Raw genomic sequence first — 72,089 nt, 5'->3', positions numbered from 1 at the left:
ATCATATCTCAGCAGAGCAGGAAAGATGCCCCCCAAAAAAGGAATCAAAATGAGCAAGGGCCTGGAGCAATTCCCTGATGAGGACAGGTTACAAAGTTTGTAGTTTGTATGTAGTCAAGGAAAAAGGTGAGTTTGTGGAGGGCATGGCAAAGGTATATAAACATGCAGGATGTGAAAAAAGTGGATAGGGAAATGTTGTTGGCATTGCCCAGCAGAATGGATGGGGGAGGACATAATCTGGTACTGCACAATACTGTACTGCCTCTTTAAGAGCTGGAAGGCATATATTCCTTTTGGAACCTGACTATCAGAGCTGAGACTTTTTGATTGATATCTTGCTAATGAGTCCTGCTGTTTGACCATCATTTTGGCCCATTACTAATTCACAAACCTTTCCCATTTACAATGCTGTCAGTATTGAACCCTGTGTAAGCGCATTTCAGAATGTTCCCATATTTAGCTCTTGATGACTAGTCCCGGCTAAGCAATAAATCAACGAAGAGTGTACGCGACTGTGATGAAATTACCACCACCAAGGCCGGTGTAGACATAAGAAACACCGTTGGCTGAATGGCTCTAGTCCAGCCTTCTCAAATCTGTTGCCCTCCAGATGTTTTGAACCAGCACTCCAATCATCCCAGACCATTGCCCATGCCAGCTGGAGCACTGCAAAACATCCCTAGGACCCTCCTGACATATTTTTTTTAATTGCTGCGTTTAAGAAAATAATTTAAGGTTAGAAATACCAGCCTTCAGAACATTAAATTATGGTGAATTTTAGAGATCTTAAGAAGATTAGTTGTATCCATACTGAGTCTTCAAAAGATTTTATGGAGTTAAACAGTATAGCCTGAAAGCATTTATGAAGTTGCACAAACTTTGAATGTATATTTTATTCTCTGAGTAGGGTTCCATTATATATATATTTACTAAAATCTATTGTTTGTTTGTTATGAAGATTCTGTGTGTCAAGCCTGCCTGGAAGCCCCACACTGACTGTAACACAGAAGCCCTTTCTCCTAATCCAAGAATTATGGGTGCTGATCGTATCTATAATGGTCCACCATAGGCTATACCTACCTTGTCGTAAAGTTCAGAGCCCTGCAGCCTATAACCCTCACCATATTCCCATCTAGAGAGTGACAGATGATGGAGACAACAGCAAACAGGCCTGGCTTCAGTTCCTGGGCTTGCATGGCCATTCTGGGGCTCACCAGAGCTGATGTTCATCACTGCAATATTCCCTTTTATAGTTAGCAGGTGGGCAAATGCAGGATTGCAGATGCTTGTTTTATTGTTGTTTTTTTTACTTTAAAATGTATAATATTTTATTATCTGGTAAATGTGCTTAGCATTGGGGCATCAGAGGCAAGCCTCATTTTATCCCATGTCGTCATGATGATGAAGCTATAGTTTAAGTGAGTTTTAAACAACTGCACATGCTCATTGTATTTCATATTCAGATCATAGAATCATAGAATCATAGAATAGAATCATAGAGTTGGAACAGACAACAAGGGCCATCAAGTCCAACCCCCTGCCAAGCAGGAAACACCATCAGAGCACTCCTGACATATGGTTGTCAAGCCTCTGCTTAAAGACCTCCAAAGTAGGAGACTCCACCACACTCCTTGGCAGCAAATTCCACTGTCGAACAGCTCTTACTGTCAGGAAGTTCTTCCTAATGTTTAGGTGGAATCTTCTTTCTTGTAGTTTGGATCCATTGCTCCGTGTCCGCTTCTCTGGAGCAGCAGAAAACAACCTTTCTCCCTCCTCTATATGACATCCTTTTATATATTTGAACATGGCTATCATATCACCCCTTAACCTCCTCTTCTCCAGGCTAAACATGCCCAGCTCCCTTAGCCGTTCCCCATAAGGCATTGTTTCCAGGCCTTTGACCATTTTGGTTGCCCTCCTCTGGACACGTTCCAGTTTGTCAGTGTCCTTCTTGAACTGTGGTGCCCAGAACTGGACACAGTACTCCAGGTAAGGTCTGACCAGAGCAGAATACAGATGGGGTTGGGAAACTTTTTGCTTGGCTTGGGGGGTTGGCTGTACTAAAATAACAGGAATGTGGAGGCAGCTGTAAAACCTGGAATGGCAAGGGGATGCACAGAGAAGTGTTAACTGTCGCTTCACAACAGAAGAAATACACATTGCTATCTTAAAGGGGAGGGGGTTGTAAGACCATTATAAGCCCAGATTCTAAAATTGCCTAACAGTGCCGCTGACTGAGTAGCAAGAGAAAAACAGATTGCACATGCTTACCAATAGTCTCTTGTACTGTTATTTGATTTCTGTGTTCCAAAACTGAGCCCAGCTGCTCAGAAGGATCCTGGAGGTTGGTGAGCACTGGCCATTTTTCTAAGGGTCAGATAGGTGTCTGGATGCATTTGTAACCATGGAAGCTATCAACAGTTGCATATGTTTCACCGGTTTTCATAAAGAGGACACAAAGATGCAAGGAATGGATGTTTGTCAAAATAAGAACGATTAGCAGACCAACCCATACGTTCTCAAACTTAATCCATTCCAGAAGTCTGTGCCAAAACCAAAGCATTCCAAAACCAAAGTACACTTTCCCATAGAAAGTAATGCAAAAAGGATTATAACACGCACCCGACCATAACACGCACGTAGTTTTTAGAAAAGGAAAACAAGAAAAAAAATATTCTAAACGAAGCAGTGGATGTATGATTTTTGTGGTTCATGCTGTGGCCACAGACATGTGATCTGACAGTGCATTTGGAGCAGCCCAATGCAAAAATCCTGAGGATCCATGTGGATCCGTGCTTTGTAACCACGTTTTTGCACCACTGCGGCCCCAGGCAACAGTGGGTGCATGCTTTTTTTTGGTGCAAGATGTAGCCATGGACATGCTATGTGATCTGACAGTGCGTTTGGAGCAGCCCAATGCAAAAATCCTGAGGATCCATGTGGATCCGTGCTTTGTAACCACGTTTTTGCACCACGGCTGCCCCAGGCAACAGTGGGTGCATGCTTTTTTTGGTGCAAAATGTAGCCATGGACATGCTATGTGATCTGATGGTGAATTTGGGGTGACCCAGTGCAAAAATCCTGAGGATCCATGTGGATCCGTGCTTTGTAACCACGTTTTAAGTGGGGAGGGAAGGAAAAGCACTCAAGGGACAAGGAGCATGCGTGGGGTGTGTGGAGAAGGATGCTGCTAATAATGCAGAAGAGGGGTTTAAGGGGAGAAGTCTCCTCTCCCACTTTGCTCCTTTAAAGCAAGCAGGCTCTGCTTTTCTCCCTCTTCCCCGCTCATCCCCGGCTTAGTGAGCTGAAAAACGTTGCTGCTATGTAGCGAGCTGAGTGGGGAGGAGAGAGGGACAGAGAGCCTGCTTGCTTTAAAGGAGCCAACTGGACAGGAGCCGCTTACACTCGTGTAAGCGGCTCCTCTCCTCTCCCGCTTTGCTCTTTTAAAGAAGCAGGCTCTTTGTCCCTCTCTCCTCCCCACTCAGCGGCTCTTCTCCCGCTTTGCTGTTTCAAAGCGAGCCACAGAGGAGGGAAGGAAGGGGAACCATGGATCCTCTGCTCACGACTGCAGCAGATCCCCCCCCTGCCACCCGTAGGCATTCCCTCCATAACACGCACAGACGTTTCCCCTTACTTTCTAGGAGGAAAAAAGTGAGTGTTATGGTGCAAAAAATACGGTAATCCATTCCAGACTTTTAAAAACAACCCCTAAAACAGCAATTTAACATGAATTGTACTATCTAACAAGACCATTGATCCATAAAATGAAAGCAATAATCAATGTACTGTACTATAAAATAAATAAAACAGTATTGTAGATGATAAAAATTAAAATTAAAAAAAATTCTTACCTGCACTGATGGTAGTCATTGTTTGGATGGGGGGCTTTTCTCCATTTCCTTTATCACACAATCAAGCAATCAATCAATCAGTAGCAGAACTGGGATCCACACAGTCACAAAAACAAATTAACTGAAAAAGCCTCAAAACAAAAAACGCAAAATAAATAGCAAAAACAAAGCACCAAATATAAGCTCCAAATATCATGTTAGAACACTGCAATTGGAAATGGAAGGCTTGAATTACAATGGGTGGGTGTGTGCAAATTAGCAGTGCAGCAGGAAACACAGGGGGACAGAAAATGGAGCATGCTCGGCTTCCAAAAAAGGTTCGAAAACCGGAGCACCTTCTTCCAGTTTTGTAGAGTTCGGGTTCCAAGTTGTTCGTGAACTAAGCTGTTCAAAAACCAAGGTACCACTGTACTTTAAAAGTAAGTCCCACTGAGTTCAAGATGAATGGGTACAACAACATTGCAGTCTTATACTTTTAAAAATAAAAACTAGATTCTGAAATAACCTGATATTTTGAACCTTTGCATACATGCATAGAGATGCATGCACACATGTCTGTATACTTGTGAGGTATACATGTTTTGTCTAAATACGGCAAGCGGTCAAGACCTGCATATGAATAGAACCAAAACACGCCTTTCAAAACAGGGGGTACACTACTGAATAGGTAGATGCCAGATATGATTAAAGACTCATTAGCATCTAGAAAATGTTAGACTCACTCCTTTTCAAAGGCTTAGAGTTTTGTGAAACCTGTAAATGAGTTAAAGGTCTAGGGAGCTGGCAGAGCCTAGATGAGAAGAGGCTTTTTAATTATAATCATAATAGCAGCAGCAGCAATCCTACTATAAAATTAAATTTGGAACTGTGACTAAAGGCATAGCAAGGTTATACTGCATGTTATCATAAATATACCTTTGTTTAGCTTGGAGCTGTTTCTGTAGAGACTGATTGAAACATCCATTGAGCTCAGTCATGAAGCCTACATGGATGGAATATAAATTATAAATTGAGTGATGCTGTTGAAAAAAATAATCAATAAGGACACAGGCAGAGAAATCTAACATGTTGCCTTTTTGTGCAAACTATGAATTTCATTCATATTGGCTATATCAAAATAACTTACAAGCCATACAAACAGGGACTGGTTTAGGTGGTTCAAAACAGTGTGTTTTTGATGTATTATTCTTTCTTAGAAGAAGGTTGCTGGCCATAAGTATATCATTTCTTTTCTTTGTTTCTTCCTTAAAAAAAAAAGGTTCATTGGGAAGCATTTCCTGACCTTATTTTTTGTGTGTCTCCAACAAATGGAATTGAGATTTCCAAAGTTCCACTCTCCCTCTTTAAAATAAAATAAAATAAATGATGAACTGTAATTAAAATATAAATTATTTAAAGCCCGTCTGCCGGCATAAAACCTGGCAGGCAATTCAATTCCAGGCGTACTCCAGGGACTTTGGGTGGAAAGCGGTGGAAGCAAGAATTTTATGAAACCTGAAAACAAGCTTGAGGGCTCAGAAGTTGGTGGTGCCTGGATGAGAAGAGGCAATTTTCAGCTTAATGATCTGTGCAGGGAATCATGTTACACAGCTGTGTGTTTCTCTTATGGGTTAGAGGTGAACCCACTGCTTCTGATAGAGAGCTGCAGACAGTCAGGAGTCATCTAGCTACTGTTCCATTTCCATGCATACAAATAGTTGTTGTTGGTTTGGTTAAAGAATAAAAGGAGAATTCCCTGGATACCTAGATCAAGGTTTGGGGCAAGCACTCTTTGCTGAGAGAGCCCCAGTAGAGATCTAAAATCACAAAACATGCAGCAAAGTAAAGCACTGGAAATGTAGCCTGTGAAAGCTTTGAAATATCCCCTTCTAAGTTCTTTCCAAACTTTCCTACTTCCCTTAGCACAGAAAGCCACCACACATTCGGTAAGTTAAAAATGGTTTACTTACAAACCCTTCAAAGATCAGATTCAGGTGCTTTTCCATACAGCAGCAAGAAAAGACGGGCAATACAACTTAGTTTCAAAAAGTGGTAATGTTTCTAAATTATTTGCATAGAAACACAAAGATGGCTTGCTAAAGCCATGCAGTGTAGCCTTAGAGCAAGCAGCCCAGACATCCTTCTTGCTAGGTTCACATGGTGGAAGAAAAAGAACAAAGGGTTTGGTAACCCTTACTCCCTTAGCTAGGAGTATGACAGCTGACTTTATGGTCAGGACAGCTGACTTTATGGTCTTAACCCTTTCATGTATTAATTAGAGTTAAGCATGTTGGTTATATGCGGTTAGTTATTTCACACAGTTGTTTCTTGCGGGTTGTGGAATAGAGCCCTGCAAGCATTCTGTGAAAGAGTGAGAATAGTGGGGAGGATTCCTAGGTACTCTTTTATTCTCCTACTGCCAAGGAGAGGGAGAGAGCAGGACCAAAGCTTAAGGGGAGGACAGTTTACCCACACTCAAAAAACATCCAGGGGTGCCTGGCTTAAGCTGCAAGCCAATTACCATGACAGGGGAAATGGCGTCAAATTGCAAACCACGCTTGAGAATATTTATGTAAAGTTATTTAGATGATAACTTTCTGTAAGTAAACGTACTGCTGCAGGCAGGAGCAGAGAGTGTTAAAAAAGTATAGAGAGAACAAGAAGATCCCCACTGGATCAGACCAATGTTATCCTTACTCCATAATCCCACTATACCTCTGGTGAGCTGTGAATGTTGTGGGCGCATCTGTCCCACCACAGTGACAGCAAATGTGAAAGTTGTCCCACCAAATCTTCCTGAAGAATGGAGGTTCTAGCTTAGGTAAAGGTAAGGTAAAGGACCCCTGGATGGTTAAGTTGACTATGGGATGTGGCGCTCATCTTGCTTTCATGCCGAGGGAGCCAGCATTTGTCCACAGACAGCTTTCTGGGTCATGTGGCCAGCATGACTAAACTGCTTCTGGCACAACGGGACACTGTGATGGAAATCAGAGTGCATGGAAACACCATTTACCTTCCTGCCACAGTGGTACCTATTTATCTACTTGCACTGGCATGCTTTCAAACTTCTAGGTTGGCAGGAGCAGGGACAGAGCAAAGGGAGCTCACCCCATCACACGGATTTGAACTGCTGACCTTCTGATCGGCAAGCCCAAGAGGCTCAGTGGTTTAGACCACAGTGCCACCTGCTTAGCAGTTTCTCAATGGCATGGAGTGCCTTTTATCAGCCCAGCTATTAGCCCAGCTGCCATCCTTTCTGGACAGGGATAGCCTAGCTTTACTTGTCTATGCTCTGGTAACCTCCAGGTTAAACTGTTGCAATGTTTTGTACATGCAGCTGCCTTTGAAGATGGTTCGGAAGTTACAGCTAGTAGCTGAGGTGGCTGGGGTACTGTTTCAAAACAAAAAATAAAAATTTTGTTTTGTCAGCACACTTCTTTTTATAACTAACAAGTTTCTAAAACCCATTTGGAGGCTGAAAAATCTAGCTGTAGAACTGATAATTATTTTAGGCCCTCAGGGAATTTGTGTGCACTGTAATTAAAGCTGTTTTCTGTTTTTAATTAATGACTATTCCTGGATAAATGGTAATGTTAATAATAAGTGATATATATTAAACAAACCCAATAAAACCCACTCTTGCATTAATTATGCTGTAAATTTCCATTGAAAACCAATGTTAGGTATAATTTAACTTGCCCAGCACCGTTTTGCCTTAAAACACAACAGACAAATGAGATAATGAGATTTAAAATATTTTCATGTTCACATATATTTATTGGAAAATGCAGTTAAATATATGAGTGTCACCTGATGTACTATGAAGCAGCCCTTAATTCTAAGAACTGGTTTTCTGACCCCACGCTCATCCATGAAACCTCTAAAACAGGCTTCCTCAAACTTGGCTCTTCAGATGTTTTGAGACTACAATTCCCATCACCCCTGACCAGTGACCACTGATCCTGCTAGCTAGGGATCATGGGAGTTGTAGGCCAAAAACAGCTGGAGGGCCAAGTTTGAGGAAGCTTGCTCTAAAACCTACCTCCACAGTATGGATGTCGCTGGAAACCACATGAGCAGAAAGTGCTGTTGTCCTTATGGGCTTTCCGTAGATATCTATTTGGCCACTGTGAGAAAAGGATGATGGGCTAGATAAGCCATTGGCCTGATCCAACCAGCTCTTCTTATGTTCTTAAATGTTTATGTAAGGGTAAAGGGGACCCCTGACCGTTAGGTCCAGTCGTGACCGACTCTAGGGTTGTGGCGCTCATCTTGCTTTACTGGCTGAGGGAGCCGGCATACAGCTTCCGGGTCATGGGGCCAGCATGACTAAGCTGCTTCTGCCAAACCAGAGCTGCGCACGGAAACGCCGTTTACCTTCCCGCTGGAGCGGTACCTATTTATCTACTTGCACTTTGACATGCTTTCAAACTGCTAGGTTGGCAGGAGCAGGGGACTGAGCAACGGGAGCTCACCCCGTCGCGGGGATTCAAACTGCCGACCTTCTGATCGGCAAGCCCTAGGCTCTGTGGTTTAACCCACAGCGCCACCCGTGTCCCTAAATGCTTATGTATTAGATGCTAATTGCTGGGTGCCACCCACATGTGCAGAGTGCATTTTCCTCTCAATAGGTAACTACTATTCTATCCTGTTAGATTTGAGGGAAAGGTTTCTTGTAAATTTATATTCATATGTTATATGAGTGCATATGACTGAAGCCCAAGACAGTCACAGAAGAATGAACATGACCATTTGGCATTTTATAAATTAATGGATAGCTCTTGCTATCTTATTCCAGACAAATTGTAAACAAAGAGGTTGGTGTTCAGAAATTCTATCCAGTATTTAAGGGAAGATAAGGGAACGCAGACTGATCCGACAGCATCCGTGTTCCTGACACTTTTCAGCAGTTCTTGTAGCTTCAGTTGCATCTACAGAGGAAGTGCCTAAAAAATGCATTTTATTCTGTACGCAGAGGACAATGACGAGAAGACTTTTGAAATATGTGCTGTGTTACTTGTCTACACCTAGCTTAATCGTAACCCTGCCTTGTTCTCATGACAGCATAGATTCTGTCCCAGGAGCTCAACCAAAGTTTGCGGCAGTTGTTTCAGCCAGCCTATCACGCACAAGCATTATTTTCTTCTATTGCACCTTTTTTCTTCTATTGCACCTTTCCCCACTCTTAGCCATTTCAGCTCAAATGTTTGGCTATGGGGCACGTGCTAGCTGATTTACAGTGTGGGACTGGAATGCCACTAGGATATCTGATCTTTAAATATAAGATGGAAACATAACTATGGAAATTGTGATTTCCTGTGGCAGGTCTTTTTGGCTCGTTCCAGCAGACTTTTCAGAGGTGAAGGAAAGGAAAGGAGCAAATTCTCGGGGGAATACTGCTGGTGGTTTGGTACACCATAGCTATTTTTCCAGCTTGTCAATTAAGTTTGATGTTAGGCAGTTCTTTAGGAGGCATTTTTGGAAGGATAAATAATACCTCTGTGTGGCCCAAGCCAGAGCACGATGGCAAGTAACAGAAACTGCTAAGATGGCAGCAATAGAAGAACTTGAATAACCTGAGAGAAAAGAGCCCAGAAGAGAAACTGCTTGCTCTCACTCCCTCTTTCTCCTTGATTTGATTTTGTTTTGTTTTGTTTTTGCCTTTTTTCAAGACTGAGAGTTCTTGGGAGGGGGGGGAATCCTGTAAGTAGCTTATGGAAGAAAGAAGTAAAATTTCAGTGTACTACAGAACAAAATGCTTTTTAAAAATGACATTCCAAAGCAAATCATTGATGTAGTCTTGTTCAAACAACAAATCTCTTTGTTGCCTGCTGACTTTTTATTATATTTAACAATTACCGGTATATCTTATGATTTATGTAATACAGTTGCTATTGTATTTGATATGATAAATTATATTTAGTTATCTGTTGCATTGATACCTACCCAAGGAGAATTTCAAAAGGGCATACGAAGAACCCTGCTGAATTAGGCCAGAGCTCATCTAGTCCTGCCTTCTGTTTCCAAAAAAGATACAGTGGTACCTCTGGTTAAGTACTTAATTCGTTCCGGATGTCTGTACTTAACCTGAAACTGTTCTTAACCTGAAGCACCACTTTAGCTAATGGGGCCTCCTGCTGCTGGCGCACCACTGGAGCACGATTTCTGTTCTCATCCTGAAGCAAAGTTCTTAACCTGAAGCACTATTTCTGGGCTAGTGGAGTCTGTAACCTGAAGCATATGTAACCTGAAGCATATGTAACCCGAGGTACCACTAGGAGACCTACCAGCTGGGCCATCCTTTTGTATACCCCATCAGCTGGCCTTCAGACACATACTGCAACACATTTCAAAGAAGCCAAATCACAAGCGCCACATTTCTTATATACGATTGGGTGCGGTAATTCTTGCAGGAATGATTATCGCAATGATCACATTTATTATTTGTTTTGGCTAATAATTGTGATGGCCGTGCTAATCACTCCTGCAGTCATGTTGCTTTTAGTATTATAATGTACAGTGGTACCTTGATTCTCAAACTTTATCCGTTTCGAAAGTCCGTTCCAAAACCAAAGCGTTCCAAAACCAAAGTGCACTTTCCCATAGAAAGTAATACAAAAAGGATTAATCCGTTCCAGACTTTTAAAAACAACCCCTAAAACAGCAATTTAACATGAATTATACTATCTGACGAGACCATTGATCCATAAAATGAAAGCAATAATCAATGTACGGTACTATAAAATAAATAAGACCGTATTGTAGATGATAAAAATTTAAATTACTGTTTTTTTTCTTACCTGCACTGATGATAGTCATTGTTTGGATGGGAGGCTTTTCCAGTCACACAATCAATCAATCAGTAGCTGAACTGGGTTCCACATAGTCACAAAAACAAATTAACCAAAAAAGGCCACAAAAACAAAAATGCAAAATAAATAGCAAAAACATAAGCACCAAATGCAGTGGTATACCTTTGTTATCAAACTTAATCCATTCCGGAAGTCCATTTGACTTCCGAAATGTTCGAAAACCAAGGTGCAGCTTCTGATTGGTGCAGGCGCCCTGGAAACAATAGCCAACAGTCACATTGGATGTGCGGCTTCCGAAAAATGTTCGAAAACCGGAACACTTACTTCTGGGTTTTCGGTGTTTGGGAACCAAGGCGTTTGAGAACCAAAGTACCACTGTATACATTGTTGTCTGCTTATAACAAAGGAGGCATCAAATTGCAGAACATTCCAATCATTCAACTGTTGTCTTTACCAAGCCTTTCCTAAAGGGACATGGAAATGTTGCGGTTGGAACTACCAATACATGTGTTAAGATCACTGACCTGTGTGCACATGTGCACAGGTTGTACGTGCATTGAATGTCATGAACAGCCCTTACATCTTTTTATTTAACGAAAAGGAGGAGGACATTTGGATAAAGGTCATAGTGTTTAGGTAGAGGTGTACCCGCCTGCATCTATTCTCCAATTAAATCACTCCTGAAGATCCTATTATCTACAGAAGGGACAACTTACAAACTTAAGTTTTTAACTCCACGGGTAGTGAGATCTGGTGGGGATGGTTTGGGAAAGGATTACAGAGGTTTAGACTCTTCTCTCCTTTTTTGTTGGAATTATGGGGAAAGTATGATTCATTGAATTATTGGTAGAAACTCTTCATCTGCTCCTCCTCCAGAAATAATTTCACAATTTCTGCAAAAAAGCCCTGAGGCCCCAACATTATATCTCTCTCGACATTATATCTCTCTAACAGAGTCAGCCATAATTGGGCTTGGGCTTGGGTTGTTGTTGTTTTAATTGCATGTTGAAAAGTTCAGACTTCACACATCTAAACTCTAGAACAAAGTGCTAAGAAAACATAGCTGACAGTACATGTTAGTGATAAACTCCTATCCAGTACTGTGCCATAAGCAGGAACGCAATTTATGGAGAAGGGATGTCATTTCTGATATTCCACAGGAACACCTGAGGAGAAAGACATATTGCTATTATGAAGCATAACCACAAAACATAATGGGTGATATCCATTGTCAGCCATACTCAGAGTGGATCCATTTAAATCAATTGACTTAAGCTCATTGATTTTAATGTGTCTGCTCGGAGTATACTTTACTTGGGTATCACTCAACAAATGCTTTAAAACAGGGTAGCCAACATGGTGCCCTCCACCTGTTTTGAACTACAAATCTCATCAGCCAATGGCCAATGGTCAAAGATGATGGGAATTGTTTTCCACAACATCTGGACTACATCACATTGGCTCCTCGAAAACACTGGTGTTTGTAATGAGAGTAGACCTGTGAACTTTCCTACACAGCCATCCATATTTCTAATCTATTTGATTCATCACTGAAACTGATGCAATCTTGTAAAGGAGGATATAGAGGTAAACCTCAAGATTAGTTTGTGCTACAAGTTTTTGTTTGTTTTTTTTCTTTTGCTGGCTGTATCAGATTTGAGAAAGAAAAACTTTGAAAGAAATAATCGCCGCAGCAGGTTCTCAGTGGCAGGGGAAGAAATGAAAAATAATGGCATTGTCTCTAATGTGCAGAGAATGCAGATGAGGCTACCAAATTTCCTCTGGACCACCCATTGCTATTAATTGTGTTGCGGGGGGAACGGGACGTCAGATCAGCCCAACAAGCTCAGTGATAGTCTTTAAAAAAATGACTCTCAAGGTTGGACCCCCAAGTCCCATCAATCCTAGGCAGCATATTCTGTAGTCAGGGATAATGGGAGCTGAAATCCAAAAGTATCTGGAGGATTACAAGTTCCCCATCCCTGCCCTACATATTTGGAACAGAGAGGGGAAATCCAACTTGTATGAAAAACCAAATGCTGGGAAAGGGGCAGATTGGCTAGAATTTATGCACAGTTTAAGTCTTGTATTTCCTTGGTGAAGAATGATGGGGTAAGTGAAAGAGGGAACCTAACTATCTCCATTATTCATCCTATACCATGATTAAGGAATTGCCATGGTAACAACTTGTATGCATCAGTCCTCATAGTGACTAAGCCAGCAACAGCCACCTGCACAAGTTACAGTTCCCCTTGAATTTTATTATCCTAAATTGAAATCTATTTCCTTCTCCTAAAAATGAAATCATATGCTTCTTTGTTTTAATGTGCCCTCCCCCTACCAAGCTGTTTTCCCATTGAGATCTCTGAAGTAACCATGCAAGGGCAAACAAACAAACAAGAAACCCTACAATCATTCTTACCCAGGGGTCAGCAAACTTTTCCAACAGGGGGTCCCTCAGGAGTTGTGGGGGGCTGGACTATATTTTGGGGGAAAAACATGAACGAATTCCTATGCCCCACAAATAACCCAGAGATGCATTTTAAATAAAAACACACATTCTACTCATGTAAAAACATGCTGATTCCTGGACTGTCCACGGGATGGATTGAGAAGGCGATTGGGCTGGATCTGGCCTTAGTTTGCCTACCCATGTTGCTACCCTTCAGTAACTAGTGAACTTTTTAGGAGATAGTTATAAAGCTTATTTCTCCTGGGATAGAAACTCACTCTTTCTCTCCCACCGCACCCCACAACCAGATGTTTGAAAAAAATCACTTCCAAATTCAGTGTGTTTCTCCTTTGTACTAAACCCTTTTGCAGTGCTGTACTTTTAAAATGGCTGCTGAAACAATATACTATCCTTAGAGGGGAAACTGGCCTTCTCCATTGGGTTTTTAAAATAATGAAATTATACTTCATTCAGAAATACCTCTGTAAACTTGGAAAAGGGAAATTAAACTTTTCCTTTAGGATTACTCTGTCCATGATTCTTTCTAATTATATGATACAGTGAAAGGGTATGTGTGTGTGTGTGTGTGGAGAACTGCAGAAGTGATATCCAGGGATCAGCAGTGAACTTTGATCCCACTGAAATCCTTCTCAGAATTGCCAAAGGCTTTAATGAGATCTGGATTTCAAATTAACATGGTCAGGCCATAATATAACCCTTCAGAGGCCTCCTATGCAATTTGGATACTTCACCCCAGGAACCTGCTGCATCAGGAGGCTCGATATCATCTCATTTGTGGGTGATTATTTTGATACTTCAAGGAAAATGTGCCATTCATTCAAAGGACATAAAGTCTGGCAGCAAGCTCTAAGAGGTATAGTGAAGTGCCTCCAAAATATGTTGTTCCACAGCTCAACTTCATGTTCCCTCCAGAGAATATAAAAATGAACTAGAAAAAAGACATTGTGTCCATAATAAAATTTACAATGTCTGATGGTTCAGAAGGGGGGGGGACATACGTACGTGTACATGTTTGGTTTACTAATGCATACCGTCCAAAATTTCTCCAATGAAAATAGGGTGCCGCACCACCACCCATTGAGTCTCCACAAAGAATAACCAGTCAAGACATGTTTGAGGTGAAATAAGGCCACAACTTTATTGATTATAGATGTAGAGGTTGACATAGGCATTGGGTATAACCATTGACCTCCAGCCCACCTGATGGAATGATTTCTGGCAGGGTCAACCTGGAAGCAGGGGCGTCCTATGACATACATCAAATAGGAACACCCCTGTGGGATTGCCGCCTTGAGGAGTGCTATGGCCATAGTTCCTGCCTGGGCTTTGGACAGAAGCAACACCTCCCAGATCTCTTTAATGGGATACCATTCTCTTTGTAAGGGCAAGTGGCGGTTACAACCTCTTCTCCAACCAAACCTAAGGCTTACCCATTGCCTAAACCATCAAAAGTTGTGACGATTGCTATGTGGTAGGCAAACCAACAGGCAAGAGCCAGCTGACCTCGAGGGAAATACAGTGACAAACAATGTTCATTGCAAGGTCAAGAACAAAGCAAGCCTAACACATAGGGAGGGAAGGAGGGAGATCTGGCGACAAACTGAATGTTCAGCCACTGGCGCAGGGCAGGGTCTCTCAACTCATAGGCATGGCTGTGGGGAGCTGCAGAAATGAAATTATGGGGAACCTAGTTGCACAGGTGGAACTCTGCATGAGATTCTCTGGATACAAGCCAATGTCTTGGACTGCAATCTAGGGCAAACATTTCAGTCAAACTTTATAAATCAATTCATACATAGATAGATAGATAGATAAATAAATATGCAGAGGATTGTATCAGCATTGCTGTCCAACCAGCTCAGTAACTAAATATACCTGAATTTAATGACTGCTGAGAGATACATGCTAAAAATGCTACGTAAACCATTACTTTTTGTTTGAATGGTCTAGCATTACCCAGCTGGAAGGGATTTTGAGAGGGGAAGGGTAATATAGCAGTGAAAAGGCAATTCACAGATTATTTTAATGTTCCCGTACCAGAATGAGGACACTGACTTGCATTTTTTTAATGTAGTCTTTTCCTTAGCACTGAAGCATTTTTCTGCCTGCCTGACTAATCCATAAGACTACAATAGCTTCCAGCTCACAGACAGAGTCTGGCGTCAATTGTTACATAAGGACTCAATTAACTGAATTTTGTGGAGCTGGTGCTAATAGGAAATTAGTGATAACAACGGCAGTGTCTGCATCTATCATTGGCAAAGAAGGCTTTCCCACAACCATTTGGTGTCATATATTTAATGTTTGCCATTTCCCTGACCAGTATATTTCAGCTGATATAGAATCATAGAACTGTAGAGCTGGAAGGTATCCTGAGGGTCATCTAATCTATCCCCTTGCAATACAGGAATCTCAACTAGATCATCCATGACAGATGTCCATCCAGCCTCTGCTTAAACACCTCCAAGGAAGGAGAGCCCACCACCTTCCGAGGGAGACTGCTCCACTGTTGAACAGCTCTTACCACCAGAAAGTTCTTCCTGGTGTTTAGTTGGAATCTCCTTTCTTTGTAACTCGAAACCATCTGTGCACATGCTTATTTCCTCCTGCACTTTCAGATAAGAGGATTTTGGACTTGATATCCCACCTTTCACTCCCCTTAAGGAGTCTCAAAGCGGCTCACAATCTCCTTTCCCTTCCTCCCCCACAACAAACACTCTGTGAGGTGAGTGAGGCTGAGAGACTTCAGAGAAGTGTGACTCGCCCAAGGTCACCCAGCAGCTGCAAGTGGAGGAGCGGGGAATCGAACCCGGTTCACCAGATTACAAGTCATGTCAGTCAGAAAAACATTATGGGAAATCTGTTTTGGACACTATATAATACAGGACAAAATTTGCGCTAGAATAGGGAATTAGGGCATTGCTTGATGCTGCCAAACGCTGATTACTTTCTGTGTGTAGTTATTGGCTCAGTGGTAGCAGGGGGGAAGTTAGAGGTGATGCAATTCTATTTTCAAGAGGAAAAGCACACACAAGCTATTAAAATTTTAACAGACAATAACATTATGAACGTTTTTTTATTGTTGTTGTTGTTCTTATTTTGCCACCATTGTGTTAATCCTTGAGCCAGCCTCAGCCAGCCCTTGAGTCATCTCCTTGGGGGTGTATGAGATCCCTGGCCTGCAAGAGTTTTTCTATTCTCTTGAGTGAAGAAGCAGATCCACCCACGACATAGCAGCAGGCGGCATGGTGGTGCTGCGCTGCTCACCTCACCTGACCTGACCTCCCTCCTTTTTGTTTTGCTGCTATATATCAGGGTGGCGACAGGCATGGAGCAAGTGAGGTCAGCATGATGCCACTGCATTCGAAACATTCTCTTATCTTATTTAGTGACAGCCTTTCCCAGAACCCTAATCTGACTGTCCCTGGGTTTTGGGATTTATTCTTGAAGAGTCTGGATTGGGGGAAACAATCAAAACGTCTGGAGAAGGAATGATGCTACAAGCAGCTGCCCCAGGAGAGGAGGCCTTCTGAAACACTACTTATTAATAAAATCTGGGACCTAAGAAGACGCAGGAATGTGAAGCAATGAACCTGAAGTAAAGCCTTACTTGCAGAAGCTCACCAGATGTCTGCTAGCACCTTATTCAGCCTCTTAAGCACAACATGCATTGAAGATACAAAACATGCCTCCTTTGATAACACCCCTTCCCCTGTGTTACAGTGCAGCAGTTTACAGCGGTACCTCGGGTTACATACAGTTCAGGTTACGTACGCTTCAAGTTACATACGCCGCTAACCCAGAAATATTACATCAGGTTAAGAACTTTGCTTCAGGATGAGAACAGAAATCGTGCTTCAGTGGCGCGGCGGCAGCGGGAGGCCCCATTAGCTAAAGTGGTGCTTCAGGTTAAGAACAGTTTCAGGTTAAGAATGGACCTCTGGAACGAATTACGTACTTAACCTGAGGTACCACTGTATATCAAATCTTCTTAAGCCTAGTTAAAACACTTTCCTGGGCCAATGACTCTATTCCTATGGCAACGTAGGGAAGACACCTCCATCTATCATGCTGATAAATGAACATATGATGTGGATGTTCCACATAGAGGCTAGAACCAGGCATTTCTACTGCTTCCTCTTCTGAGGGTGGTTTACATATACAGTGGTACCTCTGGTTACAAATGCTTCGGGTTACGAATTCCGCTAACCCGGAAGTAGCTGCTCCTGGTTGCAAACCTTGCCCCAGGATGTGAATGGAAATTGCGTGCTGGAGGTGCATGCGCTGTGGGAGATCCCTTTAGCAAAAGCACACCTCAGGATGAGAACAGTTTCAGCTTAAGAACGGATCTCCAGAACAAATTAAGTTCGTAACCAGAGGTACCACTGTGTGTCTATGCAGCCTACACCTTCGCTGTTCTCAAAGACACTCAGTTGTTTGATTATAGTGGTACCTCGGGTTAAGTACTTAATTCGTTCCGGAGGTCCGTACTTAACCTGAAACTGTTCTTAACCTTAAGCACCACTTTAGCTAATGGGGCCTCTTGCCGCCGCCGCGCCGCTACTGCACAATTTCTGTTCTCATCCTGAAGCAAAGTTCTTAACCTGAAGGACTATTTCTGGGTTAGTGGAGTCTGTAACCTCAAGCGTATGTAACCCGAGGTACCACTGTACTTAGAAGTGTAGCCAGTCCATAAAAGCAACAATCCTATGGGTCAACCAATTGCTTTCTGATATTTTCATAAGGCAACAGGATGAAAGAAAAGGCACACACCAACATCCCCAAGGATTAAATAACTATAGCAGAACCCCAAAGACAGCTCTCAGTGTTGCAGCTAAGCTACTGCACACAAGGGAATGTCTCATCAAGGGGAATAATAATATGGATGTATTATAGTCACAATTGATACTATATCAAATTAAAATAATTGTACGTTTTGTGCATTGCCACAAGAACTCTCCATTCACATAATCATGCCGGCGGGGGGGGGGAATACACTGACAATCACTATTACATTTGATTGCCTTTTCTGGGTACACACTATCTAATTGCTTTTTTTTCCCTTTTCCACTTTACTATTGCTTATGTAATCAGGAGGGAGAGAAGAGAATTGCAAAACCTTACAAGCTCATATATATGTGAATTGTTATGGATGCTGGGCTGAGATCCTTATTATGAGCCCAATAAATCACAAAATCAAAGAATATGTAAACAAGATTTTTTTATTTAAAAAACCTTCAATCAAATATGTCAATAGCAGGCAGAAAATGCTTCTACTTTCATTGCCTACAAAAAAATTTTAAAGGGCTGCTGTTTTTCAAAAGATGAGCTGCAAATATATTCCAATCACCCACCCCTAGTGGGAATCAATAATTCATCCATCTGCATCTTCTTGCACTTTGCTGACAGTCCCTGACTAAATTAATGGCTGCACATGACAGAATGACTCCAGCAGAGTCCCACAGGAGGGAGACTGCATTGCTGCACAAATGGCAAGCTGCTGGTGGCTCAGGTGCTACTGGTCACAGGAAAGGAGAAAATTCATACTTAGCATAAGCAAAAGCGTTGAAGAGTACTCTTATAGTTTCTAATACTGCAGAGTCAGACATCTAGTTCAGTACTTGGTCCATTTAGCTCAGTATTGTCTATGCTGACTGGTAGTAATTAAGGATTTAGGGTGCTGTATTACCAAAAATTACCAAAGTCTGCCCCTGCTGGTAGCAGCTAGGGATTGAACCCAGGTCCTTTGGGTGCCTAATATTCAGGATTTCACTTAGACCATGGAATAGCCCTGGTACCTAAAGTTAGTCCTGTAAATAAGGGCACTCATTGCATTAGACCCATGACAAAGGTGCACTGACTTCTATATCAGTGGTATAATGTTACGCATATTTTGCATTTCCACTACAGTGGTACCTCGGGTTACAGACGCTTCAGGTTACAGATGCTTCATTTTACAGACTCCGATAACCCAGAAATAATACCTTGGGTTAAGAACTTTGCTTCAAGATGAGAACAGAAATCGTGCGGTGGCAGCAGGAGGCCCCATTAGCTAAAGTGGTACCTCAGGTTAAGAACTGTTTCAGGTTAAGAACGGACCTCCAGAACGAATTAAGTTCTTAACCCGAGGTACCACTGTACTGATGTCCCTTAAAAAAAAGATAATATAGATCCTTGACAGCATTGTATTCCATCTCTTCAGCATTCTTTGAAGAATAAGCAACTCATAACAAGGCTCAAAGGATTTTGTTCTAAATAAAGAGCAGTGTAATTAAATTAGCTAGTGAAAGACACAGAATCTGACAGAAGAAAGCTGTATCTAACATGTGCATGAGCAAACTTACTGTCTAGACAAAGAAGCAGATTCTTAGAGGTTTTTTGGTGTCTTTTTTAAAGGGTGGGTTTTTTAATTCAGAGAGAGAGAGAAGAGAAGAAGAAGAAACTCTTCATTTTAAATTTTAATTTCCATCTCTGTGGGATATGATTGATCTCTGAAAATGATTGTGTGTGTAAGGCTATTGATTCAAGGTCAGATTTCAAGATTATCAGTGTGGCTTAAAGTTGTAGACTGGATTTCACTCTGATTTTTAAGAGCTCAGCTTTATTACGAAGACTGGCCTGCATCTCTGGAAACATGAGGAGGAGGCAGTGTTTTCCAAATTTTAGTTTGACACCCTCTAGTAAATTGTAGCTGCTTTACAGAAGTAGGTTCCTACATCTGTGGTGGTGGAGAAAATACATAAAAGGTTCTCCTTTGAGCAATGGCACATCATCAACGTATCCTGCCTTGGTCTGGTCCCGGCTCTAGAGTTGAGGGCTAGATCTCCAGGGGAGGGGGCTTGCCAGACGCTAGTGGGTTAAGGTAGCAGTCAGATATTAGGGCAATTCAGTGTGGGTCAGTGTTAAAGAATGTCCTCACCAAAAAGGGAAATGGAAAATGGAAAAACTTGGCAAAGTGGCTTAGGCATGTCACTTCCTGTGCAGGAGCTAAAGACCAGGTACTCATGAAGAATTCACTATACAGTTAACTCACAATACAATGGTATACATGTCTATTCAGAAGTAAGTCCCTTTGTGTTTAATAAGGCAGCCTACACTTTGGTTTAGGGTTGGCATTAGAGGAAAAACAGAGTTCTTGTGCCTTCAAGAAGCTTAATGGCAGGGAGAAATTCATCAGGTGAAGACTTTTCTAGTTTAGAAACACACCATGTGTACACCATGACTGTGCCATCTAATTTTGTGTTATGCCATGCCCTGCCCCCATGTCAGCCATTTTGTGACTGGCACTAGGAACACGGTCTCAAAACTCAAAATGTCCCCACTGGCCCAAAAAGGTTGGCAATCCCTGTCACCAGGGAAACTTTAGCTGTCAGTTAAGTAGTTCTGGGGCAAGGGAGAAAGAAACTTTTTTAAAAAAAAGTTGGGGGTGATATGAACTCAGCTTGATGGTTATAGGATAGTTCTAGCCAAAGCAGAACTCTGACATGCCTTACAGGGGCCTGCAGTGAAACATATATTGGTGCAGTTCCGAGATGTGATTTTGAGTTTTCAAAAATATCCTGATACATAGTAAACAAAACTAAGGTACAATACTAAGCATCTGCTCTTGAGCAGTTAATAGTAGTTATATTACTGGATTTTTATTTTTATTTTCATCTCTCTCTGGGGCTAACCCAATAAGGAACAAAACCATTTTTATCTCTCCATGGCAGTGACTTGAAATGTCAATTTGCTCTTTTCATTCTTGCAGCTTTCAGCTGTGACATTTCTCCCACGACCAGCATTTCCTCCCATTCTTTATTTCCCGCTGAAAGAGAATTCCGATGCACAGATATTCTTTTGTGACTATTATTCAACTGTTATCATAAAAAAGATTTCCCCCCTTGGAATTTGCTGTATTTTTACAATTCATAACTCAGAGTTCTCGAAAATGCACCAGAGATTCTTGGAGCCCATCATAGGTTTTTGGAGCTGCTGGGTTCATTAGTAAACTCTGTGCTTTAGAAGAACAATTGTTTTTGTGATAAATCTCCACAGAACCAAAACAATGACCATCTCCATTTTTAACGCTCTCACTGGAAAGCAACATGAGAATGTAAGAGCCCTCCTAGATCAGATCATAGGTCCATCTAATCCAGATCTGTTTCCTTACAGAGGCCTACGAGAAGCCTGTGGAAACCTAGAAACAGGATAGCAATAGGTCTCTGCCAGTTATACTTCCAGATAACTGGTACTAAGAAGCATATTATCTCTGAAACCTGAATCTGAATATGTAAATGTAATAGTGGGCACATTATCCTTCTGATACTCTTATATTTCTTGCATTATGTTAACCAATGAGAGAAGGGACTTGCTGCTGTGGAAAATACAATTGTTTGGATCTATGAATGGAAAAGAAGGGACTAGGGTCCACATAAGAGTCCTGCTGGAAGATTTATTTTCCTTGCCCCCTGATACCCCCTGAGCTAACTCTCACACTTTTCCAGAGGGTTCTCCAACCTTCCAGAGCAGCTTTGCAGGGAGCTGCAAGGGCAAGGAAGCCCTGGCCCCCAAAAATAAAAATAAAAGCCTCTCCACCGGCAGAAATATCCTATTCTGAAGCTCTGCTCAGGTGAATTCTGGATCCCAACCATTAATTGCTGACACTTAGAAATGGAAGAAGGTGGTATATATAAAGAATGGAGAATGTCCAGAAGGGACATTTGGCTTGGATCGCATGCTGTGCAGTTTTGCCTAAAGAAGTCCATGTGAGAGAAGATGTTGCTGTATCTGGCTGATGCAATCTCTGCCATAACCCTGCTATACCTTCAGGATTGATTTAGGAGTTGCTCTAGGGTCCAAATGGGACATGGTGGTGCTGTGGGTTAAACCACTGAGCCTTGGGCTTGCTGATAAGAAAGTCAGCGGTTCGAATCCCTTAGACGGGTTGAGCTCCTATTGCTCGGTCCCTGCTCCTGCCAACCTAGCAGTTTGAAAGCATGTCAAAGTGCAAGTAGACCTTCCAGCGGGAAAGTAAATGGCGTTTCCGTGCACTGCTCTGGTTCACCAGAAGCAGCTTAGTCATGCTGGCCACATGACCCAGAAGCTGTACACCAGCTCCCTCGGCCAATAAAGCGAGATGAGCGCCACAACCCTAGAGTCATCTGCGACTGGACCTAACGGTTAGGGGTTCTTTTACCCCTAGGGCCCAATAGCTGTGGGCCAGTGATATAATGGCAAACCTCGAGCATCCAGGCTGTTCATTGCAAAGAGGTAAGAGAAGCTGGTCCATACAAGTCATGCCAGAAGAAATCACACAGGTGCTTCTTTTATATATAAAAGGATAAATAGAGCATTTATTAACACTTTTTGCAGCAACAAAAGTGACACAGTCCACATCTTTTCACAGCAAAAGCTATGGCCACATTTTACATCACTTTGAGGCACAAAGCAAAATATATAATTGGTATTTTCCCCCCTCCGGATCAAAGTATGGTTCACTTTATTTTATTCTTGTTTAATAATAATAATAAAAAGAAGAAGAACAATCCTCAAGTTGTATATTGCAGTAGCAGGGCGGGCCTTAAAATACTAGCACAATACAAGGAGCAGATCAAAAAACCCAGAATGGCTTTTTTAAACATACAATGATAGTTGTTTCATTGGAGTTGGGAAATGGATACTTGTAAGAGCAGTAAGTGGTCTGGCATTCTAATGTAGTCCATTGTTGATTGGTCTGGCCTTTTATTTAGTTATTTATTTATTATCCCAACTGTCTGAAGGACCTACAAGCTCAGCAGTCACAGTAACAAAGAGATTAAAAGAGCATGCACTTCATAGTGCATGGCACTTATTGCTTGGTACACTTACATTACAAATCTTGCTGAATAACGCTTTAAAAAATAATAATGCAAGGCCCTGATCTGGAACTCTGTGTTCATGAAGCACATACAGAGCTCCCGCTTTCTCAGGTTTCCCTATTCACTTCAGCAAGGTCAGATCCCTCGGGCACAAAAAGATGCACATGCTCTGAATTGCCCCTCTGGAAAGCCTGTGGGAGTTCAATGTGCTCACTGAAGCTCCTGAATTGCACAAGGCTCTCCTATCAAGGCAAAGACCTGTAGCCCGCAGTCCACTGAAGCCAATGGCAAACCTTCCATTGATTGCGACGGATCTGAATTGCACTTGAGCATTGCAAAAGTAGAAGTTACACTCTTCCTAAGCCCAACCCCAGTTCCACTTTTGACTCACCACGAAGATTGTTGCTCATATTCAGGGTCCATTATAGTTCTATTTATTTGAAAGGCAAATACATTTTTTCTTAAAATTCAGAAATCTTTAAAATAGTACTATTTTCTATAATTATACAGCATCTTCAATAAACTATGACTTTATTTATATAATTGTGGCACAGCATCTGAAAATATGAAAAACTATCCAGGATTAAACAAATAGCTAATTTCTTCTCCCTTTCTTGCATTTATTTCAAAACAGGCTTCAAAAGAAATACATCCGATTTGTTCTAGGGCTACTTGTCTGTGGTACATTTTTTCTTTGGATCTGTTTGGGTTATGCTCTCTCTTTCTAATGAGCCTGCAGACAATGAGTATGCCAAATACTCCTTTGCCTTGCTTCAGTTATTTAACATTCTGCACAGTAGACTACATGTGACTTTATACTGGCTGGTACATGTAAGGAAGAACATGACACATACAAAGACTGCATGAGTCTGTAAAGAAGAGAAATAAAACATTTGTGCCTAAACATTCAGTAAAAACAATTCCTTTATCACAGAGTAGCCTGCAGCATATTAATCACAATAAATATACATTATATAGTAGATTGTTCTACAAAGTCCCAATTCACTTCTCTTGAAAGGGAACTGGATTGGAGCTTTATTGTATAATCTAAAACAGAAGCCTTATTCTCTAAGAAATCCATGTCTTAGACCAACCATACATTTCCTACATCGTACCAAGTAAACATGTGGTTAAATTCACACAATCAATTTTATGATCTCTTTCAAGACAGTGTAACAAATATGTAAGTGCATTTTTAAAAAATCAAGTAGTTTTGGCTTTCTAAACAGAAGAGTTGATGTACCGACTTGGTTGGTAGTTGTGCTTTAATCCTTAGCTATGAGCTTAACACTCATTTTACTGCAAGTACCTAGTTTCCTTTGTAGTTTTGACCAGATAACCCTTAAAACTCTAGTGAATGGAGACACCCAAATGGAACTGATGAGATGTCACAAACTCATACAGATTGCACTTAAATGGGTTTTTGTTTTTTCATTTTTACAGTAAGATCTTCTTGCCTGATATGTGTTTACATTATACCACATTTTGTGTGTGTGCAAACAATCACAATGAATAAATCACGAACACTACAAAATATATCCAACATAGGTCTGTTATGAATAATCTTCTCTTTCCTTATAGCTATATGAGTCTTGTGCTTCTTCTTGTACAAATTCTTCTTTCTTCTCCCAACCATTTGGCCAGCCGCCATTGACCTGGGCCAATTGGGTCGTAGCACCGTAAGATTTAGTGGTACCGTAATTTACATAATTCTGAGTAATGTCCCCCGTTTCTTCATCAAGTTCATCTTCATGAATGAAGCCACATTTTTCTTCACTTGTCTGTTCTGGGTCTGCCCATGGTTGTTTCTCTCCTGAAGCAAATATGCCATAGAAAATGACTCCCCCGTAATGCACCAAAGCAGCAATAAGGAAGACATACTGCCACTCCTCGCGTGTCTGTGAGGAAGAAGATTGGAGTGTCAGAATAGCTGTGTGTGGCTCTTCTGGTCCTGAATTAGTCTTTATTGAAATCATGGGTGGTTGATACAAATCCTGCAGCAAATGGGGCTCATCTTTGGCCCTCCAGATGTTGCTGGAGGCTTATGAGAGGTTGCAGTCCTACAACATCTGGAGGGTCACAGGTCAGCTACTACTGCCCTATGGAGTGGCTTCAGTTGCATAGGTAGTTAAAGCAGCATATGCATGGTATGTAGAGAATATCTGCTGTATACTGCTCTGCTTACAACTCATGAACATCTGAAGCCATATTATACTGTGTGATTCCTGAGTCTGACTGCCAATTGCTTTCCAAAATCTCAAGGATTCAGCCATGCCCAGACCTGGAACCTGAGGAACAGCAGGGGGAAGAGCAGCAGATCTCCATAACGTCAGCAACCCAAGACGCCAAAGGATCCAGAGATTGGGACATGCCAGATACTCTACAACTGAGCCTCAGCCCTTCACCATATACAATCCCAATGATAAGGAACCTGCAGCCCTCCAGATGTTATTGGACGCCATCTCCCATCAGTCCCAGCCACCATAGCCAATAGTCACTGGTGATGGAAACTGGAGTCCAACAACATGTGGAGGACCCCAGGGTGGTGAAGGCAGTTGTAGGAGCATCAATTTATGTAATCATGTCCCACGTGCTCCCAACAGGATTGTGAATCTACAGCCCATTGCATGCTCCTGTAACACTAGATTCAATCTTCCTAAAATATGAGATTTTCACAGAAGGTACAGCACACAGTTTGGGTGAGTTTTCACTTTCAGCTATGTTGTGAAAAGTGTAGCCAATCAATGTTACACTGTTTCCCATGATTTTTCCAGGATCGGCTCACTTTACCATTGTGAGGTGAGGAAACTACTATGAATTGACTTTTTGGTGCAACAGAATGACAATATAGTCTCATGAGACTGTTCTTTCTTTCCTCAATGGTTCAGGCAGAGTTAACAAAAACTATTTTGGAAACTTACTTTGTTCTTTGTCATTGCTCCAACAATTATAGGACACACCATGCCAGACAATGTCCCGACTCCATTTGAAATCCCCATTAAGATACTGGCATATCTTGGTGCGATATCTAAGTGGTTAACATTGAATCCTGTAAAATGAAGGCCAAAGGGGGGGAAAACCCTCATCAACAGAGAAGACACTGCACTGAATAAGGTTTTGCTTATATTTATCCATTATTGAAAACCTTACCATATTCACAGGAAACCTTGCAATTTACATAATGATTTTAGATCCCATTTTTGTTCATTGTTATTTAATGTATTCTTCTGGGAGAGAAGTTCGCTTACCAGATATAGCAAATCCACTGAAGCCCACAGCAAGCACTAAGAAGGAAATGGCCACACCTTTACTATGCGAATAACCAACTACCAAGAGAAGAGTTGCTTCCATTCCAAAACCTTGGGAAATTAAAAGAAAAAGTCATTGATGCTACACATTGTACTGAGGAATCTAGGAAGTAGGCTGGTGGACAGACAGCATTTCAGTGTGCTTCTCCTTAACTGTAAGCTTTAAGCTGGAATGTTTCCATATTCTACTACTATGAAACATTTAACAAAGATCTACTTAGTTCTGCTTAGCTGATGGTAGTCTCTGGGAGCTTGTAAACAGGGGGTTTGTGAGAGCATTTAGCAGGGGAGTTTACAAATAATAAATCATCCTTAAGAGATAAACAGTTATACGACCTTCTGTAGATATCTAACATCAGCCCTGTAATGGGAATCTTTTAATGTCTGACGTTTTGTTGTGTTTTTCTTCTATTCTTCTCAGGGTGTACTTAGGACCGAGAGACATAGACTGTGAGAAAGCTGCTGCAGTGACCTAAAGCACCTGGTTGTCTTCCTGCCTGAGAATGTGCAAAACTACACCTGCAGCAAGTGCAAGTTGGCTGCCTTGCTGGAAGAGAAGGTACAGCAACTCAAGACCCATGTATCCAGACTTAGAGCTATTGGCAAGATGAGGAATTTCTCAGTATAGCAGAGTGGACTGTCCTGGAACAGTGATGTGGGGGAGGTTCCCCCTACCCCATAAAAAGGATTATTCAGAATAGCTGTTTGCATGATCCACTATGGAGGATAATAACACAATAGAATTCAGAACAGAAACTACTAATTGCACATTTATTCAAAATCCAATTAAAACTATTTAGGTTCATTAATTCAACAAAATTGATAAACTCAATTCAGCGATATCAACTTTTCAACGTCTAATAGTCATTTACACCTCCAGCCCTCCCTGTCTCATAGCACCCCCTCACACACCACCCCAGAGGGCATTACCACCCACTTTGAAAATCACTGGTCTACAGAACTACATAGCTCAGAGCTAATTCATAAAATCCTTCTGTCAGTTTTCTTTGCGTGGTGTAGAAACAGGTGCACCCCTCCCTTCCAGCATTCAAAGAGATGGACAGTGTATGACATGAGTCCGCATAACAATATATGCATACAGGCCAGACTGGGGCTTTTTTTCAGGGAGAACTCACAGGAACTGAGGTCCAGTACCTCTCAGGTGGGCAGCATTGCCATTCTAAGAGAAAGAGGGAGGTGTTCATAGTGAATTCTGGCACCTCTTTTTCTAGAAATATAGCACTGGGCCAGACTGATGCAAACGTATTTCATCATCATCATCATCATCATCATCATCATTTATCATTTCTACCCCGCCCACCTGGCTGGCTTTCCCCAGCCACTCTGGGCGGCTTCCAACAAAATATTAAAAATACATTAAAACATCATTCATTAAAAATTTCCCTAAACAGGGCTGCCTTCAGATGTCTTCTAAATGTATATAGTTGTTTATTTCTTTGACATCTGATGGGAGGGTGTTCACGGGGGGGGGGCACCACTACCGAGAAGTCCCTCTGCCTGGTTCCCTGTAGCTTCGCTTCTCGCAGTGAGGGAACTGCCAGAGGGCCCTCGGCGCTGGACCTCAGCGTCCGGGCTGAACAATGGGAGTGGAGATGCTCCTTCAGGTATACTGGACCAAGGCCATTCAGGGCCTTAAAGGTCAACACCAACACTTTGAATTGTGCTTGGAAATGTACTGGGAGCCAATGTAGGTCTTTCAGGACCAGTGTTATATGGTCCTCTGCACTTAGGAAGTGTGAGAACTGCCTCATGTGCTTCATGAAGGGGAGTGCACATGTCTGTTCTGTTACATGATCATACATGAATCAGCACATTATAAACATTTTAATCATGTAGCTTTATCAAAGTAACTGCAATGAAAGCTGTGTGGCTGTGAAAGTGCTGCCAACTGGGTATTATTCACTATACTGTGCTCAAAGCCTTTTAATAAGGTGTAATGACTTACCTCCACAGTTCATTATCTTCCTGACAGTAGTGGTTGAAAGAATTTGTCTGCTTCTCAGAAAGTCTGCAATTTGTCCCCCAATAGGCACGATAATAGTCATCACTAAATGTGGCACAGCGGATAACATCCCCACCTAAGGTTAGAATAACAAGCAGAGTTCTAATCAAATGTATTGATTGGGCATTATGTGGGAGGAAAAAATCAGCAGCATTTCTCTGTAAGCACAAGAAAACTTTTAAAGAGAATATCTCTTTGAAGAAGAATGTCACCAGCATGGGGTGTGGGGGGAGGCATTTGGGTTTCTGAGTCAAGGAGTTAAATCTGCAAACAGCCCATAAATAACTTTTATTTCCTCCTGTAAATATCTTAATGACAGTGAATATAGAGAATATATTAGCCTCTTTAAGCTTCCTATAGCAGCTAAAGTTGGGAACTAGAATTCACCCGTTCTGAATTTTGCTACCACCAGAACTGTGTACTTAACTTTTGTTAAGATCTTAGTCAGTCCTTTCATGAGCACCTGAAGATCAGTTAACATGAACATTCCAACATGTAGTGATTGCAGCATAAATCTGAGTTTGTGCTGATTTCTGCAATCATGCCTAACCAAACTGCTACCAGCTGAATTCAGCCAGAGTCCAATATCTGAAATACTGCCATGAGAAAAGACGGAACAATGTGAAATGGTGGTGTTGGGTTTCTTGAAAAGGAGGCTTGGATGAAGGCAAATGGAGGGGGGAGCTCTCTGCAGCTAGTTTCACCCCTTCCCCATTTTACAATGTAAGTTTGCAAAAGAGGGAGAAGTAAAGCCAGCTGCAGGAAGGCTAGAACATCAGGAAGCCCAGATACAGAAATTTGGATTTGGCCAGGTCTTTGTGAGTTTTCAGAGAACTCTTGGGGAAAGCCCAAGCTTTCTGAAGAATTCTCAGGAGGAGGGTAAATATTTGGGTCCATTCCAAGTTGAGATGCAGCTGGTCCATCCATCTGTACCACAGGTGTGAATGGAAAAGCAGCCCTTTCTGAGTGCTGAAACAATGTGTCTGATGTTGAGAGAATGTGGCTCTGTTCTTGGGTTTAAATTGGATTTGTCAGCATTCATGGACATTTCCTGTGTCACTAACAAGATGATATCCAGATGCTTAAAATGCTGAATTAATACAAGTACAAGACAGTCTGTTGACAGAGTTGTTGGAATGCTAGAATTCCATCTCTGGAATGCAAAATATATATCTCAAAGCAGTATTATTTTTATTGTTGATATCCACCTCTTCCATGCAGTTTTCTTTCCTTCACCAGGGAAGATGTCAATGGAAGATGAGAAACAGATCACCCTTACCAGAAGGAAGATGTGATTATAGCATGTAGACAGGCAGATACTGAAGGCTCTATGCTCCTATTTCTTCTAGATGTGGAATGCACTAGAACTCAAACTGTGCTATGCTACAGCAACAGCAACTATTTTTTATTTATCTTCTAATTTTTGTCTATTAATAAACAAAATAAACAAAATATAAAGAGCATAAAGAAATACTGTTGCATCAGACTGAAAGCAGCATAAGGTAGGACATGTCACTGAACTTGTGATTCTAGAACATTAGAAAAAAATACCCACCGCCATGTCCCGGAAATAGCAATTGTTTTGATAAGGGCTTTCTAGAGGTCATAATATGAGCATTTGCCTCTTTAACAGATTCTAAGCATTTAATCCTTCCTATAATGAATGTGATATGCATATTGTGCTGCTATCTTCACTTGAGTTTATTCATGGTAGGTGCATACCATATTGGCCTGACTATAAGCCGCACCTGAATATAAGCCACACCTTTAAAATTGGAGGGGGGAAAGGAAAAAAAGGGGGGAAATACCTGAATATAAGCCACTCCATTCCTCGCTGCTCCTGGCTACATATTGGGAGGTGGGGGGTGCATGCTGCATTTCCAACAGCCTTTCCCCATCATTGCTCTCTCCCTTCCCAGTCTTGGGGGAGAGGACAGGGACTATGTGCAGAGCGGGCACCACTTTGCCACGCTCCTGGCACTGTTTGCCCTGCGCTCCTGGCTGCATACCGTAAGGTCATGAATATACGTCACACTTTAAGTTTTCACAGTTGGAATTGCGGGGAAAGTGAGGCTTATATTCAGGCCAATACAGTATGTGAAGGTGAAATTGGAGTTATTTGCTCGCTGCTTTGAACAATTAAAAGAACGTGGCGTTTTGCTCAACAGATCATCTTAAGGCATTTCTAACCATTTCTCATCTTTGGGGCACACACATAGGCAGCACTGAGAATCTTATATTTTAAGCTAAATTAGGAAAACACATATTCAGAGTTACGAGGGGCTATCTTTGGGGGTGGGGATAAGGAACATTTTTGTTCTGCAAAGCAGCATTTAGGCTGTATGATCTCCATTCATTCTGGTACCACTTTGAAAGGTGTTCCATAGACTCCACTGAAGCTGGGTAAGAAAGTGTCTCCCTGTTAATTCACAAACAACTTCCACCTTCACCAGGCAGCTGGGAGCTGGAAACACCCCTGTGTGAAGTTATACAACCAATCAATAATAATACCATACCTTGCTTATTTCAAATCCAAACACCTCTTCAAAGTAAGCAGGCTGACTAATGAGCAGTAGGTAAAAAGTCCAGCTTCTACAGAAGTTTGCAACAATGATTGCATAGACAGGCATAGAAGTAAAAAATTTTCTCCATGGAGTCTTGAATTTCTGGGGGGGAAAGCAGGGTATTTTCATGGATGTAATCTCACATTTCGAGTCTGCTAACTGGTCTGACTATGCACACACACACATTTGTGTTGCTACACAGTACTTGCTCATGTAAAAACAAGCAGGAAGTCCATACATATTTGGAAGATTAGCAGAGATTAGCAGCAGGAACACAGAGTCATGCATAAATGCTTAAAATCCATATCTCAAATATGTTCACAAATCCTTGTTCTTTTTTATTTCACTTGTTGTGATAATAAAATAACATTCTGGATTGCAGAGTTTTATTATTACTGCACTGACATTCCTCTCTCACACTGAGCAGTGTGGGATTCCCAAATACCATGTTTAATTCCACCTCTTTCAACGTGAAAATGGACTAAGAAAATGGGCATCACTCCAGAGCTGCATCTGTGTGTGTTGGCTACAACATTCCTTTAAAATTCAACATCAGCCTAAGCTAGAAGCACATTATCTCCGAATGTCAGGGTAGAAACATACATGATAGCAGAGCCCTTACTTCCATTGCTCCTAAAAGATTGGCACTCTCTCCAATACTCTCTTCTATGTATCTGCGCTCTTCATCTGTAATTGTGGGATGCGTTGCAGGGCTCTCGTATGAGACCAAAAGCCAAAACATGTACCAGACCATGCCAAAACTACCTGCATAACATATAAAGGGGAAAAAATGAATGTAAATAATAGCATTCTGAACAATATCACCCAAGCAGCAAAAATGTACCTGCCTGCAATTTGGCAGTCTATTTAGCTCTATATCTTTATGTATATATTTATATATTTGAGTTCTGGCTCCTTAATAAGATTGACAACATAATTAGGTTCTCTTGGAAGAGTCACAAAAGATGTTTCTATAATTGTCCACAGGAGCATGCAGGGCCCAGCAGATTCACAATCCTGCTTGGATCATGTGAGAGCATCATTGCATAAACTGATTTGCTTCTGCCTGACTCTGATAGTCTGAAAAGGCCTGCCTAGAGGCCCTCCATTCCATCTCTACAGGCAGCTGGGCTGTGAATGGGGAGATGAGAGTATCTAGGCCATGGTAGATTCTACAGAAACGCATGTTCTGAAAGACACTGGAACATTTTGCTGTCCTCGTTCTATTTGGCTACAAAAGAAGCATTCCCTTTATTGTAACCTTAAAGGGTTTTACTATACTAAAAATATTCACCCCGTCTCTGCAGAGTTGTGGCACTCTGTCTGACACAATCACACAGTTTTGTGCTAATTTCTCCTCAGAGCAAGATTCAAACAGGTGCACTTGGCATCTTCTTCCAGCGACAAGTCCCAGACAACATGTTGGGGTTTTATTCTGTGCCATTGAAGAGGTGGTATGCAAAATGAGCAGTGTTAATTAGTGCAGTGCGAATAGCCTACATTTCCCCCCTATTATTAACTGCAGTGTACATTTAGATTTTTTTTAAATGTTTTAAAAAATAATTAAAATAGAGCTATGAAGCATATTGACTGCTGTCTCCAAAACCCATCTACAGAGCGACCATTTTCTTTGGATATTGAAGCAAGGCAACTCAGTTGTTAAGTTTGTAAACATTTTTGGAAGCCCCTCATTTTAAAGCTACTCTGCAGATTTTCACCAAAACAATAAAGCCGTCTCGTAGAATATCAGCCTGCCTCTGAATAACAACTGCTACAGCAAGAGAAGAGCTATTTCCCTCATGTCCTGCTTCTGTGCCTTATTTCTAGAGGCGTCTCCCATACCTTCTCATGTGTGAAGCAGAAACCAGCAGCTGCTTCAGATGTCTTGTAAAGACTTATCTTTCTGGCCAGCCTTTCCCTGATCCATAAGACTGGATCCTGTTTTATGTGTCTGAATTCTTGTTTTATTTGTTTGTATATGCTTTTATATTACCTTCTGCATTTCTGTTTAAATGACATTGTTTGTTTTCTGTATTGTACATCACTTTAATATTTTTTTAAAATATTAAATAGCTTATTAAGGTAAAGGTAAAGGGCCCCAGTCGCAGACAACTCTGAGATTGCGGCACTCATCTCGCTTTACAGGCCGAGGGAACCGGCGTTTGTCCGCAGACAGTTTTTCCGGGTCATGTGGCCAGCATGACTAAGCTGCTTCTGGCGCAACGGAACATGAGCAGCGCACAGAAACGCTGTTTACCTTCCAGCCTATTTATCTACTTGTACTTTTTGGCGTGCTTTCGATCTACTAGGTTGGCAGGAGCTGGGACCAAGCAACAGGAGCTCACCGCATCATGGGGATTCGAACCACCGACCTTCTGATCGGCAGTCCGAAGAGGCTCAGTGGGTTAGACCACACCACAGCACCACCCGAGTCCCTGATAAATGGCTTATAAATGCTTTTAAATAAACAGAATGCATGTAGGCCTTGGGCCTGATCTTGCACTACACTTCTTAGGTTCTTATGTTTTCAGCCTTGTAGGTGTGACTGTCTTGTGCAAATCTGCACAGCTTTGTGCCATTTCAAATAATTCCATGGCACAAGCCAATTTCGCACATATTTCTAAGGAGCAATTCCACACCTTCTGCCCCGGCCTCATTTCCACCCTAAGAGCTGCACAGCAGGCAAAAATTCAACTGTGGGAAATGGTGTCTAATTCATTTGTACCTGTATGCAACTGTTAAAGATATTGGGGTGGAGGAGTGAAAATGCTAGGAGAAATAGTACTGAAATTGTGCAGCTAATCTGTTGAAAACCTGCTTTGCAGAGACAATAAAAAGGACATTCCAAAAAGGACCTTTTCCGTATTCCACTCAGTCACTAACTGAGACCTTTCTACACTGCCCACTGTAATTAAATCAATTCAATATAGCTTTATTTTAGCTGACAATCTAGTTCATGGACTTTAATTCAGTTTCTCCACTTTTGCACTGAGGTAAGTGCAATGTGACTGAGTCACAGCTCTCATTTAAGGCCTAATTTGGCAGTTTGAAGATTTCTGCTGCTCCGGGAATTATAAAGCATCTTCATGTGACCTATTTTTGCTCTGCTCAAAATAACATTTTGAATTCTATTCCCTTAAAATCCTCTCAGAGCATTCCCACCCCCACTTTTTTTCAACATAGCTGCATGCAGACCAAGATTATAGATGGAGGAAGGGAGCCATATTCTGAACGAAATTCCATATTCAGTGGTCCTAAAGCTTTCTATTCTTACATATCCACAGAAATAATGGCTTTCATTCCCCCCAAATTCAGAATGCTTTGCGTGACAAAGGATAATGGCATACTGAGTTGTTTCAAAGGGCTCAAGCATTTCACATAGACCATATCTCCACCAAAATTTGGCCAGATATATACTGTGATGGTGTTTCTACTTCATTAAGGAACTAAATCCAACGTCTGGGTATGATGTTGAATGGCTTCAGTAACTAAAGGGATATTTTACCAACTCTGTCTGATCCAATGACCATGGACCAGTATTAGCCATACTCAGAATAATTTGGCTTATTAATGTCAATGAGTCTATGTTGAGAAGAATTTAATTGGCTACCACCAACTGAAGAGATAGGATTTTACAATCTCCTTCTTGTAACTATAATGCTTGCATAGTATATACTGTAGAGCATTCCAAAGATACAGGTAGTAGAGACAGTGGCTGCCCATCTTAACTTTGATGGAGAAAACTGGGAACATATAATAGCAATCCTGCATAAATGACACATCAGGAACAGTTTTAAGATGTTGATTTGAACCTTTACAGCAGGCATGTCCAAAGTCCATTTCAAGGGCCTAATCTGGCCTGCTGGTCAATTTAATCCAGCCCCTGTGGCAGTATATGTCCTGGGGTAAAATCCTAACAACTGCAATCCTAAAGAAAGCTCAACAACTTTGGTCAGCCCTCATGCATGTTCACTTCATCAAATCCGACCCCCTTTGAAAAAAGTTTGGGCACCCCTGCTTTACAGCATTACATAACCAGACGACCTTAGGAAGCATCTCTCTCTTGCCCAACAATCACTGAGATCAGCAATGAAAGACCTTTGGACTGTAAGGGTGAGCCCAAGGCATTTTCTATACTTGCATGGAGGTTGGTGTGTGTGCATGTGTATAACCCTCCCTTACTTAACTCTACACAACCATTAGGGCAGGGATGGAAAACCTGTGGCTCTCTAGATGTTATTGTGCTCCAACTCCTGCCAACCCCAGCCTCTGTAGTCAACAGTTTAGGGTTGACGGGAGTTGCAGTCCAGGAAGTTCTGGAGTCACAGGTTCCCTATCTCTACACTAGCACATTCCAGAATATCTTCCCTTTGGGTGGCAGTTTTGATATATCTGCTCTTTCAAAGTTGTTTTATTATTCTATTGAATATTAGCATCTATATCTTTTAATTATCATGTTTTGTTGGGTTTTAAGTAGCATATTGTAAAGTGGCATAGAAAGCAAGGTGAACAGAGAATATCATACCATACACATAGAACACAGAAGACCATCCAGTATATTGCACTAAAATCCCAGCCAGTGGCATTGCAATTACTGCACCTGCATAAGAACCTGGAAAAGAAGACAGCAATTAACAAAATGGAAATGCTTACTGAGGAGACAGGTCAGAAATGAATATTCATAAGAAGCCATGTTTCTGGCTGTCAAATGTTCAGTTTCTACCAGTTCAAAGTAGAAAGACATCTTTGTTTATGCAGGCTTCTGAAGAAAAGCTTCCATTGATGTTTTCTGGACAAAATGATCAAGTGAAGTAGACCAAATGGACAACATTACCATTTTTATTTGGCCAACATCATCACATGGCTAGTTCATCCCACAATACTAAAATAATGAAACAGTCAACTTCCACGATTATCTTTGAGTCTTATTTTTGATCCATTTGGCTTTTTTGAGGTGGTGTCATATATCAGATGTGATAAAATGGACACCTAAACACATTAGCCACGAATCAGATGCTTGATTCAATGCCAATTTAAATGCCTTAAAAATACTCCTTTCCGGTGCACCTGCCATTTGTTATGTGAATACTGAGGAATTCCAAATGATTGTTTCACCATCTCAGTGTTTCATTCAGGTTGACAAAGAAATTCAATTGTACTTGTGTGAATCAGAGCTGCAACACTCGGAGTTACATTCTTAAATTCCTAATTTTTGTTCACAGACTGAGAGGTGTGAGCTTGCTATTCCAAACTCTTAGGTGGAAGAAAATCCAATGGCAGTCAATAGGCGTGAACCTTGTTGATGAATGGGGGGGGGGAGATAAATATCAGTTTATTTCAGAGAATGCTGGAGAAAGGAGAGGGGGAACACATTTGAGAAATTAAGGTGCTACTTACCACAGAAAGAAGTAGTTGCTAGTCTACTTCTCTCTAAAGGAGGTGCCCATTTGCTCCATATCCCATGGCAAGCTGGATAAGTGACGCCCTGTGGAGTAGATGACCTAGTTTATGATACCTGCTTCAGCATAATATAATTTGAGTAGTACCAGGAGTAATCAGTTACATGGAGCAAATCTGAGTTGTGAATATTCATAGGTCACTGAGGAGCTGGCAGATTTATGACTATCTGTGACAAGTAATACTGGAAATGCAATACTCATTTTCAGTGAAACATCTACATATATTGTGCCGGATCCGATGTTTTCTAAGTTTGATTCATTCATTTATTTTAGTGGGGCAGAAATTAAACACCATAGCACCCTATGGCTGTGTATGTTTTGGTGGCATTTTTCATTTTAAGGTAAAGAGACCCCTGACTGTTAGGTCCAGTCGTGGCCGACTCTGGGGTTGCGGAGCTCATCTCGCTTTATTGACCGAGGGAGCCGGCATACAGCTTCCAGGTCATGTGGCCAGCATGACTAATCCACTTCTGGTGAACCAGAGCAGCGCACGGAAACGCTGTTTACCTTCCCACTGGAGCGGTACCTATTTATCTACTTGCACTTTGGTGTGCCTTCGAACTGCTAGGTTGGCAGGAACAGGGGCCGAGCAATGGGAGCTCACTCCGTTGTGGGGATTCGAATCGCCGACCTTCTGATCAGCAAGTCCTAGGCTCTGTGGTTTAACCCACAGCGCCACCAGTGTCCCATTTTTTTTTTCTTTTTCATTTTACCCGCTTTTAATTAGTCATATGTCTGATCAGACTCAGGGGTGAATTGGCTGATAAGCTAATGCATTCAGATCCAACTGTTAGTCATTTAAAACACATGTTGCGGATGGTGAAGAAGGTCCATTGAAGCTAATGGGGCACTGCCCTGTCAGCTTCTGTCTGCCCCCAGGCAGTCCCATCTGCCAGCCTTCTTTCAACCATTCTAGGGGCTGGCATTGCATGCCAGCTTCCTCCTCCATAAACTCAGTGTTGCACTTGTGGAACTCAGCAAGGAGAAGGCAAGCAGCAATTTGGATTCAAAGCTGAAGGATACAGAGGTACCAGCTAAGGAGCTGGACCAGATTCAGGGCTCTGAGCCTGCTGCTGGAGTTCAAGAGACGACTGGGCCAGCAGATGACTGACAGCCCACAAAACCTGGGCCTATAGAGCCACAGCCAGGACCCTTATTGCCATTGTCCTTTGAGCCACCTAATGCTTCCCATAGTATCTCAGTGACCCAGGGAGCACACCAGGCAGGAGGTCAAGGAACACAGGAAGATCCGTGTCTTTCAAGAATCTAAGCTTCCCACAAGGGGGTGGAGCCTGAGTGAAGTGACCTGGGGGTAGAGGCTTATAAAGGCTTAATGTACTATCAACCTCTGCTTTCTTTGGGAGCTGCCCTTCAAGAAAAAATATTGGGGGCACAGTGTTAGAGACAATGTTGAAGGGTTTTTAAAAATAAAAAATCAGGGGGTAGGCAGAGATGAGGTTTTAGGAAAGATTGCAAGTGAGGTGTAATAACACAACAGTCGGTAAGTGGTGGTGATCAGGTTTTTCCTCTGGCCTTGTAACACCATTAATTTCCAAGGAGGAGGAGAATCTCCGTTGGAGGGAGTTGCTCACTTAGAGCTATCCATGGTACTTCATCTCGTGCTCTGCCTCGCTGGATCCAACACCAAGGTGCTTGTGTCACCTGCCTATACAGTGGTACCTCTGGTTACGAACTTAATTCGTTCCGGAGGTCCATTCTTAACCTGAAACTGTTCTTAACCTGAGGTACCACTTTAGCTAATGGGGCCTCCTGCTGCTGCTGCCGCCGCGCCGCTGCTGTGCGATTTCTGTTCTCATCCTGAAGCAAAGTTTTTAACCCGAGGTACTATTTCTGGGTTAGCGGAGTCTGTAACCTGAAGTGTCTGTAACCCGAAGTGTTTGTAACTCGAGATGTTTGTAACATCTAATCCTGTGGGCTGTTTCTTTCTCCCCACTTTCCTCATGCCTAGCTTACATTTCTTCTCTGCTCTATCCTGACATTATCTTCTCTTCTGCTCAGCTCTTTCATAGCTTCAGAATGAATTTCCTTCAAAGCATTCACATGCAGCCATTGTGCCTACTCCTCCAGGAGCCCCTGCAGGTCATTCATGTTGGAGCAAAGAAATATGTCATGTCAAGGTTACATCATGAGGATCAATCTTTCTCCTATTCGAGTTGGCCATGGTGATAGAGAAGCACACGTTAAAGAGTTTGTATTTCTTATCCATACCTCTACAAGACCTTGCAAGATTCTGACAAAGATAACACATCCATAGTGCACTCGAGCTGCGGACGGTATTAGCATATTGAGAGTGGACGTCAATAGGATAGCTGCACCAAAAACCCTGTAAGAGAAGAGGAAGGGAATGGAATGGTGCTGTTTAAACCTATGCCAAGAATTCAAGCACACTGATCTATCTTTTTATATTTAAGCTTTCTGTGAAACATATGTGCTGACTTAGATATCTGTGTTATTCATTCCATGCATGCCAAAATATCTATTTTAGTAGAGGAATATTGTGATTTCATAAAGGGTTATTTTAAATGCACTCCACATGCAGGATCCATCTCTTTGGGGAAATATTTCCCCAGTACTTTTTCACAATCAATCCACATTTCCCAGAGTGGGAAGAAGTTTCAGGTTCAGTGTTACAAGGTGTAGTGTCCTTTGCATGAGAGTGCACTGGTGTTGTATGGTGCTTTGCAACACCTTTTAAACAAAATATACAAGCGCAGGCTAATCAAAACAAGCAGGCTCCTAAAAACAGGGATGCAGATTCTACGAGAGAGATTCTCTGCAACCAACTGCCTTCAGCCAGTTCACATCTCTCTCCAATTTCAAAGAGCAAAACTTTATTCTTTTCTGAAACACACTGCAGAACACTTGTTTGACTTCAGCCTTGGCAGGTAGACTGCCTATTCAGGAAAATGTCTCCTGACTATTCGCTCCCATTAATGGAATGTCAACCAACCATTATGGCATTACAAAGCCATCAACTAAACAAAAGATGGTCACTTTCCATCACAATGCTAGTACTGGACTTTGCATAAAATCATTCAAAATACACCATCAATGACTTATCACTTGAGGAAGGTCAGTAGGTGAATATGAAAACTGTCCCAACTAAAATGTATTGTGTTTACTGTAATTTATGTTAAGCACTATAAAAGTGCTGCTTGTTCTTTGATGTTGGATATTAATGCAAGTAATCACTTGATGTTGCATTCATTCAGTAGTAAAGAATGCATGTGTGAACGCACACTTAAAGGAATGGGTAGAGAAAACTAATGTCAACACTGATCATACAGGGAGCTCCATGAACAGTGTTGATTTTGAACTACAATGACATATGTCCAAAACCAATTTCCTACTAAGAACCAAGAACTTACTGCATTACCTTGAACAGGTCATCTACTTTTCCTAGCTGCTGTTAAGGATAAATGAAATAAGGAAAGTGTGTTGCCTTGAACAGGAAATGGGAGTTGCATGGTGATCATCAACAAAACAGTCAGGAAAATGTGGGTTGTCTTTAATTCATTACAAACAAAGCAGGAAATAGGGCCATATTGCAAAGCATAGAGCACACTTCCAGTACATGCTTTCTATGCATCTGTTTATAAAAAGAGAGAGAAATTCTGGAACTGGAAACAGGATTGATTTTGTTTGAAAAGACAGAAAAATGACTTAAGGCAGCTGTGCAGGAAAAGGTCACTTGGTCCACAGAGGATGCTCCACTGAGATAGGTCTCCACTTCACTCTCTTATTATTAATACATCCCACCAAACCTCTTTCTGTATAAACAATCTCTCTCTCTCTTGAGAAAGAAAAAGCCTGAGTGTGTGACCGAGTACATATACCTATGTTTGACAGCTTTTCTTCACCAGTTTCCTGTATTTCCTCCCTCCCTAGATTAACTATACTAGTTTGAATTCAGTGTTTACTTTAACATACAGTTTGTATTTCCTAGATGATGAACTCTATTAAAAGTATGAGTGGCTCATTTCCTAGTATTTTATTTTAGTCCATTCACTCCAGTGCATTTAACGTACATGAAAATCTGCCCTTTCATATGAAAGTACCAAGATCCCAGTGAAGCCAAGTAGTTAAATATATACGATAAGGGTATATTTCCTAGTTTGGTTAAAAAACACACAAACATTTTAAGAAACTGTCATCTATATGCCATGTTTCTTTTTTGTGGTCACTTTTGTATCGTACTTCATTGTCTTTTCTATTGTACTTCTGTTGTCTCCCTTTTGATTATTTTACCATAGGTTTCACATATTCTTTCATTGTTATATTTTATATGAATAAATGTATTTTGCTCTATTTCTGGTGAGGACCAAATTACACAGTGAATTGGAATGATTCGGGGCCTTTCCACCCCTCACATGTGATGTCAATAACCCATCCCAGAGTCAGATTAGGGACCCTACATAGATTTGTGTTGCTATGCTGTTTCTGTTCCTTCTGTACCATACAGATAGATAGATATATCTCTGTCCATGGGCTTTGCAAAAAATGAGGTTGTCCAAAATGTTGCCTGCAGAGCAATGAAGAGCTCTGCAGCAACAACAACAAAACCACAGCCCTTCAGAACTCCACAGGCAGCCTAACTCTGTTACAACCAAAACGAAAAGGCGGGTGTGAAGCTACAAAGTTTTTTAAAAATACAAATACCCCAAAAACAAATACCCCACTCAGCCACCTGCTAATTCTTGTATGGTAAGAAACAAAAAAACCTGCCCCTACCATAAAGGATTACAGAATAAAGTGGATCCCTTTTATTTCCCTCACAAAAAGCCCCTTGACCTATTTGTTGGCAATTTGGCATACTTAATTCACTACAGTAGGATTTTCCTGTGCCTGTAAATTTCATCCACTTTGGCCAAAAGGGGGTAAAGTTTAGCTATGTTTACATTCTTCATTATGGTGAATGGGAAACACAGGGCTTTGGTTTATACCAAGTGGCTAAGGACCTGAAACACAGATCAACACAGAGAAAACACTAAATGGCTAGAAACAGATCAGATTTTTTTTTAATGCACATGTACAGATACAAGGCAAATCTTGGGGCATGTGCACACTCCTAGCATGAAATACCATTAGGATCTACCTGACTTGCTGCCTGATTTTACAAATACTGTATTGCAAAAACCCAGCAGCTCATAAGACTAGACCTTCAGGGATTTAGTGTTGCACAAGTAAACAGCTGGTTTTGTTTATCCAAAGTTCTGATTATTTCTGATTTCAGAAATTTGGATAATCATTATTCAAACATATCTGTTTTCCTTTAAATTTCTTAGGCTAGCATATCTGGCCTGAATGCTCCTACTTGAGCCTCACTATTTTCCTCGCCTATCTTTGTGCTTTTTCTGTTTCAGGAGTAATTTTCTTTACTGAATTAAAGCAGAAATCAGAGTGTTTCATTTTCTATTATTTTCTGTCCCTTTAATGGCACAGCCTATATTTCTATATATGCAACCTTGTACTGCAACGTACAAGGAATTTCATCCAAAATCTCAAAATGGTATTTCTAAAGCTGACATCAAAATAAGAAGAAAGCTAATGTCTGAAGAATAAGGATAAAAGAAAGCTGAACAACAAATGCTAGGTTTGACCTCTGCTGTAACAAGGCTAAGCCTTCTAGGTGACCTTTTCATATTCACTGGCACTCACTGCTCCCATCTGTATTGTATAACATTTGCATTGATACATCTCCTTAAATTGCTAGAATATCTGGAACTGAGGTGTCTAAATTTGCAAACTTTATATTATCACAGGGACTTTTTAACAAATGCCTTAAATGCAACATTGCTCTTAATTTATTGATATAAAATATCTTATAATGCCTTTACTTAAAAGCACTAGGGTATGTGCAGTAATAACACTGAAATTCCAAGACAGCAATGAAACAGCAACGTACACTGTGTATAAAGCAGCAACATATACAAGCTAGGGCAATTGTAAAGTTAAAACAAATTCAAACCCAACAGATACAGCCTGCCAGCAAAGGCAGTTTAAGCAAGTGCTTTTATTTTTCCCTATCAAAAATAGCTCCACTTTCCAGAGTCACTCTGGTTATTTGGGTTCCATTCTGTACTGCAACATTTATACCACAGTCATTTCATGGCTTGCTACCCTTTTCACCTTTTCAGACACCATTAAACAGTAGCACTTGCTTTAATATGAGTCTGGCAGCACAGTCCTATCTCAGAAGTTCTACAGTCCTACAGTGGGGTTTAATCCCAGAAAAGCATGAGTCTTAATGCAGTCTTAATGCAGGTGATGGGAGGGGGAAACCAGAAGTATGTTTGCAATATCCAAAAAAGAATCATTTAAGGACATTAAAGCACATTGTGTGGTTATCTGTCAGCAGATGGAGCAATTGCTTCACTAAATTCTACTTTCAGGAAAGTATTTCCTTACCCAAAGTAAATCACATTTTTAACTGGACTGTCAGTTAAATATAAATGTTACTTTCAACTCCCTACACCACGCTCACTCCTCCTTCCATTATGAGATAATATATAGTAATACAGCACTGACACTGAAACAGTCCTAGCAAACATTTAACATTTTTTTAGGGGAAAAGGGATTGCTTTTATTGTCAGAAAAGCCTTTGTCCTGTCCCGGTTCCTTTGTTTTACATCCATCCTTCTTCCAGAAATGCTTGTACCCTACCATAGCTGTCAACTTTTCCCTTTTCTTGCGAGGAATCCTATTCGGAATAAGGGAATTTCCCTTAAAAAGGGGGAAATGTTGACAGCTATGTACCCTACACTTTGTCTACAGAGGGCCAAACTACGCTTGACATTAATCATGTCATTTGCCCAGGATTTCTCTTTGCAGAAATAGCCAGCAGGATTTGAGCCAATCTAGGTCAAGGCCCTGGTGGGGAGCTACAAATGCTTTAGCCCTTTTGCCTGTGCTATGGTCCCAATCCAAACATCCCTGAGGTCCTTAAGCCTTTAATTTGTGAGTGGGAGGAACTGCTGTTGAAGCTCTTTGGGGGGATAAGCTCAGAAGTCCACAGGAAGCACTACTTTTGGGGATTCCTATAGAAGCCTCCCCCTCTTAACCACATAGTGCCTGTCTCCTGTTCCTCACTTGCTGGTTCTCTCCAGATCCCATGAGCAGGCATAGTGTGATTTGTGTCTGGGGCCCCTACAGCACCATGGTATGCATATTTACTGAGAAGTAAATCCAGCTTTGCAATGGAGCTTCCTCTCAGGAAGGTGTGCTTAGGATTAGAACCCCAGTTTCAAGTTCCTGCTCAGCTATCAACTCCCTGTAGAATTACGACACAGTCCCAGTTCACAGCTTTACATTTCCATCTGTAACAGGCGAACATGATCCAGCTGAAAAATGAATGTGAAATGCTAAATGCTAAGAGTGCTACACTACTATTGATTTTGATAATGTTTTGTCATTTTTATCATTTCTGATGCTTTAAAGGACTTCTTAGACCAAGGGTAGGCAAATTAAGGCCCGGGGGCTGGATCCGGCCCAATCGCCTTCTAAATCCAGCCCGTGGACGGTCTGGGAATCAGCGTGTTTTTACATAAGTAGAATGTGTGCTTTTATTTAAAATGCATCTCTGTGTTATTTGTGGGGCATAGGAATTTGTTCATATTTTTTATCAAAATATAGTCCGGCCCACCACATGGTCAGAGGAACGGTGCACCAGCCCACCGCTAAAAAAGGTTGCTGACCCCTGTTTTAGACTGTTTACTTCCCATCCAAATTTGTCTTTACAGTGGCAGACTTTGGGGTCTCAAATTTCAGCAGTGCCCTCTGCAACACCTCTCACCTTCCATTCTACAGTACATCATAGTTTCAGTGCCCCCCCAGGCTCCGTACCCAAGTGCAACTGATTTATATCACACTCCTGTAAATCCACTTCTGGTCTTGGTTAGAAATTGTTTTGTTGTTGGCTTTTACACTACAGTGAGCTTCTTTGAAAATGTTTTCTAGAAAGGAGATATGGGAATGTTTTAAATAAACAAAGGTTCCTGTTACTACTAATTTTGCCCTATAAAGCACCATGCAGTGTCAGGATGCTATATAAATCATTTGCAGTAACACTGCTCCTATCAAATGGCCCTCGGTGTCAGGAATCCCTTCCAAACCTCTAGGCTGTCATGTTTAAACCTGGCTAAATGTCATGTTTGTGCCCAGACCTGACAGTCGATGCAGCATGGTCCTTCCATGATCAGAAGGACCTTTGATTCAATAGGAACTCCACCTGATTGGAGGAATGGGAAACTATGCCTTCCAATCCCCGCCCCTTCTCCCTACCCATTCCAGCACCATCTATCACACTGTTTCATAGGTCCTGCAATCCTCAGAGCAGATTTTTTGCGGGACAAGAAAAGGGATATGGAGAAAGTTGATGAAGATGATTGGACACCTCTCCCTTCCATCACTGTGAGCAGAGCTCCACTCAGGTGATCTGATCCAGACTGTGTCTACCTTGCCCCATGAAATACAGTTGCTCCCCTTCGCTTTCTGTTTTTCACCAGCTGATAAACATTTTTTTTTTTGCTCCAGCCAGTTTTTATTTTATGAGACAAGCAATGCATTTATGATTTAGTTTTAACAGCTGACCCTGTCTCTTTTATGGCCTGTTTTATGAGAATATTTTAAAATAAAAGATAGTGGATTCGCATTAGAATTCTTGAATAAACAACATTTAATTTTTTAAAAAAATGCAGTGAAGGCTGACAGATCCATTGGATTCACAGTTTTCCTTGTCACATTAAACCAGTGATGAGACAGGCTATTTCTATTCATTTAAAAATATATACTCCTTTCTACATGACAAGGGGGTGGAGGCATCTGTGTGTGTTTCTCTAACTAAATCCTATTTTAAGCCTTTCATGAAGGATTAATATGGATAAACTGATTCTCTGCCACCACCTCTAATCTAATAAAAGCTTGGATGCATTATTAATTTTTGCCACACATCTGAGACCCACTTTTTTTTTGTCAAGCAAATCCCCCAGCCATCCCCTCCCCAAATCCCTCAGTGCATCATTAAGTTGTGAACACGGCTTCATCACCTATGACAGAAAAATGGAAGACCCTCGAGCCATATGGCAGAGGGAGAGATCACTCGATGTTTCATTAGCCCCCTCTGTGGGGAAACCGATGTAAAAAGGCACGGCAGGGTGGTGGCAGATCAGAACCTTTCAATGAGGCTTCTGCAGCACCGGCTGATCTGCGTGGAAAACAAAGAAGCCCATGCTGGTGTCTGGGATCGTCTCCCAAGTCAAATATGTGAAGTACTGACTTCAACAAGATGTCAAGCTGGCACACTACACCCCAGGCAAGCACAGGCAAGCCAGGTGCTACATAAGCTGGTTTTTATTCCCCTTTGCCTTCTTCACACAGCACATAAATTATGGGATTTGGGCAGGAATTCTGCAACGCAGAGGGTTGGACTAGATGGCTGTCAGAGTCCCTTCCCCTCCATAATTCTATGATCCTATGAATTTGCATCCCCAAGATGTCTTGATGGCCACCAATTTTGATAGCTTTAAAACTGAATTAGACAAACTCATAGAAGATAAGGCTATCTCCCATCTCCCCTATCAGAGATAGTGTGCCTCTAAACCGCAGCTGCTAAGAATCACAAGTGGAGGAAGTGCTGTTGCACTTAGCTCCTGCTTCCCATAGGCATAGCAAACCATTGTGAGAAGAGGATGCTTGATGAAGCAGGGCTGTTCTTGTCCCCTAAAGACATCTGCAGCAACCATGCAGCAACAGAGTAATAACTTGACATAAATTAAGTCAACAGTAAGTCTAGAATCACATATTATCCTCCAATGTGTGATTGTAAACTTCTTTTTTGGTTGCGATTGCTGCTGGTAAGGGAAGGTTTAAACTTCTCTCCTCTCTCTCTCTACATGCCTGGTCCATGATGGAACCCCTCAGCACCACCACATAGGATTGGATTATTAAAACCTCATGGCAGAGCTGTAAGCCGCACAAATAATTTTCATGCATATGGGGTTGGCTCATGAGTGACTTTTCATGAAATGGGTTGCAATCCAGTGGAGACTTCCCCTGGATGAAGGGAGGGAGGCAACTTTTGTATATTCCCCTTGGAGTTCCCTGTTCCCATGGGTGGGGGCAGGAGGGGCAAACTCTTACACACACACACACACACACACACACACACACACACGGAGCTTGCCCCCTTCATTGCTGGACTCCTTGTCAATAATATATAGTGTTATTTTTCTTTCAGAGATCTGAGCATGTGGAACACAACAAAGCCACCTAGAAATATACTTTGCCTCTACTGTGCCCACCCCCATTTTCCCCCAGTGTCACCACTGACTGTTCCCATTCTGTCTTAGAAGGTCTTGGACAGTCCCCATTCCTGCAGAGCAGATTTTCAGAGGCACAGTCTAGTATAAGTAGGTTCTTACTAGACTTATCTATGGGTGACCTACACTCAAACCTTGTGTCAGAACATAGCCAAGAGTTTCATTCTTGCAGGAAAAGAGAATTATGGGCAGGGAAAGCATCATTATTACAGTTCTGTAAAGATGAGTATGCCTGACAACATCTCTTTTTAATGAGGTGTTAATTTCACAATGAGTACATGAAATCACAGGATCTTATGGGACGTCTCTAATGCTGAAAGTGTGTGGTGGAACTAATTAGAATGTCTTTATTTTTCTAGGTTAATATCTAACAGTGGACAATTAATTCACAAAACTCTAGCTTTCGTTCTCATTCTCCTAGCACACAGACATGTGTGTAGCAATTCATGCCTCCTTCGCCCATTTAAAAAGAAAAACCTTCCTGCATTTCACATTCTATCAACACACATCAAAACATGTTCATATACCCAGTCAGCTGCAAAAGCTTTACGGGATCCATTACTTTATCATAAGAAAGGTGTGAAGTAGAAGAAATCCCCTCAGGGCAAAATCATTATAGATACCATCGTATTGCTAGGGGAAAGGCTTCCCCATTAAACAGATTTAGGCTGATGAACAACATACAAACTGTTGCAGTTTGTAGAGACAGATAGGAGGCAGGAGGTGGGGGAGGAGTTTCAGAAACAACAGTGATGCTCTTGTCAGTGCCAGTGTTATTTTGCCACTGCTGCTTAAAAAAAAAAAACCCAAGAGGGGTCCAAGGGAGCCAGTGGAAAGCAAGGAAGAACCAGGCTTCAAGCAAAGATTCCAAACAACAGAGAAAGAAGCTGAAGTCAGTTTAGTGGACTTCACTATAAAAGAATCTGTTAACTACTACACTAGAATTACAAAAGCAAGCTGCACCTAGTATGTGGACTAGTTTAAAACAAAATGAGACATTACAGAAATTGTTTGGTTAACAACAAGTATATGTTGTATTATTATAGACGCTGATATTTTAATAATCTGGCTCTTTGTATTTAAACTTTATCCCACCTTTTTTCAAAGGAGTGAAGGTGGCATAGCATTGCTCCTCAACGCATGTTATTCTCACAACCATTATATAAAGGAAGTTTATGGTGGTATCGGTAGTGATTGGCCAGCGTCACTCAGTGATTTTCATGACAGCAAAGACTAATATGGACCTGATTCTCCTCAGTTCTAATCTACCATTTTAACTACCATACCAGTATGTTTGCTGATATTTCTATGTTTTTTAATTTGAATGTAATGCATTTTTAATTTGTGTGTGTGTGTGTATGCAACCTCTGTGCCACTCTCATGCTGCCTCTGAGGTTCCCAAAGCAGATTTCCAGAAGCACAGTGGGAGGGGGCACAGAAAAAAAGGCAATCCATCTGCTTTCAGCCAATGGGAGAATCCCCTGAGTAGCATTCCACTCGGAATGTACAGCACAGTTTGAATATACATGGTCCTTTTTGTGTGTCTTGGAATACAACAAATCAGCACTGTAAGAATCAAAAGAATGATGCTCAAGATAATAACAGCAGAAGCATAGTAGTAACAGTCCAACGACCCATACTTTTAATTGTTCCATGGTGGTGAAGCATTCTTGTCTTCCAATTACACACATGTGACTATTCTATTTTAACTGGGAGTCAAGTTTTAATTGGACTCATTATCACCTGCTAGACTGGAAAAATAAATTAAATTCTCTTGAATTCTGCTGTCACAAATCTAAGCTCAAGGAGAATAGCTCAAGGGCACTTGTTTACTGTGTGACCATGATCACTCTGAATTACAGAATCTCACTTCCCATAGAGAATCTGGTTAATCTGTTTGTGTTTTATCTCCAGACAACCACTTTGTTTAATGCAGTTGCTTTGTCAGACACCTTGCAGTAAATAATCCAGCAGAACTAGATAGCATGAAGATATGTTTCTGGCCCACTACAATCTGTGGAATCAAACAAGAGGGTCCTGTGAATAATGCTACCTGAGCCTCAAGTCTGAACACCTAAGACACACTAATACATATGATCAACATTTATGGAACTTTATTTTCCTGGAGATTAACCAGAGAACTATTCTTCTGGACACGTTTCAGAACCAGTGCAAGCTCTTCCTGTTTGAGATTAAGCGGGTGTAGGGATACTTACATGTGTGTTATTTTTCTTTTGGCTGTTTCAATACACAGAGTACACAGTTTCAAGTTACCACATTTAGAAAAAACAGTGATCTATCTTGAAGACTTTTATGGCAGTCCGGTGTGTGTCATGGACAGAGTTTTATTTATTTATTTATTTATTTATTTATTTATTTATTTTTGTCAATTTACTTGTGTTTCCCCAGTGAGAGAAAAAGAGGCAGAATACGTATTATGTTTTCCAAGAAGATGTGGGACCACATCCATCCAGTGCTACACCAGCTGCACTGGCTCCCAGTGGAGTACAGGTCAAGTTTCAGGTGCTGGTTCTAACCTTGAAAGCCCTCTACAACCTGGGACCCTTGTACTTACTGGACAGCCTCTCCTGGTATACCCCATGTCTGGTGGAACACTCTCCCACAAGAGACCAGGGCCCTGTGGGACTTGACATCTTTCCGCAGGGCCTGCAAGATGGAGCCTTTGGTTGGGGCCCAGTCTGACCCCCCTCCTCTTAAAAGACCCTGCATATAAGTGGCCTCTCTAACTCTTCTCACTGGCTCATACAAATAGCTGAGCTTGGTGAGTACTTAAGGTTCCCAACCCCTATAGTTATAATTTGTGGGTAGCCATCTGATCTTATTTTGATTTTAATCCAATTTTAAGCTGTATTTCAGTCGATTGCTGAACTTTATGTTTTAATGTATTATATATTTTGATGTTAGCCACCCTGAGCCCGGCTCTGGCCGGGGAGGGCAGGATATAAATAAAATTGTTGTTGTTGTTGTTGTTGTTGTTGCGTCATCATGGTGAATGGTTGCCTTTTGCTGCCATTTACCATGATGAACTGGGGACATCACATTGTGTGTTCTGGTATTCTCCACCATGACCCCTGGGAGCATAGAGAAGAAGCTGGAGAGTCCCAGTATGATGGCTCCAATTCACTTGATGAACAGTACACCCAACTATTATTGTATGAATGGCATCAGTCTCCATGAAAAGGTGGTTATTTTTAGCAGCAAATGGTCTGGTCTGCTTCTTCTTATGTGTACATCACCCAGTTGATTCAACGTGCCCTTCCTTTATGTGCACATCTAAATCCTCATGTGCACATTTTCCAGTTGCATCACTGCTTTTATACCTTAAAATGTCAAGTTATGGCTATCAGAGTCAAAGACAATAATAGACCCAGAATAAGGCGAAGTTCCTATTACAATAACTATGGAGTTTCTGTGGGCTAAAATCAGCATGAGAAATGAATTTGGCTTTCCTGAGCCTTATATGATGAATTTACATATTTTTCAATACATCTGTCCCACCACCAGCTAATTATTTCCTCTGTGAATACGCTGATGATGTTGATATAAATCTAAAGTTACTAGGACCAAACACCAGCTATAATAGCAAGAACATACGAACAGTCTCAGCAAGACTGAAAAAGAATTTTGGATAAGAGATATGAAGACACAACTGTTCTGTTCCTGTCTGGTACAATGGCTGTGTAGGACAACTCATGCAATCAGAATTAATTCTTACAAGCAGTGAATGATTAATTTCTTTTTTAAAAAAAATACTACAAGTACCCCATTGTTTAAATAATTCATATATTTAGCAAAAAAAAACAAAAAACCCTAACAAACCAATATGCCGATTTGAAATATCACATCATCAAACAAACCCATTACAATTATATTTCTCAGATAAATTATTAACTCTGTGATGATGTGAAATGACATCTTTTGGGCTTTCAAAGGAAAGTAAGTTAGCTCAATTAAGACTCCAAAATGAAGATCAAATGGAGTGCTGGAACTGTACTATAGAGGGTCACCTGCTCACACAAGAGATCATGCTAATGCACAGCCTCCTTAGACACTGGCCACTTTAAGAGGAGCAACTATAATAGTGACATTCAAGACTGCTCCTTAAAAGCAAATGAGATGCTTCAATTGCCATTAGCTGCCTTTAAAGAAAATGTATAATTTGACTGAGTAATTGCAGATATGTGATACTAATGAACCTACATGTGAATGTTCCTATCAGTTATTTGTGGTAATCTGAGGAAGATGGTGTGAATAAAACTCAGACCTAAGATGGCAGATTCACTTTGGTCCTTCAGAAATACTGGATGCTATCTGCGGATGGCAGGGAGTGGAGTATGATATCATTCCAGAAACCCCAAGTAGTCTTGTTTGTTTGTTTGTTTGTCTGAAGTAAATCTCAGAAATGAATATATGGATAACAATTGTTCTGAAGGGTCAAAAGCATATTTTTGTTTTTAGATTATTCACAATGTGCATGTCACTCTACAGGTACCATTTAAATTAGGCATCTCCTCTGATATGACAAGGGGTGCCTCTCTTAAACTGGTACCAGCTGGGCTCCCCCACCCCCTTTTGCATATTTGTATTTTTAAAATCATTATTTTTTATATAAAAAACCTCCTGTCTAATTCAGAGCATGCTGTTAATAGATCAAAATGTTTTGATCAGTCATTCTGATGATCTATTTAAAGTTACCATACCAATATTTTTATTATAAAAAACTGGTCCCTATCCAAAGAAATTCAAGAGTAGCAGAAGACTACACGATCACTGGTCTGTTCAAGCTCATTACATACTAGGAAGTGGGTAGAACATCATTTTTCCAGAGTCTAAAGAAGGAGCAGACTAGTCTAATGCACAGATGAAGTGTTGAATTTAGATTTGGACTGTCAAAATCAGTTCAAATGCCATTCAGCCCCAAAACTCTCTGGGTGGGCTCTTCGATAAATCACTGCCTTAGCATCATGGTGTTGTGGGGAAAGGGTGAGATTCAAGTGCAGTGAAAGAAGGAAAAGTAGGTCTTGGTATGTTGCCTTTTTCTCGGCTAGATCAGTTAATGGTCCTGAACTCATGTTTATATGAGTTTTGCTGGCAAATCTGTTACAGTAGTGAATAATTGCCCATAAAAGCTATAGAAAAGTCCTATGCAATGGATTTCTTAATATTTAATCAATGGAAAGTTGATCCCAGGCTTCTAAATTTTCATTGAGAATTTCCCTGAAAGGAAAGGAGTGACTGTGCTAAATTAAACCCTCATGACTCCACAGCGGACACCTTTTTGTTCCTATTGTCTGCCCTTAGAGCATTCATGGTGATGTCATAATTATGTTCCTCCAATGGCAGATCTCTATACACCTCATGAGAGAAGAGATGCCTCTGGAATGAATAGACTAATGAAACTCTGTTCCATTTTTAGATGCTACACAGGGAGATGTTGTTTTGTTCAAGCTGAGTGCTGTGCAAAAGTCTTATCTTCCACACCTGATGATCTATTTTCTGTGTTTAGGGAATTTACTGAACTGTCTTGTGGTCAAAAGACGGAATAAAAATTTTAAGATAAGTAAATACATTTAGTACCAGTCAGCATTATGCAGATTTTTTATTTCCAAAGAATAAGATACATTGGCTTTAACAGCCTATGCTTCCAAACACAGTATTTAGGATGAGAATGTTACATCTTTAATATTGTACTTGGAAATATTACTATATGAAAACAATGGATCTTATTTCCATTAAAAAGTGTTTAAGGTTGGAAATCACTGGGTGTAAGGTAAAGTACTGTATGAAAGTTGAATTCCATTTGAACTGGAAGAATTAGGGACATTTTGTGTCTTCAGCAGCTCAAGCATTCTACAATCTCATACTCTAGTCTGGAACACATACAGTTAGAAGTAGTGGAACAGAATAGTAATACAGTGGTACCTCGGGTTAAGTACTTAATTCGTTCCAGAGGTCTGTTCTTAACCTGAAGCTGTTCTTAACCTGAAGCACCACTTTAGCTAATGGGGCCTCCTGCTGCCGCCACGCCGCTGAAGCACGATTTTTGTTCTCATCCTGAAACAAAGTTCTTAACCTGAAGCATATGTAACCTGGGTTAGCGGAGTCTGTAACCTGAAGCGTATGTAACCTGAAGTGTATGTAACCTGAGGTGCCACTGTATAGTGGAACAGAGACTTACTTCTTGAAAGTTTAGGAACTTATTCCCAGGTAAAATGCTTAATTCATTACAGAATTACAAATGCATTGTAACTAATCCAGAATTCTAACCAGATTTGGAAATTCTGCCAGTTAATAACCTGCTATGGAATTTCATTGTTTATTTCATATTCATATTATGTTCATATTATGTTGTGGGTTCTATCTAGGTTCATAGGATTCTCAGCTCCTAGAAATTTCTCCAAAGGCTTCAATATGTACATCATGGCAGCATGATTGTTCATAGTAAGAATTTCATCATCTACAACAGGCATAGGCAAACTCCGGCCCTCCAGATGTTTGGGACTACAATTCCCATGATCCCTGACCACTGGTCCTGTTAGTTTGGGATGGGCCAGAGTTTGCCTATGCCTGATCTACATATCACACAATGGAAACAGGAAGAATGGACAATCGCTTTATCTGAGAAACTAAGAGAGTGCATGCCCTGAATGATGCAACTGATACAGGCAATTTTACTGAAGTATGACATACCTTTATAAAGTATTCACATGAACACTCTGATGACTGGCACCCGCCAGCTATGCATACAGATCTATGGGAAATGTATTAGTCTTCTGATCTGGGGGAGGGGGGAAACCAATTGTTTTGATAATGATATGCCCATACTTATATCCTGTTTCATGAAAATTAAAAATAAAATAAAATATGAAATGGCAGTGACAAATATGCCCTGGGGGAGGGGCATTCCTGGGTCAGAGTGCTATGACAAAAACAAAAGCATGTACATCATGGATTAGCAGCTCCCTGCACTTCAGTGTTGGAGCACATTTTTTGTATACCTGGCATATCAAGGGACAGCTGAAAAGTTCCCTGTCTGAAACCCTGGAGAGCCACCACTGCTCAAGTTACATGGGCCAGTGGTCTGAATCATTATAAGGCAACATCCTATGTTTCTATGGTAGAGTCATCTGAAGGAGTAGAGTGAAGTTCCAACCATAAACTTTAGGCCAAATCCTGAATAATGTCTCTGAATAGTCTTGTGCATTTTCTGTGCAATTAGAATTATCCTAGGGATGGGAACCACGGTTCTACTGCAGTTGCAGCCAATGGAAGCTTGGAAGCTATGATGTGGAGCCTAGAACTAGCTCCAGAAGGCCCACCCAGTGGCGTAACGTGGGGGGTGCAGGGGGGGGCGGCCACACCGGGCGCAACATCTGGGGGTTAGGGTTAGGGGGCACAAATCCACAGGTTAGGGGGTGCAAATCCATGGGTTAGGGGGCGCAAATTACTTGCCTTGCCCCGGGTGCTGACAACCCACGCTACGCCACTGGGCCCACCACTAGGGAAACCTTTCAGAAGCCAGTTAGCTCTTCCACAACCTGTTCAACAGATAATCTAGTTGAGACTGGACAGAAAATCTACTGAAATGTGTGCCCTGAATTTGGATAGACAAACCATTTCCATAGAACTTCCATAAGTGCATTCTCCCATCCAGGTAAGACACCCAAAACTTATGACACCATTGTTCTCAAAAGTCACCTACAAATTTTTAGCCACCCACAACATTTCTACAATTTCATAATTATAGAAATGATAATTACTGTTATAATTCACTGTTGGAGGCAATATGCTTCTGGAAACCAGTTGCTGGGAACTGCAGGAGGGAAGCACACTGTTGCACTCAGGTGCTACTTGTGGGCTTCCCATAGGCATCTGGGTGGCCACTATAGGAACAGGATGGTGGACTAGATGAGGCCAGGGGCGTCTTACCCGTAGAGGCTAGTGGCATGGGGCGCCGGGGCGCCAAGATCTGGTGGGCGCCAGGGAAGAGGCGGAGGCTGGACGTGGTGCCTCCCAGCATCAGCTCGCTGCCCTTGCCTGCCTCCGCCATGCCGCGCCGAAGCAGCCAGCTGAGCCTCTACCTCTTCCCTGCCAGAGGAGCCACCCTCCAGCCGCTGCCCACCTGCTCCAGCCCCGCCAGCAGCACCGTCCTTCCTAAAAAATTCTGGGAAACTGGGGGGGGGGGTGCTGGAGAGAGCTTTGCACCACACACGGGATATACTCAAGACGGCCCTGGATGGGCCTTGGCCTGATCCAGCAGGTGTCTTCTTATACTCTGTTGTTTCTGCATGCCAATCTTCTTTCTCTCTCTTTTCAGTCAAATAGGTGCATGCACATGAGAATGGAGTCTGCTGATGCATGACATTTATATAAAAATAAAGGTCATTGTCATCAACCTGGGCAGCTCTGAGCAATTTTTTAAAAAATTAAAACACCACTATGTTGTCAACATTGAAAGGATGAAGTGTATTTATTAAAGTATGTATTATTATTATCTTTAGTCATTTTAGTTCAGTCATGATAAAAAGATCTGCTGCACAAGACACATCCATGTATTTGATTACATATCCATGTAATTTTCCTTGCTAGAGCTGATTTGTAAAAGTACTTTTAGTACCGTGCGGTGTGCATGACAACAGCTTGTTAATGGTGTCGTTGATTTAAATTGGTGTAATTGATTTTATTAATTAATCTCAGATTAATGTTTGGGTTTTTAATCAGGTTTTAATTAGAGCTGTCCCTCGCAATAAAGTGTTCATCCTTTGCAATGTGAGGTGGGGGGCAATTTATTTGTATTTCTAGCTTTTTTATTTATAGAGTTTTTCAGTTTTAATCATGGATTTCAGATTGTTTGTTTTCAGGTTTATTCCCCTTCAAACTGACCCTGTTAGAGTCTTCTGAAACCCTGAAAGTATCACCTGTATTCTATACCTACCCTTTTAATCAGTTCATTTATTGATTACACTGTTAAAAAAACAACAATCAAGAAAGTTAATCACCTTAGAAATCGCTGAATGACGAATTGACTGTTTGACGGTTCTGCTGATGTGAGTTAACTGGATCTGAGAAAACACTGGATTAAAATATTGCACTCTTTACAAACGTTCCCCGTGTAGTATAACTTGTGAAGGGATCGCGCCCTGCTCCTAATTAACAGCACGACACCATTCATTCACTCTCCGTTCATTGCACGTCTTGAAACTAGGCATAAGGGGTGAAGCGGGTTGCACGCAACTGTGATGGATTTGACTGGACAGAAAATAAAAAGTCAATGGTGGGGGGGGGAGGACGGCACCAGGGAAGACTGGCGACGTCGTCGGCTCCTTTAAAGGCTCGGCTAATAAGATAAAAGCGCAATCGTTATTTCCTCTTTAACTCGAGACTAAATGGACTTGGTAAGAAGACCTCTCTGATGGGCACCTGAATGTGTGTTAACTGGGGCTTTCATTCCCCCTTTGTATTGGGGAAATGCATGGCATTATACGAAAATGGCTACAATTACGGTTTAGTAAATAATCCCCGATTGCTGATGCGAAGACCAGCGAGCCTGGCGCTTCCTGGCCAGAAACAAATAGCCACATATCCTCCGCAGTCTGAAATCATGCCGCCCTCTCCCTGTCTCCCCAAAGAGACCGTCTGCCTGCCTCGCTCCTCTCGCCCAGCGGAAACCCCTTGTAATGTGATGGAGCCATTCTACAGTATTGCACCGTGGAGCGCGCAGACCAGTTGGGAAAGCGCAGCCCTGCCTTCTCATTCTTCCAAGTTTCCAGATTTACCCATAATCATGGGCGTAGCCGGGGGGGGGAGGCAGGGGGCAACTGCCCCCTAGGTCAAGTAAAACAATAGAAATACTTAACTAACTGACCAATCAATGCCGTTCTGTCCCCCCTAACCAAAGTCCTGCTCCTCCTAGCAAAAATCCTGGCTATGCCCATGCCCATAAGGCTCACCGTAAAAACAACAACTCAGTGCCCTTTTCTGCCGCAAGGGTAGCTAACGCGATGCCCTCCCCTGCAGCTCTCTCATCCCTGAACATTGCTTGTGCTAGCGGCGCTGATAAATGGTTGTAGGTCAAAGATTCGCAACCGCACCATGTTGACTGTCTTTGCAATATTGCTGGCTTTGGACAGCTACCCCGAGATAACATGGGTATCATCTCGCAGCGAAGATCGTGGGTGCCCGCAACAAAGGGCTTCAACTTTGCCCATTGACTTTGAGGGGCTCCAGCCCCCACAAATATATTATTGTGGGTACCGAAGCACCCACAGATCCCTAGAGATGGCTCCAGTGCGAGATTACACTTATTCCAGTAATGTGGAACACAATCGCCCCAGTCCTTTTCCCCAGCTCCATCCAAGTGAATGGAGAAGGAATAGTCGGTCACTCATATGGAGGAGATAACCATTCACTCCTATGGAAGAAATGGCCACTGTCCGTTTATTCATATGGAGGAACCATCCATTCATTCGGATGAAATGTCCACTCACTCGTACTTGTTGATATTGCAGAGTCCTTTGCACAACGGAATGATGAACAGTACGTGCCACATGCTTAATGTTGCTTTATTCTCAGTTCATTGTTGAGAAATTACAAATATGCATCTTGCCTCTGCTGGAGCAGAGAAGCAAAACCAACCTTCTCCTCGGAATAACGAACACCGAGAGATCAGTGAAAAACAGGAAACCAGTGTACGTCACATCCAGCTTCCCATTCCCGTGTGAAAACCCAACAGTACTCTGACTGTGGAATGTAAACATTGTCTCGTGACAAGCACTTCGCTGCACAGTGAAGAGAGCTGAAACTAACAGTACTGTCTCAACTGTGGATTGTGGTTGGTGGTGGAACACGCAATGACTTCCCCAATATGGGCGGAGCCCGGCTGGTAGGTCTGGAAGGAGACACTAGCCCAGCTGCTCCAAAGCAGGATGTCCCAGTCGCCTCGCCACCCATATTTGCCTATAGAAGAAAAATTCATTGTTGTAAAGCCAAATCCAGGCCTATGAACAGAATATGAGCCACCTAAGGAAACCTCGGGCCCTCCGTCCAGAAGAGACAAATGAGAGTACTGTAAATAAAAACTCCCAGCTTTCGTATGTATGTATTACAAGGCTCCCTCCCGCCCCGAAATATAACTGGACTTTTTATCCAAAACGGTTGATAGAATGCCTATTGCATTGATTTAGAACCTAGCAGGTGATCTGATTTCAATGCGCCTTTAAGCATACAGGTTTGATTTATAATATCGGCCACGGTCGGTTCGATGGAGAATTGCCCTTGTTTTGGCATCTAAACCTACAGCACACGCTCACAGATTGACTGTCGTGAGTCGCCATTTCCTCGGTTTCCATCTTGTCGCTGTCTGCCTTTACGCATTCCGAATTAGTTACGTGCCATTCCTCTCCCTCCACATCTACCAGTTCGCACAACTATAATCTCAAAACTATAAATTCGGAGAGAATTAGGGCTAAAGAAGAACACGCACGACTTCGGGGAGGCTCAAGCAGCAATCCAGGAGCTGGTTAGAGGGGAAGTGGATTAGGTCTTACTGCTGTCTTTCCAAACCTGTATATTCCTGTTAATCTGAATTGGGAGTGCTATGCACGTCTACTCAGAAGAAAGGTCCACCGAGTACAACGGGGCTTACTCCCAGGTAAGTGGGTATAAGAGTCCAGCCTTAAATCAGCGCAGATTCTAGATCAGGTGGTGCTCTCCCATCCGACGTAAAATTCAGTTTAATAGAGTCGCATTGAGGATGTTTAGGGAAAGCAAGCTTTCCTGCAGGACTTTTCCCTGCGTCCGATTCCACCCCCACCCGCTTTCCCTTTGGAAATTCAATCTACAGCTAGGTTACCCCGTTTCCCATTTGTGCAGATAAAGACCCGGGGTAGTTTGAAGCGCTCCAATGGGGGTTGGTAGTGGTGGCGATTAAATCCCTGATTCCTTTTTTTACTCAAGCCAAACAACTGGTGGAAATCTTGCCCAGGGCAAGAAATGACGATCGGGTTGTCGTCCCAGAGAGCTAGGCAAGTGAGATGCGCGCGCGTGTGTGAACACAGTTACTTTGATTCATGACTGCGGACTAGGAGAGGGAGGGGTTTTGTAATAGCACAAACATTCCCCATTCAGAGCTGCAAGCGCGGGATCGGAGCAGTCGGCGTGGGTGGAAAGGCGATCGATTCGGGGGGCGATCAGCACTTCTGCATTGGCTGATGGATTGGTCTAAAGGGCCTTTACGCGCGGAGACTTTGTTCTTTGGAACATCCAGTCCCTGCCCGGGGCCGCCTGCTTCCGGGTTGGAGAAAGCGCGGCGCTAGGACCCCCCTTGCTCCTCCCAGAGAGGATGGCTCTGAATGCCTCCTGCGCCCGGGAATCCTCCGAGGATCTAATTAACAGGTAGAATCGCCCCCCCCCCGGGTGCCTGAAACCTCCTTGGCAGGCGCCATAGAAACGGAGCCTTAAGACCCCGCGCCATCTGTACTTCCCTTTCATTGTGCAAAGCTCTCTTGGAAAGCACTTTCTCTCCTGCTTCGTGCAGCGGGCGCCTCATTCAGCTCCCCTTCGGCTGCCCATTAATAAGGACCCCCACCTTTCATCTGAGGGATACGCAGAGTCTTTTTGTTTAAATAAATAAATAAAAAGGGGGGATAATTAAAAAATAACGCACTCGACTCCCCATCGACGGCTTCCCAAAAAGCTCTGCGGGTTATATATAACCTGAGCGATTCAAATGGATTTGTCTCTACTTGAAGCAGACGGTATGAACAGAGAGCCCAGCCAGACCGCATGAAATAGTTTCGAACCGTCGAGCAAGCAAGCGAGCAAGTATACTGCGTTTCAGTGATGTGCAAAAAACAATAACAGGGCTTTCATATATGAATAATATCTTAATGCCTGAATAATAAGATCTGGAAACAACGCCAGGAACAAGACATATCATAAAGTGTAACATTAAAACCAATAATAACAATGTAAAAACAGGAGATTCGTGTTTTGCTAACACGAACCCGTGGGTTTCGGTCGGACGAAAATGTGTACAATTATTAATCTGCTAACTGAATAGTAAGTACTACTAGTAGAGTATGATTATTATAATCAATAATCAGTTTAGTTAAGCTGAAGCATTTAACTGAAAGTCAGTGTTGTGTTTTTTATTACTTCAGCTATCAAAATACTTCGTTTCAACTGGGCTTGGAAGGGAGCATGGACTCCCCGCCCCCTTTTTTGGTTGTCATTGTTATGAGCAGCCTTAGGCGCTGTATGTTGAAACTGAAAGACGCGACATGAACCGAAATGATCGTTAATAAACCATGACTGTTTAAAGAATAATCTCAGATTTCGGGTCAAAATGGCAGTGATTTCAGCTAGAACAGAGTCACACACCCAGCAAAACAGCGTTTAGGCTGCAATCCCATAGCCAGGCATGGCCAAACTTGCCCCTCCAGATGTTTAGGGACTACAATTCCCATCATCCCTGACCACTGGTCCTGTTAGCTAGGGATGATTGGAGTTGTAGCCCCAAAACATCTCGAGGGCCAAGTTTAGCCATGCCTGCCATAGACCCTTCTTTGGGAGCAAGTCTCATGGGACTTAGTTGCACAGAGCCGGTGGTGGGTTTTATTCCGGACTGAACTGAAATGTATTCATTTGGAAACTTGTGGCAAAAGACCAGAAATCCTTGGTAGGGAGAGCGAGAGACTCTGCCAGGGATGGTGTGTCCAGTAGTGCCCTCAAAGCAGGACATTTGAGCAGAAATGCCAGAAGCTACACTGAACTCCATCTAAAGATGGGCTGGAGGAGAGGCGTAAAAGCAGAGTCCTGACTGTATGTACCACTGGAGGTGCCCTGCCTTGTCTCCTAAGCGTGAGAGAATCCCCCTTCTGTTCAGTTCGTCTAACACAAAAACAGTCTGTCGCTCCACCAACAAAGATTGGCTGCAAAGCCAAACTATTCTGGCCTCTGAGTCTGCGCCCACGTACTGGCGGATGGGGAGCACCACTCCGCACTGCGCTGCTACGCTTTGCACCATAGCGGGGTGGGGGGTTGAGCTCCGCAGTGTGGCTCATCGAGGTTTCCCCCAGACAGGAGGCTGTTTCTTTCCAACAGCCCATGCAGGAAAAGAAGCAGCCCTGAGCCAACAACAGGTCCCCGCGGCTCTCTGCCTCTTCCCTTGTCAGCAGAAACACCAACCATAGAATAACCCAACACCATGCGGAGCAGACATCTCGCTCTTTGTTTACTTACTTCGCACGTGGAGGAGGGGAGAGATCGGGTTGCCATTACCTGTTAGCTGCCAGCCTGGATGAAATATATCCCCCGGGGATCTGCGTGATTATATAGCCCCAGAAAAAAGAACCGTGGATCATGCCAACCGTCTCCGGATCCCAGTTAAACTTCGCTTTCTTCCGAAAGCGACCAAGCCAAGGAAAGGAAAGACAGAGGGAAGAAAAAGAAGATGCGTTGTAAGCAGTCATTTAGAAAGGACAGGTCGGAGGGTACCTGCAACTGTCAGCCACGGAATATGAATGTGGTTTCCCATGACGCTGCTAAATTCAACAATTAGCCCAAACAAACACATTGGGGGTTTTAAAGGATGGGGATTGCTAACGTCTCTGTAACCTATATATTCTTAATTGCTTTTCATTATTAATTATTAGTAGTATTTATATTATTGTACTAGTAGGATACTGTACTCTGGGACGTCTTGATTCCAGGTTAGCATATTGGGGAGTAGAGGGGGTCGAATATATTTGAAAAGGGTCACAAGTGGATTGATGAATCTCCTGGGCGATAGCCAGGTTCAAATCAAACATAATGTTCAAAAGCTTCCGAACACAACAGTGTTTGAAACGGATCCGTCCAGCAATTTATTTCACTGTATAAATAAGATACCTTTGCCACTTGGTTACTTTGTGTTAGTCTGTTTTTTCCCCTGGGAGAAATGGTTGGGGACGACGGTGGGGCGTTATTTTGTGAACCATTTCACGTTCTCGATTATTATGTGGTGATTTGTTTGTTTTTCTATTGGACAAACACCTTGCTATTTTTCTCACCAAAGAAAACGATTATTAAGGAGAAAATCTTGCGGAAGCGACGTACATTTATCCGCCTATAAACTAAGCTTCACCTTCCCTCCGAATTAGGGGTTTGATACAGATTTGCTTCGCTTTCTTCATATTATTAATAAAGATTCCCTCCCTCGCTTTTTAAAAACCAAGACGGACCTGATTTGACAATCGCGATGTAAAAAACGATTGATGGACCGTCATCTCCCTAATTCCGAAGTTTCCAGAGAGCCAGGGGGAAAACAAACCTCTTTCATCCTTTTTGGCCGCTTGGTGTAATCATCATTATTTATTAACCATATAAGTATGTTTAAGGGTCTAAAATAGCAGTTGTCCAGAGGGGCCACCTCTGCCCTGTTCCCTATCGATTTTGGCAAGTGCGGAGCGCAGACGCTGCCATGTAACGGCTGAAGTCTGATCCTGGGACCAGCTCTGGATTTGAACTGAAGAAGCGAAAGCAGGAAGCGGAGCATCATGATCCGACTCGGGGTGGGGTACGGGCTCCTGGACTCCTTTCACCCCCATTCGCAGCTGAATAATTTAGGATTTTCAATCGACTGCGGTTGCGGTCCTCCTGGCCACACCTAATTGGAAGTAAGTTCAATTGAACTCAATGGGACCTGCTTTCAGGTCTGCCTTGGGCTGCGAGTTCCGTGGAGCTGGTCGTCTTCTAAAATATAACCGTGTGTAAGAGAGTGGGGGAGCTACATCTTTTATTTATGGGTGGGGTACCCTAGGTTCAAAGCCCCACTCAGCCAGGAAGCTCATGGGATGATCTCGGGCCAACTACGTTCTTTCTCGACCTCATAGGGTTGTGAATATAAAATGCTTGGGGAGCGAACCATGTAAGCCGTTCCGAGCTCCAGGGAAAGAAAGCAGTAGGAAAAGCCAACAGGTGCACCAAATTCTCATACCAACGACAACAAAACTGAGTCTGGTTTTAAACGGGGGAAGAAAAAAGAAACAGGAAATGAGGCTGGTGAATGAATTGGAACGAGAGAAAGAGGAGGGAAAAATGGATCAAAACCAAATGAATGGATTCATCTCTCCTTGCAATGTTTTTTTCAGTTCTGCTTAAAGAACCTTTCCCTAAACATTGAAGTCAGACGATGACATACAGGCCACCTCTCTTAGAGTCTAGCCCATGTTCTTAAAATGGACGCCTGAAGGGCGTTTGGGAGTCGTGATGGTGCAGGTGGAAGAGGAGAACTATCTCAACGTCTCTCTCTCTCTCACCTCTTTGATGACTTTCCCTCCTCGGTGTATAGTGCTGTTATTGACCATGTCCACGATGGCTACTCCCAGGTTACAGCGGATCCCAAAAGAGATGCAGAAGCCCAGTCCGCTCATGATGGCGATGATGTATCTCCGCGGGAGCCCGAAGCAGGTGCAGTCGCACAGGGGCGCCTTCTTCTCGGGCTGCTCCAAGGGTTTCCCATCTTCTGTCAGCTCGATGGTGTCGCCGGTCTTCTGCTTCTTCTCGAGGACTCTGCCCAAACCAAAGAGGACATGATCTCAGTCAAGGGACTCCAATCCCCTGGCCTCGTTTATCTTCGGGATTCTATTTTTGCCCGGGTTGGGTGGCAGAGGTTAAAGCAAGGGCAGGTAGATTCAGGGCTTAGTCTGAACCAGGAGTGTGCCTTAAAAATCAATTTAGCGAGTGCTAAGCCTCGCTGGGGAGATGTAGAAACACAGTGTACTGCTGTCCACTTAGCCAGATCCTTGGTCCGCCTAGTTCAGGGAGTACTGTCTACCCTCAGGGAGAGTGACTTTCCAGCGCTTCAGGCCCAAGAATGAACCAGGGCCCTTCTGCTGCAGATGAGATCTGCCCTGCATTAAAGTTTGGAAAGGGCAAGCGGGCTTCGGCACACGTTTATTTCCCTCACCACTGACAAATACCCGAGAGGTTGGCAGGCGTGATTTAGGAAACGTTTCCATCTCCTGCGTGGGTTTCACAAAGCAATTCAGTGAGGCGCCCCTGCCAGGCTTCTCGATTCCTTCCCCCTCCCCTCCATTCCTTATGTACCTCCTGATGTATGGGAGGCGTTCGACTGCGGAGGCGCCATGTTGGGCTACTTTGCAACCAGAAACATATCCTGGAAAAGGGGGCCGAAACCCACGTCTGCTTGCCTTTTAGAGAGAGGGCTTTAACTCTCTTATAAAGCAGGGGTTGGGGGTTGGAGTGTGCAAGCCCATGAGGCCTGGTGAGGCCTATTGAGAAGGGAAAGGGCGTCTTTTTTCTTTTTCTTTTTTACAGAGGCGACGGCCAGTTGTCTGGTTTTCCTGCCAGCACTCAAAATGGCCGCCTGGCGCTTTTTCAGTCAGCCGGGCCTGCACTCCAGCTACATCCCAAGGCGGCCGCGAATGAAGGCCTTCCTTGTCGGGCAGCCCGCGCTTGGAGGCTTAAAAGACACCGAGGAACGTGTAATGGGCGCACGGCTCCCTCGGTGTGGAAAACTGAGCGCTCCCAAGCAAGGCTTCCCTGCTTTCGAGGACCTCAGAGGGTCGGTGGGTGGGAATAAGCAGGCAGTGCATTGGCGAGGCGAGCGCCCTTTCTCTCACTGCTGTTATGGCAAATGGGGAGGGATCTGAATGGCCACCCCAACGTTCCTTAGCAATATTGAATTCCCATTGATTCCAGGCACGCTGCTGTTTCTCGCCCTTCCAGTTGCGCGCCTGCCTTAATTTCCCTTAGTTTTTCCATCGGAGGAAAAACGTTTTCCTTTCACAAAAGGAAGGCTTGGAAATGGGATCGAAATATTATTCCGTTTGTCTTTCGGTTTGCAAATCCGATCTTCCATTGCAGGGATTTCCACCACCACCACCCCGTACTACTTTTAGAAATTTCGGACAGGAGTGCAGCAGTGACCTTCACTCCTTCGAGATCTAGGTCAGTAAAGACAGATTGGTTAAGATCTAGGAACAGGACCGGCTGATTTTAGGATCAAAAGTGTTTTTCTCTACATCACGGGGATCCGAGCTGGATCCTGTGCCAGTTGAGCGAATTAACAGCGCAGTCCTATACATGCCTACCCAGAAGTAAATCTTATTGAGTTCAGTGGGGATTACTCAGAAGTACGTGGGTATGGGGTTTAATTTTATTCCTTTATTGGCTAGTTTGGGGAGAGGGATGCAAGTCGTTTTTCCCGTTAGAATCAACGATTGTCTATTATCTATTATTTTGCCTGGATGAGGGGAGATTGGGATTGGGTTTTGGATGGTATGGTATGGTCTATTTTACTATGCTCTGTGTGTGTCTCTCTGTGTGTACACATACTATGCATATATCGAGTTTCAAGGAATTCAGTCCTTGACCTTAATTGCATAACACAATATAATATAACATAGCATAACATCAAATAACCGATCCTAATCTCATCCAGGCAATATCAGAAATAACACATAATAGCTGATGTTTACATTGCCTCCTCATACAATCATACAAATATTCCTTCCCAACACTTATTACTGTATGCCTAGAAAAGAAAGAAAAAGAAAAAAAGACTCGTAGAAACAGAACGGTAAAGAGGCAATTCTAAGACCAAGAGGAGAAAACTAGATCCTGTTTTTCCCGCGAAGCTTAATGCGAAATTAAGCATTCCTAGAGTTAATTCGACATTTTAATACAATATTTGTTTTTAAAAACCATGAAAAAATGCACAGTTTGTATATCTCTTTATTCTCGAAGACGGCTTTGTAAAATTATTTAAGACTATAGCGGGAGTATTAGATTGTCATACAAATCAGCATTTTGCTTTTATTATATTTCGTTGCTGTCCTCTTCCTCTCTAGTAAAAATAAGGCGATATTTACGTGGATGGGCATGACAGCAAATACGTGGGATGGTGTGTGTGTGTGTGTGTGTGTGTGTGTGTGTGTGTTTGGGGTTGTACAGCCAGCTCTTAAAATAAAATTACTGCTTACCTTTTGGCTTATAAATTAGTACAGCCCCCGTTTTCTAGATGTTACCCTAAAGTAGCCTAATATTCTCCAATAAAACAATGCTTCGATTGCCGCAATGGTGGCTTTGCTCAACCAAAGGTGACCTTCCTATTCAGGTATTAACCTGCCACTCTGAATGTGCATAAGGGGAAATAGTAATTATTATTTTTTAAGATTAATAAATTAATCAATTTGGCATTATCTTTTCATTCTCAAATGCTATTATTTTAACTACCAATTAGTTTCGTTTTGGTTTTGGTTTAATTAAGAGGGAGGCTGCAGTATTTTCACGAACCATTGATATCGAATTCAGATGTATTTTTGTAACTAAGGTTTGCTGCGGTACTTTTTCAAACAGTTTCTTTTGTAGTAGATTTCTGTGTAAGGATAAAGGGGTGGTTCGGTAGAAGGACACACGTTTCCCTCAGTGTCTCTTTCCTATGGTCTACCTTTTATGTGTGTTCCAGAAAGAAGACATTAGATTATCAATTATTTATGCATCTCCATGTTTTTCTTCGTCTGAAGGGCGAATACACTGGGGAATGGGGAATCCAAATCGAAAACCGTGCTAATTCTTCCTTGGGGGGAGGGGGAAAACTTCTTATAAATAAATTGTAAACTAAAACCCAAATACAGTGCAAAGGTGTCCCCCCCCCATAAAAGAAAGCATTTTCTACATTGCTCATTGTGAGGTTCTAAATACACAGAACAAAATGAATAAATTAGCCAACACTGGTATGATTTTTTCTGACTTTGTTTCTAAGATAATGTCTGGAAACAAATATATTGAAACCACTGGTGCTTGCTTCCCAAATAGAAGGGTGTATATGCTTAAATATCAAAACCATTTGGATACCATTTTGTTGAAGTTAAAGCCCAAGCTAGCAAAACCCAAAGAGCACAAAAAATACCCACATTTGGCCAGAGCTGTATATGAAATTATCCTCGTATCAGAAGTGAAGTCAGGAGCCACAGTTTAAGAAGCTCCACAATGGTAAATATGCTTACCCACCAAAGACAATCCCGTCCCTTACCTGTAGAGTTGACCCAGCGATTTCCCAGCTAAATTTTTCAGCCCCTCCTTGCCAGGGGTCAGGATCCTTTGTTTTACGGACTCCATTCCTGCAAAGGTTTTAACTGGCGTTCACTTGGTTGGCTAGGGCACCCTTATAAACAGTGATGATGGCTCATATTGGTTCCATGTCTAACTTTTCTCCATAAAATGGCTATTGGTGTGCATCCAGATAAAGAGGTGTGTGTGTGTGTGTGTGTGTGTGTGAGAGAGAGAGAGAGAGAGAGAGAGAGAGAGAGAGAGAGAGAGAGATTCTCTGTATGCGTGTATGTGTGTAACTGTGGGCGAGGAGGAATGGAGTAGAGCCAGCGCCAGAAAGAGGAGACGATTGAGTGTCTACATACAGCCCACAGATTTCTGAATAGAACAGAAGTTGTGAGACACAACTAGAAGGTCTTCCTGGAGGTGAAGGATCCACTAGCAAAAGGTGCAGGAGGAGCCATGGCGAGTTTGAAAAAAGAGAACCGCCTGGATTCAAAGTCCAATTTGTAAGTAAAATCCTGGATTGGTGCTGATTAGTTTACTGCATTTGGGATAGGTAGAGGTAGTGAGTCGTCAGACGATGTAGACTTCAAAAGAGGATGAATACAAACCTTCCCAGTGCCTACTTCATGCCAATTTGGGTGAATCCCTGATGATTGTGTTACAAACTCTGGCACTGGTGTGCAACACATCAACCAGTTGCTCCAGTGCTGGAAAGAGTGGTCTAAAGCAGAGTTGCAGGGGTCACACCTTCAGACGTAGTTGGCAATTCTTCGCCACCTTCCTTCACTGCCGCGCCTCCCAGAGAGATTTCAGCACCATGGATAGCGCACAAGGAACAGAGCGTGCTCCGAAATGTTTTCAGCACCACGGAGAGAGCAATCGGAAGCTTTCCTCCACCATCAATGTTCCAGGGGAATTGGGCGGGCTCATTACAATGAAGTCAATGAAGAGCGGATGCCATGGAAACCAAAGAGGAGCCGAGTCAAGGTCTCTCCGTCTCCAGGTTTTCCAGAGAGCAGTGTACTTCTCAAAGAAAACGGGGGTTTACGAGACGCTGACAATTAACTTTCGGATTCCCATGTTTGACTCCCTTTCCTGACGCATTGACTGACCCAGTTGCGCAGTACAAGCACTAGAGCACATTTCAGCAGCTTTTGCTGCAGTATAGCAAAATAAACTGAACACTTCCTCCCTAAAAAGACACCATTTTAAGCAGTGATCTGCAAACAAAGCAGCAAATCATCTGAGATTTAGTGAAAACTATAATAAACAGATGAGTAAGGCCACCTCTCAGATTGTATAATTAGGAAACCATTGAATCTTTATTTTATGGGCATAATATTTTATGACATTTCTTTACTATGGACTGGTTGTCCATAGTATCTATCTTTGATGTGTGTGTGTGTGTGTGTGTGTGTGTGTGTGTGTGTTTCCTTAATATGTATAGATAGTTCATTTTAATATTTTATCTATTCTTCCTAAACAATAGGCCCAAACTGCCATGCTCAGATTTGGCTTCTCCTGACCAAAATATAGTCCAATAATTTATATTATGGTAGAAATCTCTTATCCTGGTGAGATGTCAGGAATGTGAAAGGGACAGAATATCTGACTATGCAGGGGCTTCTCATACTCCAGTAGTGACTCTGACAAGTTTCATATTATTGAAAAGCACTATTCAGTTCTTATTTATTTTGATGGCAATAGTATAGTTTTATGAAAGGCAAAACATCTACCTATAAATGTGCACATTTTGAATTTGAACCTTGATCACTTGATTCATAAAAAATATATGGTACCAACACACTTAATTACTTGATAAAAATGTGCCCCTGTTCCTGTGCTCTAAATACACTGATGTTGCTGTGATTAAAATGTTTTTATTAAGGATGCCCTCTGGTGGAAGGACAATGGTGTTCGACAAGACTTCCATTAATTACTCCTGTGGTGTTCAGTTTCACTGGCCATTCATAATCAGTTCCTCCTGCTTTGTAAAATGCTGCATTAATATGTGAGCAGAAAATATGTCTAATAAAATTATGATATTTTACATATTACCATTTCTAAGTAAAAGGTTTTGTTTGTCTTTATTTTTTTCCAGACTTGTGTATGTTGCCTTGATTCATGTCACTTCAGAGCTTATTTTAGGAAAATAAATTTCTTGGTGCTGAAAGGGAAAGTGCACAGTTTTGTAGCTTTTATCTAAATTCTAATGCTGTCACCAGATTAAATAAATCTGTATTTTTAATTAGATGATTATTACTTTTCTAATCTGCATGCATGTGTGCATTAATAGAACAACTGTTCTAAATAAAAATACACAAACACATCACAATAGCCAAAGTTATAGAAGATACATTCTCCGTTGAGTGACAGAGAGCTGAAAATGCCTCTTCTAAGTAGCTTTTGTCACCTGCAGTTTTTTGGGTCACAGTCATATAGCCAGAAATCCTCTGGCCTTCAATAATCTAAAGCAGTGGTTCCCAATTAGCTAATTACTGAGGACCTCATATTTTTCAAAAGCTAAGCCACAGACTCCCTACATTTGAACATTTTGATAAATCAGAATTTACCCATGCAGAGCATTTTTTGGGGGGAAATGTGTGGTGGTCCCTAATAAGCAAAGGATTATAGGTATACTAAAAAAAAATACCATAAAATTTGTGATATTACCACAAATTGCCTATCCCCAGACAGTAGGAAAAGGTTGTCTCCATTGGTCCACTACAACTGAATAATAAAAAACCCACAATTGTATCCCTAACCTGCAAGTGTTCTATATGAAGTAGGCTATTTATCTGAGGCTATTTATTTAAACATGCTATTCCTTACTTGTAATCTAAGATGGTAAAGGTAAAGGGAACCCTGGCCGTTAGGTCCAGCTGCAAATGAGTCATCTCGCCTTATTGGCCAAGGGAGCTGGCGTACAGCTTCTGGGTCATGTGGCCAGCATGACTAAGCCACTTCTGATGAACCAGAGCAGCACATGGAAACGCCATTTACCTTCCCACTGGAGCAGTACCTATTTATCTACTTGCACTTTGATGTGCTTTCCAACTGCTAGGTTTGCAGGAACAGGGACCGGGCAACAGGAGCTCACCCCGCTGCAGGGATTCGAACCCTGACCTTCTGATCGGCAAGGCTCAATGGTTTAGACCACAGCGCTACCCACGTCCCTAATCTAAGACGGTACATTTTAGCAAAACTTTGCAGCATATGATTCTGCTAACTGAGGGATTGTGCACCTCCAAAGGCATAGGTGAAGGCTTGCTAAAGTATTGGCAAAGACTGAGTAGAAAGCAGGTGGAATTTTCTAATGGTGGTAGTAGTAGTAGTAGTAATTTATTATCCTGTGCCCAAGTTTCTTTGCTGGCTTGAATACAGTACTTATTTGGACTGAGGTTTCTATTCTTGCTGGTTACCCAATAGGAACAACCAACTTTTGTATTTATTACGATTCTGCTGTACATCTGTTTCCTCCAACCCCAAAATGTAGCTAAATAGCTTCTCACAGAAAAGAAGAAAAGAAAATCCACACAGACTGCCTTTTGCACTAAATAAGCCTGGGTGATGTATTGATACTTTGCCCAGGACAAGTATGAGGGGCAGACTGCAATGGCAGCCTCACTCTGCAGTATATTGCACTTCACTCCTTCCGGCTGGCGTTGGTAGCAGAGAGACTCAGAAGCAGTGGTTTCACCAGTGATATACTGCAGAGTGAAGTCACCGTCCCACTCTGCCTTCTTACTGGCGCAGAGGGAGAAACAAGTTGCATTGGTGAGGCCCTGATACAGCTTGTTCCTTCCTCTGCTTCATTAAACTGCTCCACTGAGGAGCACACAGCTGTCTGTGATCAGGTTGGGGCTCCGTTAAAGTGCTCCCACACACCCCTCTCAGCTATAGGGAGCCCTGATGCTTCTCTTGCTCAAGGGGGGTGGCGGCGGGACACACAGAAGTAACCCTCCATTTTGCCTTTCTGGGATTTACTCCCAGCAGGTTCTGTCCTCCTGCCACTGTGGGTGTGCAATGGACTAAGGAATTGGTGTAGGAATACACCTCCCCTGTGGCATGTCCAACATACAACCCATTCTTGGCTGCTTAAGTGCCAGGATTTGGTCAGTGAATCCTTCCAGCTGGCAGAGCCTTCCACAAGCATCCTAAGACATCTCATTCTTCCATCGAAGCTCACTGTCTACTGGCAAAGCAACACTAGCACCACTTTCAATGATGACTCAGCTGGAGGATTTCAGGGATAGGAATGCATGCTAATAGTTTTATCAAAAAATATTTAATTTTTTAAAAATTGCTGCTCAAAAGGTATTCATTTGAGTGATTAAAAAGATTCTTAATGCATTAATCTAACTGGTTAATTGACTAAACGTTATAGTTCCAACACAGGGGTAGCCAACCTGGTGCCCTCCATATATAGTTGGGCTCCAGCTCCCATCACTCCTGACCATTGGCCATGCTGGCCAAGGATGATGGGATCTGGAGTTCAACACCATGTACCTAACAAATACAATATCTTGCATGCATTATTATTTTATTTCTGTGCAGTACACCATCAGTGTGCATGCTGCTTTACAGAGTCCAGATAGCTTACAATCTAACTTTAGATGGGAGGGGAAGAGAAAAGAGTATATTATTTGAATATCTTTCATATTCATTCATAAACAAATAGCACAACCAGAAAACATTTAATTGTCTTTACTAGCCTTGGTTGTGTGATTGTAGCAGCTAGGACAGTCAAATTAAGTAGCTGAATTACTCATTACTTTATCTCCTGTTTCATTGTGGTGTGCCAGGAACAGAAAGAAACAACTTGACCACCTACTGGCAACATAATTGAAACATCTATGACACTGAATTTGCCCCATTAGGAAAACAGATATGGGTTTTATATGTTGTTACGTTAACAAGAATACCTTCACCCAATTCGGGAAAAGTAGCTGAAGACCAAGTAAAACAGAGTTAATAAAGAAAATGTGGGAACAAAGAGAAATTATTAGAGTTTACAGCACTCACAAGGACTCCACAAAAATATAAAGTAATTCTGAAAAGCTGGAAATCTTTAATGCAATATATAAAAGGGAATGATCATATATGCTATAAAATAAACAGTTGTAATAGATTTCTTTGGCTGCAGTCTATACCCTGGGATTAAGCTCCACTGAACTTACGGTATGTGACTTAATAGTAGATATGTATGGGATGTTTGCAGTAGATCAATTAATACTTCAGGTTTTATATTCCATCCCCGTTTTTTGATGCATTAAGATAATGTACAATATTGTAGCTAAACTCTATTGTACATTTTGCATTTTCACGAGAAAAGGTATATGATGCTTTCATAAACTGGTTA

The 72,089-nt window shown here is 42.1% G+C and overlaps 1 protein-coding gene across 1 annotated transcript; it reads right to left on the bottom strand.

The window, feature by feature from the left end:
- Positions 1 to 22,430: 22,430 nt before the first annotated feature.
- Positions 22,431 to 67,792, bottom strand: SLC17A6 (solute carrier family 17 member 6). Its single transcript, XM_082199467.1, has 12 exons — positions 66,705 to 67,792; positions 62,965 to 63,217; positions 60,947 to 61,065; positions 38,538 to 38,652; positions 36,247 to 36,334; positions 35,375 to 35,461; positions 31,472 to 31,614; positions 30,802 to 30,951; positions 28,229 to 28,361; positions 26,203 to 26,313; positions 25,876 to 26,003; positions 22,431 to 24,852 (listed from the first exon to the last, which is right to left on the bottom strand). Exons 1-12 carry the CDS (start codon positions 66,788 to 66,790, stop codon positions 24,508 to 24,510), a joined length of 1,758 nt encoding a protein of 585 aa, XP_082055593.1. The 5' UTR covers positions 66,791 to 67,792; the 3' UTR covers positions 22,431 to 24,507.
- Between the last annotated feature and the right edge of the window lie 4,297 nt (positions 67,793 to 72,089).

This window comes from Podarcis vaucheri, assembly GCF_965113315.1.
Source record: "Podarcis vaucheri genome assembly, chromosome: 1".
NCBI lineage: Eukaryota > Metazoa > Chordata > Lepidosauria > Squamata > Lacertidae > Podarcis > Podarcis vaucheri.
The sequence above is the reverse complement of the archived record's forward strand: the minus strand, read 5'-3'. Positions and strand labels throughout refer to the sequence as shown.

Coding starts and splice junctions, on each gene's coding strand:
- SLC17A6 (XM_082199467.1), bottom strand. CDS start 66,790: ATGGAGTCCGTAAAACAAAGGATCCTGACCCCTGGCAAGGAGGGGCTG. Junction 38,653..60,946: donor TCCAGGCTGGCAGCTAACAG/GTAATGGCAACC, acceptor CTTCTCTTACAG/GGTTTTTGGTGCAGCTATCC. Junction 24,853..25,875: donor GAGCAATGACAAAGAACAAA/GTAAGTTTCCAA, acceptor TCTTCCTCACAG/ACACGCGAGGAGTGGCAGTA.